Source organism: Triticum urartu, chromosome 5A (assembly GCF_056163025.1).
Source record: "Triticum urartu cultivar PI428250 chromosome 5A, HENAU_Tu73, whole genome shotgun sequence".
NCBI classification, from domain to species: domain Eukaryota; kingdom Viridiplantae; phylum Streptophyta; class Magnoliopsida; order Poales; family Poaceae; genus Triticum; species Triticum urartu.
This window is the reverse complement of record NC_141877.1, coordinates 622,211,002-622,282,777: the sequence shown is the minus strand read 5'-3', so window position 1 is coordinate 622,282,777 and position 71,776 is coordinate 622,211,002. Positions and strand designations below refer to the sequence as shown.

At 49.4% G+C, this 71,776-nt stretch overlaps 3 protein-coding genes across 3 annotated transcripts; 2 read left to right on the top strand and 1 right to left on the bottom strand.

Annotated features, from left to right (window-relative positions):
* Window positions 1-35,384: 35,384 nt before the first annotated feature.
* Window positions 35,385-36,191, bottom strand: LOC147973454 (uncharacterized). The gene is made up of 3 exons (XM_087524688.1): window positions 36,146-36,191; window positions 35,588-35,820; window positions 35,385-35,507 (listed from the first exon to the last, which is right to left on the bottom strand). The coding sequence occupies exons 1-3, from the start codon at window positions 36,189-36,191 to the stop codon at window positions 35,385-35,387; spliced, it is 402 nt and encodes a 133-aa protein (XP_087380814.1).
* A 5,901-nt stretch (window positions 36,192-42,092) lies between these two features.
* LOC147973453 (uncharacterized) lies at window positions 42,093-43,370 on the top strand. The gene is made up of 3 exons (XM_087525007.1): window positions 42,093-42,152; window positions 42,246-42,387; window positions 42,805-43,370. Exons 1-3 carry the CDS (start codon window positions 42,093-42,095, stop codon window positions 43,368-43,370), a joined length of 768 nt encoding a protein of 255 aa, XP_087381133.1.
* A 10,595-nt stretch (window positions 43,371-53,965) lies between these two features.
* On the top strand, window positions 53,966-54,526 carry LOC147973452 (uncharacterized). The gene has a single exon (XM_087524687.1). The coding sequence runs from the start codon at window positions 53,966-53,968 to the stop codon at window positions 54,524-54,526; it is 561 nt and encodes a 186-aa protein (XP_087380813.1).
* Window positions 54,527-71,776: the final 17,250 nt, after the last annotated feature.

Here is a 71,776-nt window from a genome sequence, read left to right as displayed (position 1 = left end):
ACTTATCCACCATGACCAGTAAGTATTTTTGCTTGTAGGTTTGCCTTTAAGGGGTCCAACCATGTCAAGCCCCCAGACCGCGAAGGGCCAAGTAATGGGGATAGTTTGAAGGGCGGTGGGTGGCATATGGCTCTGGTTTGCAAAGAGCTGGCAACCAGTGCATCGTTGGACTAAGTCCTGGGCGTCTGCCCGGGCCGTCGGCCAATAAAAGCCTGTACAGAAGGCCTTGCTTACAAGGGACCGAGCTGTAGCGTGATGACCGCCGAGTCTGGCATGAATTTCAGCCAGGAGGTTCCGCCCTTCCTCTTCGGAGATGCGCCTTTGAAGGACTCCGGTAGTGCTTTTCTTATAAAGCTCTCTCTCGTGGACTCTATAGGCTTTGGATCGCCGCACTATGCAGCGTGCCTCATTTTGGTCCTCGGGGAGTTCCTGCCTAGTAAGGTAGGCGAGGAATGGTTCTGTCCATGGGGCGATGACGGCCATTATTACGTGGGCTGAAGATGTTATTTCATTGGCAGAGCCTCCGATTGTGTCAGAATGTTCGGTGTCGGGCAGTGCGGTTGGGTCCGGGCTGTTATTGTTCGGCTCCCCTTCTCATACTACGGATGGCTTGAACAACCTTTCCAAGAAGATGTTGGGGGGGGGGGGACTACATCGCATTTTGCGCCAATGCGTGCCAGGACATCTGCCGCCTGATTATTTTCCCGGGCTATATGGTGAAATTCAAGCCCTTCGAACCGAGCTGACATTTTTAGGACGGCGTTGCGGTAAGCTGCCATTTTTGGATCCTTGGCATCGAAGTCTCCATTTATTTGGGATAATGCGAGGTTCGAGTCCCCGCGCACCTATAGGCGTTGAATGCCCATGCATACTGCCATCCGGAGACCATGTAAAAGGGCCTCATATTCAGCTGCATTGTTGGAGTCTTTGTACATAATCTGGAGTATGTATTGAACTGTGTCTCCTGTGGGGGACGTCAAAACGACGCCAGCCCCTAGTCCGGCCAATATCTTGGAGCCGTCGAAATGCATGATCCAATTTGAATATGTGCCGTACTCTTTAGGGAGTTCGGCCTCCGTCCATTCTGCGATGAAGTCGGCCAAAACTTACGACTTGATGGCTCGCCGTGGCTTATAAGTTATGTCAAACGGGAGGAGCTCAATGGCCCATTTTGCAATCCGGCCTGTTGCGTCACGGTTGTTTATAATATCGTTAAGTGGTACTTCCGAGGCTACTGTTATTGAACACTCTTGAAAGTAGTGTCGTAGCTTCCGGGATGCCATGAATACCGCGTAAGCAATCTTTTGATAATGCGGGTACCGTGATTTGCACGGAGTGAGGATAGTGGACACATAATAGACCGGCTTTTGAAGGGGGAATTTGTGTCCGTCCGTTTCTCGTTCGACGACGAGCACTGCGCTTACCACCTGATGTGTTGCTGCAATGTACAATAGCATTGGCTCGCCAATGTTTGGCGCGGCCAGGACTGGGTTTGTTGCCAATATGGCTTTTATTTCGTCGAGTCCGGCCGTGGCTGCATCTGTCCATTCGAAGTGTTCGGTGCGCCGAAGGAGGCGGTAAAGGGGTAGGGCCTTTTCTCCCAAGCGGGAGATAAAGCGGCTTAGAGCCGCCACGCATCCGGTTAACTTTTGTATTTGTTTGAGGTCCTTTGGGATATCCAATTGTGACAGAGCTCGGATCTTGGCTGGATTTGCTTCAATTCCTCTACTGGATACAATGAAGCCCAAGAGCTTTCTGGCTGGGACGCCGAAAACGCATTTTTCCGGGTTGAGCTTGATGTCGTATGTTCGGAGGTTATCGAATGTGAGCCTCAAGTCGTCTACTAGAGATTCGACATGTCTTGTTTTGACGACCACATCATCTATATATGCCTCCACCGTTTTGCCGATCTGATTTGCCAGACATGTCTGAATCATGCGCTGATATGTTGTGCCGGCGTTTTTGAGCCCGAAGGGCATTGTGTTGAAGCAGAATGGGCCGTATGGTGTGATAAATGCCGTTGCGGCTTGGTCTGATTCTGCCATCTTGATTTGATGGTAGCCGGAATATGCGTCGAGGAAACACAACGAATCGTGTCCTGCGGTAGCATCGATAGTTTGATTGATGCGGGGGAGGGGAAGGGATCCTTTGGGCAAGCCTTGTTAAGGTCTTTAAAATCAACGCACAGGCGCCAGGATTTGTCCTTCTTTCGTACCATCACCAGGTTTGCTAGCCAGTCCGGATGTTTTATATCTCTGATGAATCCGGCCTCCAATAGCTTTGCTAGCTCCTCTCCCATGGCCAGTCTCTTAGGTTCAGAAAAACGCCGAAGAGCTTGCTTGACAGGTTTGAATTCTTTTAGGATATTTAAGCTGTGCTCGGCCAGCCTGCATGGGATTCCTGGCATGTCTGAAGGGTGCCAGGCGAAAATGTCCCAGTTCTCTCGTAGGAACTCTCGCAGTGCGGCATCTACATCAGGGTTTAACTGTGCCCCGATGGAAGCTGTTTTATTAGGGTCCATTGGATTGTAACGCCCGGGTAATTAAGCTACAGTGAACCTCTGCTAATGATGCCACGTCACCTCGATTACTGTTCCTAGACTCGTGTTAGTTCGAAACTGATTCAAATTAAATTTCAAAATCAACCAAAGAATAAAAGTTTTCAAATATTAAAACAAAAATGTTCGGGGGTTGTCAAATATTACAAGGTTAATTATGGTGGGGTGCACACATTTTTATAAAGTGTCTGAATATTTTAAAATGAAATAAAACAGAAGAGAAAATAAATTAAGAAAAGAAAAATAAAACAAAGGAGAAGGAAACCCCCCCCCTGGTCAAACTGGGCCAAGCCCACCTGGCCCAGCCGGCCAGCCCCTGGCCCGGCCCACCCCCCTCACTCCCATAACCCCCCCGGTCGGCGGAAACCCTAGCCGACACCCCATTCCCCCCCGATCCCCTTCTCCTCCCTCCCCCGCCGATCTGGATCGGGATCCGCCCGATCCCGTCGCCCCCGACGCCGGCGCCCCACCCCACCGGCGCTCGTCCTCCTCCCCTCCTCCCCGACTGGCCGCGCAGGATGCCCGAACCCCCCCCTCGTCGCCTCGGGACCGTCCCCGACTCCCACCTCGCCGGATCCGCATCGCCGGACGGCCGCCGCCTCGACCTCCTCCCCGCCGGACGCCCCCGACCGCCCCCGAGCCCGCTTCCGAGACCCCACGCGTTCCCCCCGTGAGCTCTTCCCTCCCCTGCTTCGCTCTGTAGCCGTAGGGGTCGACCACCGCGCTCGGTCGCCATGGCCGGAGCTCGCTCCGGCGCCGCGCTCGTCGCGCTCCAGCTCGCGCCGGCTCACCGCGCCCCACGTACCCCCTCCCCTCGCACCTCCTCCGCTCGGTCGAGGCCCCCCTCCTCTTCCCCCTCGTTCCCCTCCGTACCCGAGCGCCCCCGTCGCGGATCTCGTCGCCGGCGCCCTTCCGGTGACCAAATGGTCACGGGGCCGAGCCCCTTGTGCTCAGCGCGTCGCGCAGCCCCCCTGGCCTTCCCGTTAGCCCCGTAGCGCGATCCCGACGCGGTCCCGAATCCCACCGCCGCCTCCGCCGCTCGCCGGCGTCGTTTCCGGCCAAGTCCGGCCGTGCCTCTGCCACCATTGGACGCGGCATCCTCTCCACGTTCGAACGCACCCGCCCGCGGCCATTTTTGCCGCCGGACGGCGAATCCCGGCGAGGTCCGGCGCCCCTCCGCCGCGGGAACGCTCCCCGGAGCTCCCCAACGCCGGCCGCCGACGTGGCCGACCTGGGGCCACCCCTGGGTCACTGACCCGTGGGCCCTAGGGGCCCGGCCGGCCTGTTGACCCGGTCAGCCTTGCTGACTGGACCGGCCATGCCACTGACCGCAGGCCCCCCCAGAACGTTAAAAATAAAAATAAATGTTAATTAAAATATTAATTAATTAATTAAGTAAATACTTAATTTAATTAATCCTGATTAATTAACCTAATGGCTAATTAACCTAATTAACTATTGTTAATTAACTAACAGAGTATGACGAACGGGACCCACCTGTCAGGTTGACCAAGTCAACCCTGTTGACTGCTGACGTCAGCATGACATCATGCTGACGTCATAAATTCATTTTTTGAATTAATTAATTAATTAATTAAATTCCAGAAATTAATAAAATCTTCAGAAAATCATATCTTTTAATCCGTAACTCGGATTAAAATATTTTTAACATGAAAGTTGCTCAGAACGACGAGACGAATCCGGATACGCAGTCCGTTCGTCCGCCACACACCCCTAACCTATCGAACCCGCAACTTTCCCCCTTCGGCTCCTCTGCCCGAAATCACGAAACACCGGGAATACTTTCCCGGATGTTTTCCCCCTTAACCGGTACCACCTCATACCACGTTAGGGCACGCCTAGCATCGTTACTTGTCATGTCATGCTTCACTATGCATATGCTTGCATTATATTTATTGTTTCTTCCCCCTCTTCTCTCTCTAGACGCCGAGACCGACGCCGCTGCTACCCCGTACGACTACGGTGTTGACGACCCCTCTCTCTTGCCAGAGCAACCAGGCAAGCCCCCCCTTTGATCACCAGATATCGCCTACTCTTCTCTATACTGCTTGCATTAGAGTAGTGTAGCATGTTACTGCTTCCCGTTAATCCTATACTGATGCATAGCCTGTCCTTGCTACTACTGTTGTTACCTTTACCTGCAATCCTAATGCTTAGTATAGGATGCTAGTATTTTCATCAGTGGCCCTACATCCTTGTCCGTCTGCCATGCTATACTATCGGGCCGTGATCACTCGGGAGTTGATCACGGGTATATACTATATGCTTTATACATGATACATGCGGTGACTAAAGACGGGTCGGCTTGTGGAGCACCCGCGAGTGATTCACGGATTGGGGGCTGAAAGGACCTTTGTCCCAACAGCCCTCTGTGTGGATCTTTGAGGCGGAGTGACAGGGCAGGTTCCGACCACCTAGGAGAGAGGTGGGCCTGGCCCTGGTCGGCGTTCGCGGATACTTAACACGCTTAACGAGACCTGGGTATTTGATCTGAGTCTGGCCATTTGGTCTATACGCACTAACCATCTACGCGGGAGTAGTTATGGGTATCCCGGCGTCGTGGTATCAGCCGAAGCCTTCTTGACGTCAGCGACGGAGCGGCGCGCGCTGGATTGGACTGGAACGCCACTAGGCTAGGTCTGCTTCCGGCCGCCCACGCAACGTGCAGGTGTGCTAAGGGCGATGGGCCCAGACCCCTATGCGCTTAGGTTTAGACCGGCGTGCTGACCTCTCTGTTGTGCCTAGGTGGGGCTGCGACGTGTTGATCTTCCGAGGCCGGGCATGACCCAGAAAAGTGTGTCCGGCCAAATGGGATCGAGCGTGTTGGGGTATGTGGTGCACCCCTGCAGGGAATTTAATCTATTCGGATAGCCGTGATCTTCGGTAACAGGACGATTTGGAGTTGTACCTTGACCTTATGACAACTTGAACCGGATACTTAATAAAACACACCCTTCTAAGTGCCAGATACAACCGGTGGTCGCTCTCTCACAGGGCGACGAGGGGAGGATCATCGGTTAGGATTATGCTATGCGATGTTACTTGGAGGACTTCAGTCTACTCTCTTCTACATGCTGCAAGATGGAGGTGGCCAGAAGCGTAGTCTTCGACAGGATTAGCTATCCCCTCTCCTTTTCTGGCTTTCTGCAGTTCAGTCCACCGATATGGCCTTTACACATTTACCCATGCATATGTAGTGTAGCTCCTTGCTTGCGAGTACTTTGGATGAGTACTCACGGTTGCTTTCTCCTCCTTTTCCCCCTTTCCTTTCATTCTGGTTGTCGCAACCAGATGCTGGAGTCCAGGAGCCAGACGCCACCGTCGACGACAACTCCTACTACACCGGAGGTGCCTACTACTACGTGGTGCCCGCTGACGACGACCAGGAGTAGTTAGGAGGATCCCAGGCAGGAGGCCTGCGCCTCTTTTGATCTGTATCCCAGTTTGTGCTAGCCTTCTTAAGGCCAACTTGTTTAACTTATGTCTGTACTCAGATATTGTTGCTTCCGCTGACTCGTCTATGATCGAGCTCTTGTATTCGAGCCCTCGAGGCCCCCTGGCTTGTAATATGATGCTTGTATGACTTATTTTATTTGTAGAGTTGTGTTGTGATATCTTCCCGTGAGTCCCTGATCTTGATCGTACACGTTTGCGTGTATGATTAGTGTACGATTGAATCGGGCGCGTCACAAGTTGGTATCAGAGCCGACTGCCTGTAGGAATCCCCCTTCCACACTCCTTGGCCGAAGTCAAGTCTAGACATTGCAAAAACTTTTACTAACTTGGTTGTGTGCCTTACGGGCCCACGTCGCCATCTGGGTGGTATTAGGATCTTTTACTCCTCGATCCTTACTCTGGGACTCTGAACCCTCTTCTACTCGGGTTAAACGATTTTACTAACTCTAACACTAGGATCCCGTGACCACGCTCACCCCAAAGTTGGATAAGCCCTAGTTATTCTTTAGAGTAGTACTTGAGCATTATCCACATTGTCATTTGACCCCTGTGAAAACATCTTTGTTTTCAGATGGAACCCACGAGGCAGGTCGTGCGCCACACGACGGCCATTGGTGCCTCAGGATCACCTGCTGTGTTGGTTGAGATGATGACCTATCTGGGTTATCGCTGGCACCCTGAGTACACCGTCTATGAGGAGTATCAGGACTTCAACCAGGAGCAGTACCGTGCCATCGTCCACCTTTACTCTCGGGAGTATGACTCCACTACCGTGCTGCACACTGCTCATGGTGTTGGAGTGACTATCGATATGGCGGTCCACGATGCTGCTTATGCTGCTCTGACACGTCTCCGTGGCGAGTATCAGGAGTTGGACACCTCCCCCTTCAGGCACATCGCTATCGCATCCGATCTTGGTGCGGAGGGTTACTACACTGCTGCCTACTCCACTGTCACCCGAGAGCCCTTCTACCATCAGAACCTGGTTCTACATGCTGATGGGCTGGATCGAGCTAACCGAGCTCTTCGCCACGAGTTGTACACCACTCGTCAGCACCTCTACCATGCTCTGACGATGTTGCACCCCTTCGTCGGATCTGGGGAGCTGTCGCGTTCTGCTATCTACCCAGCCAGGACCGTGATGCCCCAGGGTGTCGGTTGGCCAGATGTGGAAGGCTACTCTCCTGCACTTGGTCCTCTCCTGCCACCTGTGCATCGGGTTCCGCACCAGAGTATCCGCGGACCCCAGGCTACTCGCGTGGAGGTCTTCCCTTCGCGTCACTACCAGCTGTCGGGCTACACCTACCTCCGCAATACCGCATGGGACTGACGTAGACTTGCTTATTAGTGTTAGATGCATTCGCCGCGAGCCTGTGTGCCGCCTATGATGTCTTAGCCTATGTACCAAACTCTGTGTAACGAACTCTATGCTGATCTCTTTTGTAAGATATGCCGACTACTATGTAGTATCTATCGTGCTACGTTCATTGTGCATGTTTCATCATGAATGATTCTTGTTTTTTGCAATTCCTCAATGCTGAACTACCCCTGTTAAATATTAGCAGGATGGTTAGACCAGGTGGTCGTGGTCGTGGTGGCAACGCCCCACCACCGCCTGAGTACATGGCTGGTATGATCCAACAGCTTGAGATGAATCGCCAGTTCATGGAGAATATGATGGCTCAGTTTCCTCGCCCCAATATGAACCAGCAGCCAACCCCAGTAACTCTGCAGGATTTCATGCGCCTGAACCCAACAGTGTACCGCAGCTCAACTCAGCCTCTGGATGCTGATGACTGGCTCCGTGACATCACCTATGAGATGGAGTCTGCTGATGTAGCCCCTGCCAGCTATGTCACCTTTGCTTCCTTCTTCTTGAAGGGACCCGCAGCTCAATGGTGGGACAGCCACAGGCGTACACTGCCAGCTGGAACAATCATCACCTGGCCAGACTTCCAAGCTGCCTTCCGTGCTCGCTTCATTCCTCAGGGAGTTATGGACCGGAAGAAGCGTGAATTCCGCAACCTCACCCAAGGCAACAAAACTGTGGAAGCTTATCAGCGGGAGTTTCTGGACTTGTCCCGCTATGCTGAAGAGGACATTGCAACTGATGCACGCAGACAGGAGAAGTTCCGGGATGGCCTTCAAGCTGACATCAACTCGCACTTCTAGTGCATGATTTTGCTGATTTCGCCACTCTGGTGAACAAAGCCATCAATGTCGAAACTGGACTGCAGGAATACCAGAGCTCTCACAGGCGCAACCGTGACACGGGCTCATCTTCGGGCCCGTCCTCGGAGAAGCGCAAGATATGGATTCCCAATAGTTTGTACCAACCGGATGCACCTACCCCAAGGCAGACCTATGCTGCACCTCGTCTGCCTACTCCTCCGACTAGGCGGCCAAGACTCCCAGCTCCACATCCACAAGCTCCTGTTCCCACTCCCAATAATGGATTGTGCTTCAGGCGTGGACAACCAGGGCATCGTGCTAGGGAATGCAACCAGAACCCAAATCAACTGGCCCTTCCAGCAACTGGCCGTGGAAGCAACCAGCCCCGCAGCAACAATGCCAAGTCCTATGGTCGTGTTCATGCCAACCACGTTGATCTGAGCGAAGCTCAAGACCAGCCTGCTACTGTGATGGGTACCCTCCTCGTAAATTCAGTACTAGCATCCGTTTTATTTGATACAGGTGCATCGCATTCATTCATGTCAGAAGGTTTTGCATGCTTGCACGACATTAAATGTGAGAACATGGATGCTTCACTATTAGTACACACCCCTGCGGGCCAATGTCGAACCTCCATGATTTGCAACGACGTCCCTGTAGAAATCGAAGGACTGGAATTCCTTGTCTCTCCCATCGTACTGAAGTCCTGTAGCATTGATCTCATTCTGGGAATGAATTGGTTAAAAGCGCATACTGCTTCTATAGTTTGCGCCACTAAGGTCGTCCATTTGCTACACCCTTCTGATGAAATAATAGCTTATCAAGCTCATCTAGTTCAGAACGCCGAGGCACGACTTTATGCCTTGAACGCGTTGAACGCTGCACCACTCAAGGGCATTGAAAACGTTCCCGTCGTTCGTGAATTCCAAGATGTATTCCCAGAAGAACTTCCAGGGATTCCCCCTGCTAGAGCTGTCGAATTCATCATCGACTTGAAACCCGGCACTACCCCTATAGCTAAACGACCCTACAAGATGCCACCGCATGAACTCCTTGAGCTTAAGGAGGAAATCGACAAATCTCTTGTCAAAGGTTTCATTCGCCCAAGTTGCTCTCCTTGGGGAGCACCTTCTCTCTTTGTTAGGAAGAAGGATGGAACAAACCGATTGGTCCAAGACTACCGTCCTATAAACCAAGCTACCATTCAGAATAAATACCCTCTTCCTCGGATCAATGATCTTTATGATCAACTGGCTGGTTCATCAGTGTTCTCCAAACTCGACTTGAGGTTGGGTTACCACCAGATCCGTGTTCGTGAAGAGGACATCCCAAAAACCGCCTTCGTGACTCGGTATGGGTCATATGAGTACACCGTCATGTCATTCGGCTTAACGAATGCTCCCGCCACCTTCTCTCGTCTGATGAATTATATATTCATGGATTACCTCGACAAGTTCGTCGTGGTTTATCTGGACGATATCCTTGTATTTTCCAAGAACGAGGGAGAACATGCTGGGCATCTGCGTCTTGTGCTAGAGAAGCTTCGAGAACATCAGCTGTATGCTAAGTATTCCAAGTGTGAATTCTGGCTTCCCGAAGTAACCTATCTTGGGCATGTCATCTCCAAAGATGGTATTGCCGTCAACCCTGAATGAGTTCAGGCTATTCTCGATTGGACTCCTCCGAAGAATGTGAAGCAAGTCCGAAGTTTTCTCGGTCTCGCCAGCTATTGCCGTCGATTCGTCGAGAACTTCTCCAAGATTGCCAGGCCTCTGACTAATTTGTTGCATAAGGGTGTCAAGTTCGACTGGACAGACAAGTGTCAGGAAAGTTTCCAGGCGCTCAAAGACAAGTTGACTTCTGCCCCCGTGCTTGCACCACCTGATACTAAGGACTTCGTCATTTACTGCGACGCTTCCCGCCAAGGATTAGGATGTGTCCTAATGCAGGAGCGCAGAGTGATTGCTTATGCCTCTCGTCAATTGCGCCCTCACGAAGAAAACTACCCGGTTCACGACCTCGAGCTTGCTGCTGTCATTCATGCACTGAAGCAGTGGCGACATTACCTTCTCGGTAATCGTTGCGAGATCTTCACCGACCATCAAAGTCTGAAGTATCTGTTTACTCAGCCAGATTTGAACCTACGCCAGCAAAGATGGATGGAGACTGTTGCAGACTTTGACGTGGATATATCATATACCCCCGGCAAGGCTAATGTGATGGCTGATGCCTTGAGCCGCAAGTCTTACTGCAACCACCTCCAGGTTCATAAAGTTCAGCCCTCGCTTACCGAAGAATTTAGAAGGCTGAACCTCCATATTGTTCCTCCGGGATCACTCGCTCCCCCTCACGAAGATTTCCCCAAACGGAACCTCCATGTTGTTTCCAAGGGTTCTCTCAATACCCTGGTTGCGAAACCAGATCTTGTGGACACCATCAAATGGATACAGAAATGTGACGATGAAGTCCTCAAGATTAAGCGCGACCTCAAAAGGGGAAAGCCCTCATTCTTCACGATCGCCGACGATGGCGCCTTGTATTTCAAAGGCCGCTTAGTGGTACCATGTTCGAAGAAAAACCTAGATAAGACTAAAAGGGTTATGCAAGAAGCCCATGATACGCCTCTGTCCATCCATCCTGGTAGTACAAAGATGTACCAGGATATTCGGCAAAGATTCTGGTGGTCTAATATGAAGCAGGACATTGCTCGTTATGTTGCTGAGTGTGACATTTGTCGCCGAATCAAAGCAGAGCATCAAAGGCCTTCTGGGACTCTGCAACCTATCTCTATTCCTGAATGGAAATGGGACCATGTTGAAATGGACTTCGTCACTGGATTTCCCAAATCGCAGAAAGGTAATGATGCTATTCTTGTCGTCATTGACCGGCTTTCCAAAGTTGCCCATTTTCTGGCGGTCAAAGAGACAATCACGGCTAGTCAGCTTGCTACTCTCTACATGGCCAGAATTGTTTCACTTCACGGTATCCCACTGGTTATCAGTTCAGACCGTGGCAGTTTATTCACTTCAAGGTTTTGGGCGAGTTTCCAAGAAGCTATGGGGACTCATCTGTCGTTCAGTACTGCGTTCCATCCTCAGTTGCAAGGGCAAGTTGAACGTGTCAACCAAGTTCTCGAAGACATGCTTCGAGCTTGTGTAATCTCATTCGGCAAGAAATGGGAGGAATCTCTTCCATATGCCGAGTTCTCTTATAATAATAGCTATCAAGCTAGTCTGAAGATGTCCCCCTTCGAAGTGCTTTATGGACGAAAGTGTCGAACCCCTCTGAACTGGTCAGAAACTGGGGAACGCCCACTCTTCGGTCCGGATATTATCCAACAGGCCGAAGAACAAGTTCGCATTATTCGCGAGAATCTCAAGACTGCTCAGTCACGTCAGAAAAGTCAGTATGACCGTCATCACCAAGACATGGTCTATCAACCTGGCGAAAAGGCTTATCTTCGAGTTACACCAATGAAGGGTGCACACCGCTTCGGGATCAAAGGAAAGTTAGCTCCCCGCTATATCGGTCCCTTCACTATTCTAGAGAGGCGTGGAAAGGTGGCATATCAACTGGAGCTTCCGCCGAACCTTTCTCAGGTTCACGATGTGTTCCACGTGTCACAACTCCGACGCTGCTTCAAGGACCCAATCCGAGCAGTGGACCATGAAGTGCTCGAATTGCAACAGGACCTCTCCTATAAAGAGCATCCGGTCCGCATTCTCGACCAAGCTGAACGCCGCACACGTCAGAAGGCGATCAAATTCCTCAAAGTCCAGTGGTCGAATCACTCTGAAGACGAAGCCACTTGGGAACGCGAGGATCGCCTGCGTGATGAATACCCCGCACTGTTTCCTTCTACCTCCTAAATCTCGGGACGAGATTTCTTGTAGTGGAGGAGTTTTGTAACGCCCGGGTAATTAAGCTACAGTGAACCTCTGCTAATGATGCCACGTCACCTCGATTACTGTTCCTAGACTCGTGTTAGTTCGAAACTGATTCAAATTAAATTTCAAAATCAACCAAAGAATAAAAGTTTTCAAATATTAAAACAAAAATGTTCGGGGGTTGTCAAATATTACAAGGTTAATTATGGTGGGGTGCACACATTTTTATAAAGTGTCTGAATATTTTAAAATGAAATAAAACAGAAGAGAAAATAAATTAAGAAAAGAAAAATAAAACAAAGGAGAAGGAAACCCCCCCCCCCTGGCCAAACTGGGCCAAGCCCACCTGGCCCAGCCGGCCAGCCCCTGGCCCGGCCCACCCCCCTCACTCCCATAACCCCCCCGGTCGGCGGAAACCCTAGCCGACACCCCATTCCCCCCGATCCCCTTCTCCTCCCTCCCCCGCCGATCTGGATCGGGATCCGCCCGATCCCGTCGCCCCCGACGCCGGCGCCCCACCCCACCGGCGCTCGTCCTCCTCCCCTCCTCCCCGATCGGCCGCGCAGGACGCCCGAACCCCCCCTCGTCGCCTCGGGACCGTCCCCGACTCCCACCTCGCCGGATCCGCATCGCCGGACGGCCGCCGCCTCGACCTCCTCCCCGCCGGACGCCCCCGACCGCCCCCGAGCCCGCTTCCGAGACCCCACGCGTTCCCCCCGTGAGCTCTTCCCTCCCCTGCTTCGCTCTGTAGCCGTAGGGGTCGACCCCCGCGCTCGGTCGCCATGGCCGGAGCTCGCTCCGGCGCCGCGCTCGTCGCGCTCCGGCTCGCGCCGGCTCACCGCGCCCCACGTACCCCCCTCCCCTCGCACCTCCTCCGCTCGGTCGAGGCCCCCCTCCTCTTCCCCCTCGTTCCCCTCCGTACCCGAGCGCCCCCGTCGCGGATCTCGTCGCCGGCGCCCTTCCGGTGACCAAATGGTCACGGGGCCGAGCCCCTTGTGCTCAGCGCGTCGCGCAGCCCCCCTGGCCTTCCCGTTAGCCCCGTAGCGCGATCCCGACGCGGTCCCGAATCCCACCGCCGCCTCCGCCGCTCGCCGGCGTCGTTTCCGGCCAAGTCCGGCTGTGCCTTTGCCACCGTTGGACGCGGCATCCTCTCCACGTTCGAACGCACCCGCCCGCGGCCATTTTTGCCGCCGGACGGCGAATCCCGGCGAGGTCCGGCGCCCCTCCGCCGCGGGAACGCTCCCCGGAGCTCCCCAACGCCGGCCGCCGACGTGGCCGACCTGGGGCCACCCCTGGGTCACTGACCCGTGGGCCCTAGGGGCCCGGCCGGCCTGTTGACCCGGTCAGCCTTGCTGACTGGACCGGCCATGCCACTGACCGCAGGCCCCCCCAGAACGTTAAAAATAAAAATAAATGTTAATTAAAATATTAATTAATTAATTAAGTAAATACTTAATTTAATTAATCCTGATTAATTAACCTAATGGCTAATTAACCTAATTAACTATTGTTAATTAACTAACAGAGTATGACGAACGGGACCCACCTGTCAGGTTGACCAAGTCAACCCTATTGACTGCTGACGTCCGCATGACATCATGCTGACGTCATAAATTCATTTTTCGAATTAATTAATTAATTAATTAAATTCCAGAAATTAATAAAATCTTCAGAAAATCATATCTTTTAATCCGTAACTCGGATTAAAATATTTTCAACATGAAAGTTGCTCAGAACGACGAGACGAATCCGGATACGCAGTCCGTTCGTCCGCCACACACCCCTAACCTATCGAACCCGCAACTTTCCCCCTCCGGCTCCTCTGCCCGAAATCACGAAACACCGGGAATACTTTCCCGGATGTTTTCCCCCTTAACCGGTACCACCTCATACCACGTTAGGGCACGCCTAGCATCGTTACTTGTCATGTCATGCTTCACTATGCATATGCTTGCATTATATTTATTGTTTCTTCCCCCTCTTCTCTTTCTAGACGCCGAGACCGACGCCGCTGCTACCCCGTACGACTACGGTGTTGACGACCCCTCTCTCTTGCCAGAGCAACAAGGCAAGCCCCCCCTTTGATCACCAGATATCGCCTACTCTTCTCTATACTGCTTGCATTAGAGTAGTGTAGCATGTTACTGCTTCCCGTTAATCCTATACTGATGCATAGCCTGTCCTTGCTACTACTGTTGTTACCTTTACCTGCAATCCTAATGCTTAGTATAGGATGCTAGTATTTTCATCAGTGGCCCTACATCCTTGTCCGTCTGCCATGCTATACTATCGGGCCGTGATCACTCGGGAGTTGATCACGGGTATATACTATATGCTTTATACATGATACATGCGGTGACTAAAGATGGGTCGGCTTGTGGAGCACCCGCGAGTGATTCACGGATTGGGGGCTGAAAGGACCTTTGTCCCAACGGCCCTCTGTGTGGATCTTTGAGGCGGAGCGACAGGGCAGGTTCCGACCACCTAGGAGAAAGGTGGGCCTGGCCCTGGTCGGCGTTCGCGGATACTTAACACGCTTAACGAGACCTGGGTATTTGATCTGAGTCTGGCCATTTGGTCTATACGCACTAACCATCTACGCGGGAGTAGTTATGGGTATCCCGGCGTCGTGGTATCAGCCGAAGCCTTCTTGACGTCAGCGACGGAGCGGCGCGCGCTGGATTGGACTAGAACGCCACTAGGCTAGGTCTGCTTCTGGCCGCCCACGCAACGTGCAGGTGTGCTAAGGGCGATGGGCCCAGACCCCTGTGCGCTTAGGTTTAGACCGGCGTGCTGACATCTCTATTGTGCCTAGGTGGGGCTGCGACGTGTTGATCTTCCGAGGCCGGGCATGACCCAAAAAAGTGTGTCCGGCCAAATGGGATCGAGCGTGTTGGGGTATGTGGTGCACCCCTGCAGGGAAGTTAATCTATTCGAATAGCCGTGATCTTCGGTAACAGGACGATTTGGAGTTGTACCTTGACCTTATGACAACTAGAACCGGATACTTAATAAAACACACCCTTCTAAGTGCCAGATACAACCGGTGGTCGCTCTCTCACAGGGCGACGAGGGGAGGATCATCGGTTAGGATTATGCTATGCGATGTTACTTGGAGGACTTCAGTCTACTCTCTTCTACATGCTGCAAGATGGAGGTGGCCAGAAGCGTAGTCTTCGACAGGATTAGCTATCCCCTCTCCTTTTCTGGCTTTCTGCAGTTCAGTCCACCGATATGGCCTTTACACATTTACCCATGCATATGTAGTGTAGCTCCTTGCTTGCGAGTACTTTGGATGAGTACTCACGGTTGCTTTCTCCTCCTTTTCCCCCTTTCCTTTCATTCTGGTTGTCGCAACCAGATGCTGGAGTCCAGGAGCCAGACGCCACCGTCGACGACAACTCCTACTACACCGGAGGTGCCTACTACTACGTGGTGCCCGCTGACGACGACCAGGAGTAGTTAGGAGGATCCCAGGCAGGAGGCCTGCGCCTCTTTCGATCTGTATCCCAGTTTGTGCTAGCCTTCTTAAGGCCAACTTGTTTAACTTATGTCTGTACTCAGATATTGTTGCTTCCGCTGACTCGTCTATGATCGAGCTCTTGTATTCGAGCCCTCGAGGCCCCCTGGCTTGTAATATGATGCTTGTATGACTTATTTTATTTGTAGAGTTGTGTTGTGATATCTTCCCATGAGTCCCTGATCTTGATCGTACACGTTTGCGTGTATGATTAGTGTACGATTGAATCGGGGGCGTCACATGGATGGACCTGGAATTTGACTATTTCGTCCGCCGATTTCAAGGAGGTGGACTTGGATCTTTTGTCGAGTACCACATCGTCTTTATTCACCGTGGAGCGCAGCGTAGTCAGTTCCTCAGCCGCTAGGGCTTCGGATAGTGCCTCGAGGGCCAGTGCGGCTGTCTTGTTTTCGGCGTGGAGTGCTATGTCCGGATCACTAGCGAGAGTGATGATCCCGTTGGGCCCGGGCATCTTAAGCTTCATGTACCCGTAATGGGGTATTGCTTGGAAGATTGTAAACGCTTCCCGCCCTAGCAGAGCGTAATAACCGCTGCTGAAGGGAGCCACATGGAACATGACCTCTTCAGACCTGTAATTATCTGGCATGCCGAACACCACATCTAGTGTGATTTTTCATGTACAGCGCGCTTCCCGACTGGGGATTATTCCTCTAAAGGTTGTGCTGCTTCGCTCAATGCGGTTCCAGTCTATTTCCATTTTTTGAAGGGTTTCTTCATAAATGATGTTCAATCCGCTGCCGCCGTCCATGAGTACCTTGGTAAGACGAAAGCCATCCACTATTGGACTGAGGACCAATGCAGCTGGTACTCGGGCTGTTCAGAATTTAGGTTCATCACTGGCGTTAAAGGTAATAGCCGTGTCACTCCATGGGTTTATTGTTGCCACTTGGTAGATTTCGGCAAGGCTGCGGAGTGTCCTTTTTCACATGTTATTTGATGCGAAAGTCTCGAAGACTGTTAATACCGTATTGGTGTCTCTGGGGTGGCTTTCTGTGGCCTCCGGAATTAGGAGATCTTCGCCAATTTTGGCCACCTGCCGGAGTATCCAACATGCTCTAAGGCTGTGAGTTGGTGTGGCGTCCTCTGTACTGTGAATTTTACAGGGTCCGTTAAGCCATCCTTCCAATACGGTTCCATGCCCTGTAGAGGGTTTTTGCTTTTTGGTGTTTGACCCGGGTGTTTGGCGATGATGCATCCTTTTATTTCGGACTGGGTTTGTATTCAGGGCCGGATTGTCCCAAAATTTTATTTCGGTTTTCCAGGCGCTTTCCATCGCACAGTACTTTCGTACTATGAACGCCGAGTCAGCGAAGCGTGTAATATCACGGCGACTTATGGCGTTGAGGATTCCCTTGTCCGTGCAATTATTGCAGAAGAATGAAATTGTGTCTTCCTCACGACAGTCCTTTATCCTTTTCATAACCAGGAGGAATATGGCCCAGTAATGATGTACTGTTTTTTCGGGCTCTTGCCTAATTTGGGATAGATCGCTTATGTTCGGGTGGGTGGGTGGAATTAAATCCGAAGCCTCACCCCATCTGAGGCTCAGAGGCCGAGGAATTTTCGAACTCGAAAATTTGGATTCCTGGATGTTGTCCAATGAATCCAGTCCGTCGCCTGACTCTAAGTCCAGGTCTTGAGTGATATCCTCCCCTCCGCGGGTATCCTGCTTGGAGGGATCGGGAATCCGGACGTAGCTAGTCCCTAAGATAGAGGAGGGGTCGCCGCACTGTCCCTCTACCACGGCAACGTGATGGGTGACTTGGGGAGAGTTAATCTCTCTCTGATCAGGCTTAGGCCCAATCTGGTCGTAATCCGTAGCGACTCCCAGGGCGGCGATGCGATCCAAGAGCTCGTTTATGGAGGAGAGCTCCATTGGATCTAACTGCTCGGCGAGTTCCGAGCTGACATGAAGATTGTTTTCGATGGCTCGAGAGGTCATCGTCGGCGCAGAAGCCGAACAGGCGGTCATAAGAAAACCACCTAGCCGGAGGGTTTGGCCGACAGCCAAAGCTCCCTTAGCAATAGTGCCGTCTTTAAAAACGGGGCGAGGCATCCTTACTGATGGCGACAACACAGAGGAACTCTCAATGAAAGCACCAATGTCGGTGTCAAAACCGGCGGATCTCGGGTAGGGGGTCCCGAACTGTGCGTCTGGGCCGGATGGTAACAGGAGGCAGGGGACACGAAGTTTTACCCAGGTTCGGGCCCTCTTGATGGAGGTAAAACCCTACGTCCTGCTCGATTAATATTGATGATATGGGTAGTACAAGAGTAGATCTACCACGAGATCAGAGAGGCTAAACCCTAGAAGCTAGCCTATGGTATGATTGTTGTTCTGTATGTTGTCCTACGGACCTAAACCCTCCGGTTTATATAGACACCAGAGAGGGATAGGGTTACACAAAGTCGGTTACAATGGTAGGAGATCTATATATCCGTATCGCCAAGCTTGCCTTCCACGCCAAGGAAAGTCCCTCCCGGACACGGGACAAAGTCTTCAATCTTGTATCTTCATAGTCCAGGAGTCCGGCTGAAGGTATAGTCCGGCCATCCGGACACCCCCTAATCCAGGACTCCCTCAGGGAGGTCGCTCCTCCCAGAGAGACGCACCAGAACTACTCCTTTCCTCGCCATCGGTTCCGTCTCTGAGCTGCTGCTGTCTTCTTCATCCCGGCTTGCGGCGTGCACCGCACGTCGGGACAGTAGGCCTCCGAGACCGCATCTTTTGAGTCCTGTAAGGGAGAAGGGTGATAAGGTTTTTGGGGAGCGCTCTGCGCGACTACTGGCTTCTTCATCACGGACTCCGACGACTACTTCCCCGACGAGGACTTCTTCCCCGACATCGACTACCTCAGTAACGACATGGCTGGAGAGGATGTCGACCCCAAGTCCAGTGCTTCTGCTGCTGCTATCCCATATGTGTTCTTTTTCTTTCTGTCAGATGTCCTGCCACAGTTTCTCGTACTAGTACTTGCCCTACATGTGTTAGGTTCTACTCCATATATGCAACATGATCTACTGTCTGTCCTAGATGTGTTCAGTTCAAGTTCATATATGCAAATGCTATTTACTTTTTCTCCGTCAGGTTGCATGACTTGCTTTATCGCAGCTATATTAGTCATGCTTTATCTAATATTTCTGTTAATAAAATCATTTGGTAAATTGCTCATATTTCCAACATAATCTCTCCATGGGCCAAGCATTGTAGAGCAACCCTTCGACACAGTCATAATGTATGCTTGGGCGTATGACCCAGACTCGACAACCACTCAAATCCAAAGTCTTAGGAAGGGTGTTTCTTTATAGAGGTAATATCACCGAGGGTCATAAAACTTGCGTCGCATGTTCAGTTTAGTGCTAGAACTTTAAAAATATAGAGTTGCAGTCACTTAACTTGACTTGAGCGTGCATATACGGTCACTTCTCCCGTATCCGACGTATCATGTGCTTACGTGGCGTGACAGAGCTTGGCGGGACCCACTGTCAGTGACTGAAACTGCATGCGTCATTTTTATTCAAGCTAGCGACCTCGAACATGTACACGCATCACATAACCACTCCACCCAATATGAGTTGATGTCCATACAGAGACACTTCTTTTTATTCCTTTACGTAGCGGATCTCTAAAATAAAATTAAAACGATGCAGCAGGAGCGGCTTGAACCCACTATATCAAGCACAAAATTATACTCCTAGGAGCCAACCACGGCACCAGACACAAATTCACGTCAAAGAAGAGATACACTTGATTTTATACTGAAAATGCCCGAGATTATCATACAATATGCATGAAAATTTGCACGGTATCAATCTTGAACTTTACGTTGCATACTTGACAAAATTCAAAATAAAATAAATTGGGCTGATTTAATCTTGAGACATATTATGAAACCACAACATTTTATGATCCAGTTGTTTTTACGGGGAAGTTATTATTAAAGTTAGGTACCGTGTGCAAATTTGCAACAAAAAGAAAAGTTAGGACGGCGCCTGTTGGAGCGGCTCATGCGCGCAATATTTTGCAGCGGCCGCTGGAGCCAGCGCCCTGCCGCGTGCAAAAAACTGGTATTTCCGTGTTGTAAAAATTGTTTTAGCGCGTCTGTTGAATATGCTCTAAGAAGTAGATCATGGTTTAAATCCCACCCGCTACAACATTTTTCCAATTTTTTAGAGATCCTGTACGTAAAGAAATAAAATCAAGTGTGTCTCCTTATAGACACCAACTTGTATTCTGTGTCTCTCTATGCTCGAGGTCACTGCCCCGGGGACATTTACCCTTTCACATTTCTCCCACCCGTGCTGACAAGTAGGACCCAACATGGGTCTTCTGCGTAATTAAATATAAAGTGAGCGATATTTTTCCAAAAACATGCACACGTCACACCAAGTGCTTCCAGTCACTGACAGCGGGCCCCCGCCATGCTATCACGCCACGTAAGCGCGGGATACATTGAATATGGGCGAAGTGACCGTATCTGCATGTTCGAGACAAGTTGTGTGACTGTAATTCCGTATTTTTAAAGTTCTAGCATCAAACTGAACGTGTAATGCAAGTTCTATGACTATTGGTAATATTACCTCTTCTTTATATATAACATGGGGCCCAAGAAAACCTACGTGATTACACTCAACCTTTCACTGGAACAAGTGAGTGTATCCCAAATTCGACCAAACCGTGGTCACCGATATGTTGAATCATGTAATCACATATCCCCAGGGAGACATGCCAAGATTTATTCGATTGTGTCCACGGTCATCTGGCTCAAAAATCTTTGGCCGAGAGGCAAGAGCACAATTGATGAAATTGACAGTCTGACATGAGAAAGTGCTCACCAAACAATGTACGGGTGCTTTGAACATTTAAGAGTTTGAGTGCTCCTAGAGTGTCGTGGTTTTGTTACAGCAGATGTCCTCGTGAAAGGACTTAGTCGTGAAGCCATCGCAACGGGTTAGCTTGAAGAGGTTAAAGCGGACACAGTGACGCAAGAGAGTTTATACTAGTTCGGCCCCTTCGATGAAGGTAAAAGCCTACGTCTAGTTGTGATGGAATTGATGGGGTTTCGATGATTAGGGAGCAAACAAGCTTCGCCTAAGTCTCGAGTTGTTGTTTGTCGTCCTGAACCGCCGCCGGGTCGTCCTCTTATATCCATGGGTGACGCCTGTCGGTTCACAGAGTCCTAACACCGGTTCATATTCATATCCGGATTAGTCTCTCCTTATTCCTATCTTACACTACAAGTTTACATACAGATGCCGGTTTACGGCTACAAGTCTTAAACCGACTACGGGCCTCAGGCCCTCATCTATCTTCTTGGGCTTTAACACTCTTGAGTTACTGATGAAGTTAACCCGGCCCACATAGGCCGATTTACGCCCAATACTAATATTCCCAACATTAGGCCCCAGATTGATTTGAACGGGTTCATGTCAATCCTTAGCAAAATCTTCATCTTCAACATCTTCTCGTAGTTGCTGAACCGCCATGATGTCATCCTCTCCAATTGCCGTAAACCGAGGTGACGTCATCTGTCATAAAGAAAACATCCATGATATCTCTTTGTTTAATAAACTCACAACAACCGAGGCGACAGCTTCGCTTCCGAAATTTTCGGTTCCTGGATTCACGCGCCTGACACATGTCTTTTTGCCTTATAAATAGGGCCGAAGGGTCATTTCTTTTCTCCCCTTCGTGCCATTCCACTTCGTCTTCCTCGCGTTGCCAGTCTCAGAGCTCCGCCGCCGCCGTTGTCTTCTGCATCGACTTTGGCTGCTGCATCAACCTGAGCGTACCAGAAAACTGCGGCGACCTTCCGCATCTTCCTCAGCTCTGGTAGGTCTTCTGCTCTTCTCAACATAGATCTGTTCTAGGGTTTCGTGTTCTTGCTGCGTTCATCACCTGTTCATGTTCGTATGCTAGCTCCTGGATGCATCTGTGAACCCCTTCTCTGTGTAGTGATAACTTTTAGTATCCGCCTTTAGTTTCATGCCTAAAACCATAGATCTCACATATATTTCCGCCCATTGATTCAATACTGTTCTGCTTTGAGCTTTTGAATATTTTTCTTCTTTTCTGAACTTGCTTTAGATCCATCGCTGTAGAGAAATCTTGTGAAATCTGTTTCTGTACACTTACCCATCGGCAATCTCAACTGTTTCAATGCTTAGATCCGGCGGTTTAACTTGGTGTAGAAAAATTAACAAACCGGTATATACCATTAGTCCCCTTGTTGAACCGTCAGATGTTGTTGCTTCATAAAACTCCGGTTTAGATAGAGCTGTCTCCGGTTTAACATTGCACATACCAGTGTACTTTAATCAATGCATTCTTGAACCGGAATCACCTATCTTGTAGATTTCATCATGGCCAAGCAAGTATATGAGTGCAACTGGGTTCCTTCTCGCGTCACAGAGACTCAACTGAACAATTAGTCCTGATCGGCGCCTTAGGCAGCAAAGATACCATCCATTGGAGGGTCCCTAGCAAAGAATGCCCTCCCACACCTCAAGAAGGAGAGGTCGTCGTTTTCGTAGATCACTTAGCCCGGGGCTTTAAGCCGCCCGGTTCTAAATTTTACCGGGATGTTTTAGCCAATTTTCAACTCCGCCCTCAAGACACTGGCCCCAACTCTGTTACAAACACGTGTCACTTCCAAGTGCTCTGTGAGGTGTTCTTTCAAGAGGAGCCCACAGTTGAGTTGTTCAGAGACTGCTTCCATCTAAACCGCCGCACTGAGTTTACTGACGGTTCCATTACGGAATTGGGTGGTGTGGCGATTCAGAAAAGGAAAGAGGTTACATACCCTCACGCCAAACTGCACAGCCACCCCAAAGAGTGGAATCAAACATGGTTCTATTGCAAAGACACCTTCCCTGCTGATGAAAATCCTTTGCCTGGCTTTCGTCCGGAGCGGCTTAGCAATACACACCCCTTTCTGCAAAGGTTGACTGCCAAAGAGAGAAGCAAATACGCTCCTCAACTGTCCAAGATCAGAGCCTTCATGGCTAATGGTTTAACAGGGGTTGATCTCACTCGCTATTGGATATCGTGGAGCATACTGCCCCTTAGTCAGCGCTCCGGTTTGATGTGCGAGTATACCGGCAGTGTTGATGACCCACTGCGACATGCTAACATCCAGCTCACCGACGAAGAAATCACAGAGGCTGTGAATAAAATGCTGAATGAACCGGAACACGTCTGTGCTCGAACCGGCCTGCTTCCCTTCTGTGCCACCAACAAACCGCCAGCTGTAAGAGTTTGATTTTCTTTTTACTGAACCTGTTATTGATATATCTGGTCATTGTTTAATATCAATGTCTGTTTAAACAGGGCAATGATCCGTTTTGGAGCAAGAAGCTTCCCCTGGAGAAGCCAGAAAAAACAGACAAACCGGAAAGACCAACCCGACCAAAGACTAAAGTCGTGAAACGGCCTGCTCATAAGAAGAAAACTACTGCATCTTCTGATCCGGCCGCTGATGATGATGTGGGTAATCCGGACCTTGAGGTAGAGCTTGACTCACTTGGCTTATTTTTCACACGCCTTATTGATGATGACATTTGTCAGGATGATGCCGAAACCAGCCATGCTGATGCTGCAGAGGTAATTACTCTCTCTTCCGATTCAAATCCTTTGCCTTCGCTAAAAATCCATCAGGCAAACCGGAAGGTTAAATTTTCTCATCCTCTTGCTTACTTGGATCCCAAATTTCTTATGAAGGCCCAAAAGCATGAAGCTTGCCGCACAACCCGGCACAACGGCCAGGTAGTTACCTCCGCCGGTTTACCGAACAGTCCGGTTCGGAAACGCCGTTCAGAGGTCTCTAATTTGCTTGTCAGTGCTTGTCCTAAAGGGGGCTGTTTTCGTCAACCTCTTAATCCATCTGACTCCGATTATCAGGTTACTTCCCACTCATCCTCTGGCGAGTCATCGACTACTCAGCTGCCACCGCTCAAAACGGTGCTTGGGTAAGCTATACTTATCATAATATTTCTGGTACATCACCTTGGAACATATGCTGTATTTGACTTTGTTATTCCTTTCAGGGCCAAGCCTATGCCGAGCAAGAAGGCTCGCCTGGATAAAGCGGCCGAGGAGGACGCCGTCCCTGAACCGGGTAAAACACCAGATCTTGAAGCGGCTATTCATGAAGATATACCCAATGATCCACCACAGCAGGATGATGATTTTATTGCTGAAGAAAGGCCTATTGACACCTCAGGCCCTGTCAACCAGCCCACAAGCCCCATCCGGATTGAGAAATCCACCAGTCCATCAAAGCCTACTGATAAACCAACGGCCCCAGTGCAAACCAGCGATGCCAAGGATGATGGGGTTGTCATTACTGGCATTGGTCGCACAGAGCCAGGCAATCCCGTTGCTTTATCCAGACACACTGCCAAGGAAGAATTTGCTGCCATTGGTAAGGGAAAATGGAATGCTGATCTGACAACTTATGCCGCTCTGAACGCCCAAGATCTCCATTCCGGCTATCTGAACCGGCTATACACCAGCCGTGACTATGAAGCTGGTCTGGTTAATATGATGAAAGAGAAATATGAGGTAACTTCCATATGCTTATCTGCGTATGTACTTCAATCAGTCAACTCTCCTAGCCCCCAAGGGCCGGTTTAGAATCTTCATTCAAACCGGGACTTGCTAATATAAATCCCAATGCTTCGGAATTCGCTGATGTAGCCCCCAAGGGCCGGTTCAACTTAGTGTAGTTAAACCGGGACTTTAAGTAATTGAGATCGCAGCATTAGAATTTATTCGAGCAAATAGCCATTAGCCCCCAAGTGCCAAGTTGAATACTTGTATTGATCTTGGGACTTTATAATCAAGTGAAAGATAAAGATCAAATAGGCATTAGCCCCCAAGGGCCAAGTGCATAACTTGTTATGTGGTTGGTACTTCAATTCTTGCACTGCTTGCTGAATCATATAACTGTCTGTATGCAGGCTGAGCTGAAGACAAAAGAAAACCAAGTCGCCGATCTCCAAGAAAATTTGAAGTCCCAACAGACTGAAACCTCAAAAGCAAAAGAGAAGTTGACCAGCGCCTTAAGCGTCATGGAACAGCTTAAGGAAGACTTCAAGAAAGAGCGGGCGGGCTGGGCTAATGAGAAGGCCGCTTTGACTAAGCGAGTTGAAAAGGCCGAAGCCGCACTTAAACCGGTGGTAGATGAACTGACCGGCGTAAAGCGTCAAGTGCATGCCATGACTGCCACCATCTTTGGTAAGCTTTCTTGACTTTTGTAGTAACTTGGCCTTCTTATGATGTGTCCGGTTTGTGAATCCTTTGTAATGTTGTAGGGACACGCATTGGTCACTTGGGGTCAGATGTGCGGAAGAAGTTGAAGGCTGCCTACACATTGACAGAGCAATTGTATACTGGCGTGCAGCGGATCATCTCAACTGCGTCCCACAATAGCCCGACGCCCACCTTGATTCAAGACACCCTGAAAAGACTGTCTATGCTTCCTGCCTGGGTTGAAGAGCTGAAAAAATCTGCTGCTCGAACCGGTGCTATCAATGCCTTAATCCGGGCAAAAGCGTGGGTGCCGGATTTTGATCCTGTTGAAGCGGCTCAAGGCTACCCCCACTTGAAGGAAGATGGCTCAGAATTCAATGAGGAGGACCTGAGAGCGATAAACCGGGAGGTGCACCCTCTAGCTTGCCAATTGGTGGAAGAGGCAGACTTGTCTCATTATCAAGCCCAATATGACAACCAGAACAAACGAGTGGCTGCACCAATTCCTGAAGCGGAGAATCTGATCCCTCCAATCCGTAAGCATACTTACGCTCCTGATATTGAACCGTCGTTGCTGATCCATGATGAAGCTGTCTTTCAAGCCTTAATGGGAATCGACTGGACAACTGTTGATTTCCAGCCACTGGGTAGGGAAGCTGAAGTTGAAGCGGCGCGGGATGACCCACAACCATCAGGCCAGGCTGGTGACCAAGCTTGAACCGGAAGCCGGTTTAAACTGCTTCTCCTTTGCGAAAAAACAATGATCTTATCTTGGGCACCGTGTTGCCTTGTAATAGGCTAGCCGATACTCTTGATTTTGATATGCCTTCGTGCATAATTACTGCAACTTGTTCTTCCTTTGGGTGATGAATTTTCCAAAGTATTTTCTGCCATCGTTGGGCATGAAGTTGGCTTGGCCAATCTTGAAGCGGAGGTTTATAAACCCACACTGTTGGAGGAGATAGCACCTCCTATATATATAATGCTGGTTTCCCATGTAAACCGTGTCGGGTTATAATAAAACACCGTGTTACTCCGTAGTAAGATGTTAATAAAAAATCAAACCGGGCAAATAGTCTCCGGATTAAAAATGGACCGTGTTCTGTCAATTGATAGTTTGAACCGGTTTAAAACTTTTTCGGTTTAAAAACGCAACAAAAAGAAAGAAATATCTATCAAAGAAAATTGTGAAGCAAAGGCAATGATAAAACCGTTTGCAAAAAGAGGCTTATTTGAGCCGATCAGATGGCGTTACCATGGTCGGACACGACCAAGCTCCCGATAGGTGTAGCTATGGTTCAAGTCAGCCAGGTCCCCAAATGAAACCGTGGCATTTATGCCGATCAAGAGGCGTGGCAATGGTTCGGGTTCGACCAAGCCCCCAAGTGATTCTGTGGCCTTAGGCCGATCAAGAGGCGTGACTGGTTCAGACTTGACCATGTCCCCAAGTGATCTGATGGCTTTCGCCTATCAAAAGGTGTTGCATTGGTTCGGATACGACCAAGCCCCCAAGTGATATTACATGATACTTTGAAAAGCTAACTCAAGGGGTAAACCGGAGGCCGTTTTAGAACAACTCCGTGTAACCACACATGATGTAAAAGAACAGATACCCCGCTTTAGCTGAGGTTCCGGTTTATTATATTAATCATAATATATACATCGTCGTAATATGTACATAAGTAGAGCCAATGGCTCAGGTATAGTAAGGCCGAAGATGAGCTATGTTCCACGGCCTGTTGGTCTCCTCCTCTGATGTACGTGAGTCTTCATACTCTCGAATATCGATCAGATAGTATGACCCGTTGTGCAGATTCTTGCTGATCACGAAAGGTCCCTCCCAAGGTGGGGATAACTTATGCATATCAGTCTGATCTTGGATGAGCCAAAGCACCAAATCTCCCTCTTGAAAGTTTCTGGTTCTAACTCGGCGACTGTGATAACGACGAAGATCCTGTTGGTAAATCGCCGAGCGAGCAACTGCTATGTCACGCTCTTCATCCAACCGGTCCAAAGCATCTTGCCGTGCTGTCTCGTTGTCCGCTTCAACATAAGCTGCCACACGAGGTGAATCATGACGGATATCACTAGGGAGAACCGCCTCCGCTCCATAGACCATGAAAAATGGTGTGTATCCTGTTGATCTGTTGGCTGTGGTATTGATGCTCCATAACACAGATGGTAACTCTTCTAGCCAACAACCCGGTGTTCTATGCAAAGGAACCATAAGCCGGGGCTTGATGCCTCTCAAGATCTCTTGATTAGCCCTTTCTGCTTGACCATTGGACTGTGGGTGCACTACGGATGAAACGTCAAGTCGGATGTGCTCCCGTTCGCAGAACTCCTTCATGGCACCCTTGGACAAATTGGTACCATTATCTGTGATGATACTGTGTGGAAAGCCAAACCGGAAAATCACTTTTTTGATGAACTGAACCGCCGTGGCCGCATCACACTTGCTAATAGGTTCTGCCTCCACCCACTTTGTAAACTTGTCAACCGCCACCAGGAGGTGGGTCTTCTTATCTTTGGACTTTTTGAAAGGCCCAACCATATCTAGCCCCCAAGTCGCAAACGGCCAAGTAATTGGAATCATTCTCAATTCTTGAGCCGGCACATGAGCACGTCTTGAAAACTTTTGGCAACCGTCACATCGTCTGACCAGATCCTCCACATCAGCATGAGCAGTTAACCAATAGAAGCCATGGCGGAACACTTTAGCCATCAAAGATTTTGAACTGGCGTGGTGACCACAATCTCCTTCGTGGATCTCACGCAAAATTTCATAGCCTTCTTCAGGAGACACACAACGTTGAAACACCCCTGATACACTGCAATGATGCAACTTGCCATTGACAATAGTCATGGACTTGGACCACCGGATTATCTGTCGGGCCAGAGTCTCATCCTCTGGTAACTCGCCCTGGTTTATGTACGCCAGGTAAGGAAGCGTCCAATCCGGAATGACATGAAGAGCTGCCACCAATTGAGCCTCCGGATCAGGAATAGCCAAATCCGCTTCACCAGGGAGCTTGACCGACGGGTTGTGCAGCACATTCAGAAAAACATTGGGCGGGACCGGTTTGCGCTGAGAGCCCAGCCGGCTTAAAGCGTCCGCCGCTTCATTCTTCCGTCGGTCCACGTGGTCCACCTGATAGCCTTTAAAGTGACCTGCAACAATATCCACCTCACGACGATATGCTGCATGAGTGGGTCCTTGGAATCCCAAGTGCCAGACACTTGTTGAGCCACGAGGTCCGAGTCACCGAAGCACTTAACTCGACTTAGATTCATCTCCTTAGCCATCCGGAGACCATGGAGCAAGGCTTCATACTTAGCTGCATTGTTAGTACAAGGGAACATTAAGCGGAGAATGTAACAAAACTTATCACCTCGTGGGGAAGTTAATACGACTCCAGCCCCCGAGCCTTCCAATTGCCTGGATCCGTCAAAATGGATGGTCCAATATGTGTGATCCAGCTTTTCTTCAGGTGCTTACAGTTCCGTCCAATCATTGATGAAATCAACAAGTGCTTGAGACTTAACCGCCGTCCGAGGCACATACTTCAACCCGTGGGGCCCAAGCTCTATAGCCCACTTGGCAATCCGGCCAGTCACTTCCCGGTTCTGGATGATATCCCCCAAGGGAGCAGAACTGACCACCGTAATGGGGTGCCCTTGGAAGTATTGCTTAAGCTTCCGGCTTGCCATAAAAACTCCATATATCAGCTTCTGCCAATGTGGATACCTTTGCTTGGACTCAATGAGTACCTCGCTGATATAATAGACCGGATGTTGAACCGGATGCTCCTTGCCTGCCTCTTTTCGCTCCACCACAATAGCCACACTGACCACACGAGCATTAGCAGCAACATATAGCAGCAACGACTCCTTGTCAATGGGAGCGGCGAGCACAGGCGAATTGGCCAATTGCCGCTTTAAGTCCTCAAATGCTTTATCAGCAGCCGAACTCCAGACGAATTGATCCGTGTTCTTCAACATCTGATACAAAGGGATTGCCTTCTCACCAAGGCGGCTGATAAACCGGCTTAACGCGGCAATCCGGCTTGCCAGGCGTTGACCATCATTGATACACTTCGGCTTAGCCAGGGAGGTGATGGCTGTGATCTTCTCCGGATTAGCCTCGATTTCCCTGTTGGACACCAAAAAACCCAATAACTTGCCTGCCGGTACACCAAAGACACACTTGGCCGGATTAAGCATCATCTTGTACGTCCTCAGGTTATCAAAGGTTTCCTTCAAGTCATCAACCAGAGTCTCCTTCTCCCTTGACTTAACCACGATATCATCCACGTAAGCATGTACATTACGGCCAATCTGCTTGTGAAGACAATTTTGTACACATCGTTGATAAGTTGCCTGGGCACTCTTGAGCCCAAAGGGCATAGACACATAGCAGAAGGCTCCAAAGGGAGTTATGAATGCCGACTTCTCCTGGTCCTTAACTGCCATTTTGATCTGATGATAGTCAGAATATGCATCCAAAAAACTCAAACGCTCACAACCCGCCATAGCATCAATAATTTGATCAATACGGGGGAGGGCAAAAGGATCTGCTGGACAAGCCTTATTAAGATCTATGTAATCCACACACATGCGCCAGGTGCCATTTTTCTTAAGGACCAACACCGGATTGGCAAGCCACTCAGGGTGGAAAACTTCAATAATAAAGCCATCTGCTAAGAGCCTGGCTACCTCTTCTCCAATCGCATTGCGTCTTTCTTCGTTAAACCGGCGGAGGAACTATTTCACCGGTTTGTATTTAGGATCCACATTAAGGGTGTGCTCAGCGAGTTGCCTCGGTACACCTGGCATGTCAGAGGGCTTCCATGCAAAAATGTCCCGATTCTCACGGATGAACTCGATGAGCGCGCTTTCCTATTTCGGATCCAAGTTGGCACTGATGCTGAACTGCTTGGACGGATCGCCAAGCACGAAGTCAACAAGCTTAGTTTCAGCTGCCGATTTGAACTTCAGGGCCGGATCATGCTCCGTAGTTGGCTTCTTTAATGGAGTCATGTCCGCCGGATCAACATTGTCCTTATAATACTTCAGCTCCTCGGTGGCACAAACCGACTCTGCGTAGGCCGCATCTCCTTCCTCGCACTCCAAAGCGATTTTATGGCTTCCGTGAACCGTTATTGTCCCCTTGTGACCCAGCATCTTGAGCTGCAAATACACATAACAGGGCCGTGCCATAAACTTGGCGTAGGCTGGTCGCCCAAACAGGGCGTGATATGGACTTTGGATTTTCACCACTTCAAACGTCAATGTTTCCGACCTGGAATCATGATCATCTTCAAAGGCCACTTCCAGAGCTATCTTACCAACAGGATATGCTGACTTGCCAGGTACCACACCGTGGAACACCGTATTGGACGGTTTGAGATTTTTATCTGTTAGTCCCATACGATGGAAGGTCTCATAGTACAAGATATTAATGCTGCTCCCTCCATCCATGAGCACCTTGGTGAACTTGTAACCTCCCACCTGAGGCGCCACCACCAGAGCCAACTGACCCGGATTATCAACCTGGGGAGGGTGATCCTCTCTGCTCCATATGATTGGCTGTTCAGACCAGCGTAGATAACGAGGCACGGCCGGTTCAACAGAGTTGACTGCCCGTTTCTGAACCTTCCGGTTTCGCTTGTCCAAGCTAGTGGTGAAGACATGGTACTGCCCACTATTCAAATGCTTTGGGTTGCTCTGGTAACCCGATTGTTGCTGCTGCTGGTTGTAACCACCCTGGTTGTTCTTATTATTTTGATTGTTATGTCCGCCCGGATTACCATTAAATCCTGAATTTCCTCCACCGTATCCCGGCCCGGATCCCGAGCCACCGCCGGAGCCGTGATCATACCGGAAAGCGTTAGAATTCTTGAACTCTTGCATAATGTAGCAATCCTTTCAAAGGTGGTTTGCTGGCACCTCCTTCATCCCATGTCTTGGACAGGGCTGGTTCAGTAGATAATTTAGACGGTCCGGGTTAGGGTTGGGTGCCCCATTGCGATTTGGCGGTTTATCCTTGCGTCGCTGGCCCTTGTCCTGCGCGTTGGTATTAGCCACAAAGTCCATATTACCATCCACTTTACGCTTGCCTCCGCTACCATTGCCTGCCGAGTGATGCTGCTGACCTTTGGAGTTGTGGTTCCTCTTTCCCTTCCCTACCTTGTCATCATCAGATTCGGGATCCTTGGTACTATCAGAATCAGCATACTTTACCAAAGCAGCCATGAGGGTCCCCATGTCAGTGCAATGGCGCTTCATCCGTTCCAACTTCAGCTTTAGGGGCCCAAACCGGCAGTTGCCTTCTAGTGTTATGACTGCAGTGTCAGCGTTGATGCGGTCTGATGAATGCAACACTTGTGAGACCCGGCGCACCCAATGAGTCGTCGATTCTCCTTCCTCCTGGACGCAGGCAGCTAAGTCCACTATCGACATAGGCTGCTTACATGTATCCTTGAAATTACTGATAAACCGGGCTCGTAATTGGGCCCATGAACTGATAGAATTGGCTGGTAAGCTTTTTAGCCAAGTACGGGCCGTTCCTTCGAGCATCATGGTGAAGTATTTCGCACATGCCGCATCATCCACATCAAGCATCTCCATGGCCATCTCATAGCTCTCCACCCATGTCTCTGGAGGTTGATCCGCCGTGTAATTTGGTACCTTGTGCGGGCCTTTGAAATCCTTGGGTAGGCGCACATTGCGTAAAGCGGGGACAAGGCAAGGCACCCCCAAAGGACTAGAAGTAACACCAGATTCGACCGAGATAGTTGGACGAACCGGCGTAAGCTACCGAGCCTGATACTGTGCGGCTAACTCGGCCTCCCTGCGCGCTCGGGCCCGGTCCACCACTTCCTGAGCATTATCAGCACCACCCGCCGGGTTGTTGCCGCGGGGTGCTCCACGTCGCTCATTACTTGACACTGCCGGTTCATCCATATGCCTGCTATAGCTCCGGCTTGGACGAGGGGTCGAGTGGATCTGGTCGCGGCTGTACGAGTATGCTTCCTGTTGGACCAAAGCTGTCCTAAGAAGCTCCTTGACCCGTCGCGTCTCTACCGCCTGCGGCAAGTTACCTTCAATTGGAATGGCCTCCGGCCGTGCAGCAGCGGCAACGAGATTGTCCATCGGGTTGGAGTAGTGACCCGGAGGTGTTGAAACAGCCTGAGGTATAACAGTGTTTTGACGAGGCAGATCCATCAGACGGGGCTGAACCGGCGCGCCGGTCCCAGGAGCTTCCGCCCGGTTTACCTCCAGCGGATTACTGGTTCCTGCTCCTGGGGTGTTGAAAAGGTCTCTGGCCTCGAAAACTGAAGGCAAACGGGATCGGTACTTCCTCTTCATGACTTCATGCGACGCGTTCTGGTCCAACATGAGCCTATAGGCTTGTGCGTCTAAAGCGGCCCGCTCTGCGGTCATCCTGGCATCCTCAGCTACCAAGTCTGCCTTGGCCTGGGTGATCTGTTCCCTCACCTTTGCAATCTCCGCGTTGTGGACGTCCTGATCCGCCGGGTTAGCTTTTGCCATAAGCACAGCCAATGCATCAAATAGATCTGATAGAGCTTGAGCCGGCGGGCGTACAGAGCCTCCTGCCCCGGCAGCCGTCGCCGCTACTGAACCGGAGGTTATTGGCGTAGCGGTCGAAGAATGAAGCGCTGATTGTATGCCGGCCATGAATATTCCAACTCGGTTGGGTAGATCAGAGGGGTCCGGAATACTGTCGCCATCGGAACGGCCCCCAATCCAGCCATCTTGTAGCGGATATAGAGATTCGGTTTCTCCGGTTGATGACTCGTCGCCGGAATAAACGACGGTCTCGCCGCGAGATTCCGATCCATCCTCATAACTTCCTCCATGGACGACTCCCACGAAGGCACGCTTCACGGCCGGTTTAACCCGGGCGGATCGCGCACGCTGAGCCGTTTCGACGGGGTCGGTGCAGATGTCCGGCTCAGGGCCCGGTTCACAGATCTTGCCGATGAAAACGTGTATGCCACCAAAGGGGACCCGGTACCCGTACTCAACTGAGCCGGCCTCGGGGCCCCAGCCTACATCGTCAATGTAGAGCTTGCCGCGACGACTCTTAGTCATCCAGCCCACAGCATAGCCCTCGAGTCCTTCAAAGCGGCCCTCCAAGAACTTGAAATCATCGTGCGATAGCCCCACGGTGAGCGCCAACTATCGTGGTTTTGTCACGGCAGATGTCCTCGTGAAAGGACTTAGTCGTGGAGCCATCGCAACGGGTTAGCTTGAAGAGGTTAAAGCGGACACAGGGACGCAAGAGAGTTTATACTAGTTTGGCCCCTTCGATGAAGGTAAAAGCCTACGTCTAGTTGTGATGGAATTGATGGGGTTTCGATGACTAGGGAGCAAACAAGCTTCGCCTAAGTCTCGAGTTGTTGTTTGTCGTCCTGAACCGCCGCCGGGTCGTCCCCTTATATCCACAGGTGACGCCCGTCGGTTCACAGAGTCCTAACACCGGCTCATATTCGTATCCGGGTTAGTCTCTCCTTATTCCTATCTTACACTACAAGTTTACATACAGATGCCGGTTTACGGCTACAAGTCTTAAACCGACTACGGGCCTCAGGCCCTCATCTATCTTCTTGGGCTTTAACACTCTTGAGTTACTGATGAAGTTAACCCGGCCCACATAGACCGGTTTACGCCCAATAGTAATATTCCCAACATAGAGTGTGTGGCGTGTGGATAAACATGGCAATTTAGCTCCCCAAAGAAAAGGGCATGAATAAAGGACCTCCAGTGTACCATGTCTTCGATTGGAAGGTATTCCAATCCTATTCGCGGTCCCGGTCACACAATCTTAAAAGAGGGCCCATAACGCCCTATCGCAAAGTTCGTGAGGGTCAGGTCACTCAATACCAAAAAGTATGGACCAAAACCCAGGATTTGCATTTCGGTGCACCCTCTCCCACTTTAAAATATATATAATTTATTTTTTTCACCATTGTTGTAGCAAATCCTCCCTAAGTTTACATGTAAAACCAAGGAACACCAAATCTGAGACAAAGAAAACCGAATCACCACCCGATTTGTCGGATTGATTGAGGAGACACGGCAACTAAATAGGGCGACCGTGGATGGCGGTACCTCAACCTTTCACCGTGCAGTCATTGGTTTCATTTTTTTTGTTGATAGCTAACCAAGGGCCGTTTGGTACAGTGCACTCATTGAGTGCACATGCTTACATACATTTGTAGTACTACATGCAATGGCACGCAGAATAATATTGGCTTGAAAAATAGGCAAGGTGATGCTGTAACATACTACTAATAACGTTTTCATCAGCTATAAGTTGCAAGTAACCACCACTCTTAACTACCATACAAGTAGTTTACCACTGCACGTACAGGAGTAAGACCAAAAATAAGCTGATGAATGGGTTCTTATGAAAAGGCGCTGTCCAAAATACAAGGTAACAAGAGCGTCAATTTGTAGACAACACATTACAAGAACTTTTTTTTAAAACGGAGGCAAAACCTTTGCCTCATCTAATTATAAAGAAGAGGGGGGGGGGGGGGGGGGGTAAAACAGAATTGAAAGGTCCATTACTCTTCAATAAACGGCACCATAACACAACAAGCCTATTCTCGCGGCATGATAGAACTCATTTTTAGCTTCATTCTTAATCATTGCCAAGGTCCTCGAAGGCAAGCTGGATTTGTCTTGGAAGACCCTCCCGTTCCTCTACTTTCAGAGTTATCATACCATCAACATTAGAAGTGTGGCCGTCGCCGTGGAACTTTTTTTAATATAATTTTTTATAACAAATTTCGAAAATAACTGACTTAATTTGTTAATTACAAATATATGACCCCGTTGAGGTACTCTTCCGCCTCAGTTAGGCCATAGAGAATGTCTTCCGGCATAGGCTGAAGAGCTAGGGCCGGAGAGTACTACTTCGCGTAAACAAATGACCCAAATAACTGAACTCTTCAGCTTTGCCAAGGCCAAGAAGTGTGTGTAGTGTCTCATCTCGCTGTTGTCATGCATGCATGAGAGTAAATGGCACTGGCGGTCTAAGAACTTGTTCTGCGAGTGCACTTTAGTCACACAATTTGCAAATCGGAAAAATCCATCACAGAACTTGCGTTGCGGGTGCATTTAAGTCACACACGCGAGCTGAACCGGTTCGGACACCTGGTTTTCTCTGTTCTGAGGTCACGTGGTGGATGTGGAGGGCTGTATTTTTACAGATAGCCCCCTGAACTCTCATGTAATGCCGCATTGATACTCCCTCCATTCTCATGGAGCAGCTAGACGGTGTCACCCATTAGCACATTGTGTGCACAGTTTCAGGAACTCTGTGTGACGGAATTTAGATCGATGCTAGAGAGGTAGCAGCAGAATTCAGACTGAATGTTGGAGAGTGATGTGCATCCACCCACCTGGTTCTATGGGGACTATGTCCGACACGACATTGCTCGCCGCGGCGGTGGCGGCGGGGGCTCACGGCGTGGAGGGGACGACGCGGTACACGCCGTCGAGCGAGTTCATCCTCTTGATGCTCTTGGCCGAGCTCAACTTCATGTTCATCGGGAGGGACTGCGACCGGTGCATGCCCGTCTTCTCCTGCCACCAAATTAGTTCAGATAAGTTCACGGTCGTCATAATCCAAACAAAGAAAAATAAAACTAGATCAAAATGCTTACAGCGGTGGCAGGAACACTCGGCAGCGTCTTGTTGGCGGTGTGCACGGAGGCCGAGAGCACGCCATCGTCCGCCGCCAGGAGCGACGAGGTCCTAGTGATCCTTTCACTGAAGAGCCTGGAGAGGGACGCCTCATAGCCTCTGACCGACGACTTGAAGCTGCCCCCTCCCGGCAGGACGGCGTGCGCTGCGGCGCCGGCGGCTTGCCGGAACAGAACCTGAGCCGGACTTTGTGCTGGCGTTGGAGCCCGGTGTTGCTGCTACAGCTTCTGGTGCCTCTGATGCCGCCGTCGGTGTGAGGGGCGCACTGCTCTCCGCCGGGATGTCGATGGAGTGGTGCGGCGGTCTCTTGGGCTACTGATCGTGAGGCGCAGTGCCTCCTCCTCCTTGCATTGGATTTGTTATTATAGTACTACTACTCTCCTGCAAATCGAAGAGGAGGAAGAAGAAGAAGCAGCAGAGGAAAGCTTCAGCTCAATTGAAAACAGGGTGAATCCACATGAATCATCTGGCGGACGCGCAAGTGAGTGACCAACTAAGATCAGCACATATGCATGTACCAGTACCGGCGTCGGTGAAGCGAGGTCTTTGGCGCCCGCCGTGCATGGCCTCGCATCCGGGACTCGAATGTCTTTCCTCAAGAGATGTGGCAGCGCGCCGAGCCAAAGATGCGGCCGGAGCGCGGGCGGGTTGCCATCGCCCGCACGGCTGCCATGCCGGCCATCAAGCAGGATTTCCACGGGCGTGTCTTGTACGCCACCACACCGTCGGCGATGACGGCCTGGCCGCGGACGAGCTCGATGAGGCAGCAGTGCTGCCTGTCTCCTCTCCCATCGGCAGCGAACAGAGGTAGTAACAATGCGGCGTTACGTGAGAGTTCAGGGGGCTATCTACAAAAATCCAGCCCTCCACAGCTGCCACGTGCGCCGCACGTGACCTCGGAACAGAGAAAACCGGGCGTCCGACCGGTTCAGCTTGCGTGTGTGATTTAAATGCACCCGCAACACAAGTTCTGTGATGGGTTTTTCCAATTTGCAAGTTGTGTGACTAAAGTGCACCCGCGGAACAAGTTCTTAGACCGCGAGTGCCATTTACTCCATGCATGAGCAGTGCTAACTCTCGAGCAGTAGACGAGACACTCCATAAATTTGTTTGGTCGACGGCCATGAACATGTACAAGCTAGCTATCCATGGCTGATCGATGAGCCTGTCTACTTTTAGTGCAGTGTGGTACGATTCCAGCTAGCTACTAGTAGTACTTGCATGTAAAAGTGACCTGATATAAATTCATGCACCATATTCCTGCTGGTACTACTAGAAATATAGGTACCTAGTGTTTTTTTGTTGAAACGCAAAACCGTGTACATGCTGACATGCATTTGTAGTCATGAGCACAACAAACAGGCAGTGCCAACCAGCACGCTACTGGCATGCAAAACGATAATGATACATTTACGAAGGCTAACGTAAATTTTTAAGTAACCTTCCCACAATAATTCTACCCCCTGATTTTAAGTGGGGTGAGCCTCACCTTTCTCGGACTCCAATCACAAATTGCCATCTGGCCTATTACGTTAACTATGTAAGAAAGATTACGTAGATGTAGCATTGTCACATGGGCAAAGTGATGATGTAACATACTCAATAGCATATTCATCGGTTACAAGTTGCTAGTAACTAGTACCACTCTAGCTACCAGGCAAGTAGTTTGCCACTATGTGATAACACCAAAAATAAGATGATGAATGGGTTCTCATGAAAAAGGCAGTGTCCCAAAATACAGGGTAACAAGGGCATCAATTTGTAGACAACACATTAACAAGCACTTGGATAGTTGAAAAAAGAACAAAACATTTCACAGAGCTGACAAGCTCGTATGGCAACATAACTGAGAGAGCCGAACTCTGCTTCTCCCCCTCCCACTCCATTCTTATGGGTGTTGCATATTCTTTTGTCTCTTACTTATGATGATCTCTACACATTTGCTCGTCTAGGTAGGACATCATGCCGGCCTACAACAAGAAGTCAACCACCAGCTCCACCTGCGGAGAGTAACTCCGCGTCTCCGCCGCATTCAGTGAGCCGTTCATCATCGTTCACAAGCCCTTGTGATTTGTAACTACTAGTCATCTGCGCTCCAAACCTCTATCCCTATGTGATTTTGTATACTCTGCACTTGTGGCTCCTGAACAGCGGTGTATGTGTGCTAAACAATGCCCCGTGGCTCCTGAACACTTGGTCGAGAGTTCTTCTAAATTTCTGAATATTGATGTGACAAGATGGATCGATGAATCAACGTGAACAATAGGTTCAGTAGCATCGGCGCATTGCCAAGAACCACACGCTATAAGTTGCTGAGAAGAAACGGAGGGATGCAAACAGTTGCTTGTGGACATAGGCAGTGGATTACTGGATTTGCTTTAACTACATGCGGAGGATGATCTCTGCAGGATGCCCTGACACTGTAGCACGAACGGCAGCGGCTGAAGCAGGCAAATGGGTTCAGAAACTGGGAGATGATGTTTAGTCAAGTAAATGTTCAGATTCTACTGTCTTCAGTGTTAGGCCCATCATCGGTCTATGACCAGAACACATGAAACGACTATGATCTCACCTGTATCCCTCTTTTTACACGGTTTTGGCCAAAACGTACAGGGCATGTATGTTTTCAGTTGATGGAAAATAGTACGAGCATCGGAGCATGTTTGGTTGATACCCAAAATTAACTACATTTTCCTTGCTAAATCGTGGCACGGTCAACAAGAGCAACTTCAAAGGGCCAACCCATTTCGTCCGCCTGCATCCGTTTGGATCGGCGCGGACAAAAGTGGCGGCCCAACACGCTGACCCAAACCCAAATCACGTCCGCGTCGCGTCCGCGCCGACGCATTTGCGGCCCAAATTTGCGTCTCAAATGTGTTAGCGCGGACATCGAACGGACGCTTCGCGCGCCTTCTAGCTATCCGCCGCGTCCTCACATGACAGCCGTCCAACTACCCGCTGCCCACGCGGTCAGCTTAATTTATGACGACGGGCCCACGCATCAGCGACGGCGCTTGTTCTTTTTTAAGCCGACCGTGCGGCGGGGCAGTCCTCATCCAAACTCGCCGTCCCCGTCTGCCCACCTTGCTCCCTCGTCACCGGCAAACCCTAGCCAGCACAACCACAGCGACGATGAGCCTCTTCTCTGGCGCCAGCGGCAGCAAGGTCAAGGGCAAGTCCCCCGCCACCCCTTTCCCCTCCGAGTTCCTCCCACCCCCGCCGGCGCCTCGCCGGCAGAGGCAGAACGTCAGCGTGCCAGTGCACCAGGCGGAGTGGCACTGGCAGAACCGCCGGCCTTCTTATCCGGACGTGACGCTGCCGCACGACTGGCATCTGGATCTAGATAGGATCCCAGTGTCGGCGGCGCCGCGGTCGGCTCGTGCTCACGCGGAGGAGGTGCGGCGCCGGCGGGCGCTGCTGACGCCGGAGCAGCGCCTCGACAATGCCTACTCAACCGACTCGCCCAACTGGGCGAGGTGGTTCGCCTTCGAGCACGAGGAGGCGAGGCGATGGGGCGTGCGCGAGGTCGACCGGAGGGAAACGCCGCTGGTCGTCCGCGAAGAGGACCAGGCGGCCCTTGCGGCCGTCTACCGGGAGAGCGAGAAGGACGAGCGGCGCAGAGCGGAGGCGGCGGAGGCGGATGCGGAAGAGGAGGCCCGCTACGAGACGGCAATGGCGCAGGCCCTTGCCCTCTCCGCGGTGGGCGACAGCGTGGTGCCGCCGTTGGCCCCGCCGTCCCTCAACAAGCCGGAGCCGCAGCCGGAGCCCGAGCCCGAGCCCATCGCGCGCTTCTTCTGGAATGGAGTGGTGCGCGAGTGAGTGTCTGCGCCACCGGTTTGGCTGGGGGTTACGCCGGCGCAGGAGCAGGCCTACCTCGAGATGTGGCGCCAGCGCCGGCTGGCAGAGGAGCGCCGTCAAGGCGAGTACGAGAAGATGCTCGAGCGCGACCTCGAGGAGGAGGCGTGCGAGGCTGAGGAGGAGGCGCGCCAGGCCGCGGCTGCACAGGCGGCCGCACAGCCCCCCGCCCGGCACTGCCTGCACCGGCACTGCCCGACATTGCGGCGCTCTGGAACACGGCGTTCGCCTGGGCCGGGCCGGCGCCGATGCTCATCGACCTCACGGACCCCGAGGACGACGACGACGCCTAGGGCAGCGCGCCGCCTTGTAGTTTAGGCTGTTTTTATTTTTTTAATGCAAATGTGGACGCGTGGACTCTCGCCGGCCTTCGTGGCCGGCTTTAATGTTTAATTAATGTTGTTTCTCTTTTTTTAAATATGCATGTGTTTATATTTTTGACGCCGTCAAAATGGGCCTCAGGCCAACGTTGGGCGGAGACGCTGACCCAAATGCGGAAGCGGACATCCGTGTCCATCTGGCTGACCGAAACAGATAAAAAACGAACGAAATTGCTGTCCATTTGTGTCGGTCTGTTGGGATTGCTCTAAAAAACTGAGCTTCGGATGCGTACAAACATACTAGGGTTGTACGCATCCGAAGCAAGCAAGTGACATTTCAGCATGACACCTGAAAGTCTACCCTCGAACTTCTTGTATGCACCAAGTAATGCGTGGCGGTTCCATGTTCGATTAATTAACCAGAACCTGCAGCAATTAGTTCCGAGGTTAGACAACCTAACGACCGGTAGTTTGGTTCAGCAGTGACCTCATCACCTGTACCATCAGGGAAGACGAGGTGACGGGAGCAGGCAAGTAATATAATTCAGCGCCAAACAAAACCTGGTCTGTGTAGTTAGCTTCAGTCCATCTGTTTATTATTTGGTCGAGGGTTGGTGCATATTGGCTTCAGTTTGTACGTTGGGCGATGCGATTCATCCATCCCCTTTCGTCCATCGTTTTAAGGTCGATCTCATCGCGCCATTTTACTGCCGTTTAGGTGAGGCAGCACTGTCAGAAAGGAAGAAGACTTCACATAGAAACCAATTTAAACTGACCCTCGGGGTCGGGACGCGCACCCTTATCAACGTATTGATCTCTCACTAAAATAAGGTTAAGCTTCTCATCAACTATACATACAGACGGTAATACAGTGAGAGATCTTGGGATGGAGAGTGAGAGAAAGATTGCAGATGAGGATTGGCTTCGGTATGGAGGTGAGGACCCGTTAGGGCTGAGAGAATCATGGATCAAGGCAAGAAAAGCAGTGAGTACGTATGTGGTGAAAAGGAAGGCGACTCTAGCGAATCAAAAAATCCCCCGAGGTGGGGATCAGGATCACGGGCTAAGGAAAATGAGAGATAAGATGGAGCAGATGAGAGAGGATTGGGGGAGCAAATTTGTGGAAAGAGATCATGATCTCAAGGAAAGGGTCTACGGGGAATCAAAATATGCTGATCCACCAGACAAAGGAGGCGGCCTATATCCAATTCGTAGCGAAATACAAGAGCAACCAGTTGCAGGAAATCAGAGTGAATCACCCCTCGTGGATGGATTGCCAGTTGAAGAGCCAAGTATTGGGGGTATAAATTTCCACAGCGCGGGGGTGGAAGAACCCCAGATCCAATCACACGCTTTCTTCAGAGAGAGAACCCTAACCATGGCGTCCCAGGAGCTTCGCAAGAACAAGGAGCCGATGAACCAGGGCGAAGAGGTGGCCTCGAACGGCAAGCTTGGGCAGGGCGCGAGGCCCATGGAGCGCGGCGGGCCTTCTCATGGCCGTGGCGATCCTGCACGGGCAAGGCGAGGTGACGTCCCAGGGAGCGAGGTATGGAGGATCCGGTGCTGGTGTGGCTCCTGTTTTCCCTGTCAGTATGGATGTGCAGGCCCCGAATGTTGTATCCCTGGACCTGTCAAAGGAGAGGGCTGCCATGAGATCGCGGTGGCTTGCCATTGGCTTGTTATTCTCGGTTCAGCTCTTCAGCGTCGGGGGGCTCTTCCAGGAGTTGAGGAACAAGTGGGGGTTGAGGGGGCGCCTCAACTACTCGCCGCTAAAAAACAACCGCTTCCTGCTTGAGTTCGAGCGCGAGGGAGATCGTCGCTTCATCCTCAACAATGGGCCCTGGACACACCGCGGCGATCCGTTCCTGATGGTGGCGGTGGACGGAACTGCCAGGCCGGGCGATGTGGAGGTCGCCCACATGCGAGTAAATTGCTGAAAACCACCACATTTGTGGCAAGGATACTGCAAAACCACCACTTTTGTCAAAAATTTCAAAAAACCATCACTTCCTCGGCAAGTGAGTAACAAAAACCACTAAACGTGCTGTGAGCCGCAACTAACTGAGAATCTGACTTATCGGGCCCACCTGTCGGAGCCACGTGGCAAAGGGCAAACGACAAAGCGGAAACAGCCATTAGGACCCCGCTAGTTAAGCCCAGCGCGCGCACGTTAGGGCATTCCTCCCCAACCGCTCTCTTCTCTGCTCTGCTCCTTCCTTCCTCGCGTCACACCTCCCGCCGTCGCCGCCGCCGTCGCGAGCAGCTTCGCACCGCCGATGGGAGGGGAGACATGGTTTCTTGGTCTGAGCCTTCCGACTGTTCCGACTCTTCCTCTGACGATGTGAGCTGGGTAAGATTCTGCTCTTGTGCATCTAGGGTTAGGGTTAGGGAGAAAGGGGAATTTCTTCCCGATAGCAATTGACTTCATTTTCCCTCTGCCTAGGTACCTGCCAAAATGGAGTGCACGGAATGGAGCGACATTGCTTTGAATCATCCTGCACGTTGTGAGCATCGTGCGCCCTGTGAGAAGTTTGTTGCTTTTGAATGGACTGACAGTGGCAGGAGGTTCCTGGGGTGTGGAAAAAGGTGATTTTTTGACCAGTTCAATTACTTCTTGAAGTGTTGAAGTGATTTTGTGAAACATGTGAATTCATTACTGATAGAATTGGTCTGAAATATGTGAATCCACTGAAGTGCTGAGTTGACTGATACAATAAGTCTGAAATTAGGCAGTAAAGTATATATCTCTGGCCATAAATCTTGATACAATAGCAGTAGGCAGTGGAGTACTTTTGTACATTAAGTCTGAGATTAGGCAGTTTCCAATTTCCTGTAGGTTGTGGCCATTCTGTTTTTAAATCATTTTAGCTCTATATTTGCTATCTAGGAGTAGGCAATGCAGTACTAGAAACATGGATAATTAATGGATTGTTGTTTTTTATTTTTATCACTAATGTTTTTAGAAATTGGTTTAATTATATTTCCTTTGTTCATACATTCATAGGATGTACCCAAGTGCAACTTTGTGGACTGGATTGACCCAGAGTGGCCAGTCCAATTGAAGCAAGCTTTAAATACCATCTGGACTATGCATGAGGAGGAGTTGACCAATAGGTTGAGGCAGAATGTTGTTAATGCTGAAGAAGTAGTGAAGGTAATGGAAGAGAAGAGGAAGATGGAAAATGACCTGAGGTTTTTTAAAGTTGACTTTGCCAAAATGGTGGCTGACAAGGAGGATGCAATTACCCAGTTAGGCAATGCAAGGTTGGTTATTAGTGACCTGAAGGAACAGATCGAGAGAAAGAACTTGGCTGACAAATCAGACACTAACATTCATCAAGTGCTGAGCGCCAAAGCAGAGGAAGAGAGAGACCAAGAGAAGGAAGAGAAGTTGAAGCTTGTGCAGGAGATGGACAAGATCAAGCAGGAGAGGGCCATGCTGTTGGAGGAGAAGGAGAAGTGGAAGCAAGAGAAAAGGCACCTGGAGTACACTATAGGTGATCTGTTCAAAGAGAAGGAGGCCACCAAGGGGAAGATCAGGAAGATCAAAGAGATAGTTGATGAATGATTCAATGTTATTGTAGTTGTATCTGCTAGAGTACTCTATCTGCTATTTGTGGCACTAAAAGTGCAAGACATTTGTACTGAATTTAAGCTGGATTAATTTGTGTTGCTGGATAATGCTATTATTTTGTGTTGCTGGATTAATTTGTGTTGCTGGATAATGCTATAAATTTGTGTTGCTGGATTAATTTGTGTTGCTGGATAATGCTATTGATGTAGATGTAGATGTACTCCAGGTCTTCCATATTTCTGAGGTATTTTAGCATCATCAGCAGGGGATGTAGATGTAGATGTATAATTAGAAGTACCAATTATTGTTTAGGGAGTAGGTGGTTTTTCTTGTTTTTTGTTTAGGGAGTAGGTGGTTTTGGTTGTTTTTGTTTAGGGATTAGGTAGTTTAGGTTGTCGTCGAGGGTTCGATGACCCCAAATCTAGGGTAAGGTAGTTTAGGTTGTCGTCGAGGGTTCGATGACCCCAAATGTAGGGTAGGGTAGTTTAGGTTGTCGTCGAGGGTTCGATGACCCCTATTCTAGGGTAAGGTTGTTTTTGTTGTCGTCGAGGGTTCGATGACCCCAAATGTAGGGTAAGGTTGTTTTGGTTGTCGTCGAGGGTTCGATGACCCCAAATGTAGGGTAAGGTTGTTTTCGTTGTCGTCGAGGGTTCGATGACCCCAAATGTAGGGTAGGGTAGTTTAGGTTGTCGTCGAGGGTTCGATGACCCCTATTCTAGGGTAAGGTTGTTTTGGTTGTCGTCGAGGGTTCGATGAGCCCAAATGTAGGGTAAGGTTGTTTTGGTTGTCGTCGAGGGTTTGATGACCCCAAATGTAGGGTAAGATTGTTTTGGTTGTCGTCGAGGGTTCGATGACCCCAAATGTAGGGTAGGTTAGTTTAGGTTGTCGTCGAGGGTTCGATGAGCCCAAATGTAGGGTAAGGTTGTTTTGGTTGTCGTCGAGGGTTCGATGACCCTTGTTCTATGGTAGGGTAGTTTAGGTTGTCGTCGACGCTTCGATGACCCATATTCTAAGGTTGTACAAGAATGACCCAAAACCCACAATAATCCTGCTACACTAACAGCATTTATGCACTCAAAACCAACAATAATTCTGCTACAATTACAACATTTAGGCTGCACTCAAAACCAACAATAATTCTACTACAATAACAACATTTAGGCTTCACCAAAAGCCCACAATAATTCTGCTAGATCAACATAACTCCACAACAGCATGAAGGCTTGATCACACATAACAGAGGTTCACATAACATAAATACCACATAGGTTTTTAGGACTCAAATTGAAACATAGGTTCACAGGACTGAAATTACCACATAGGTTCAGATGACTCAAATTACACAGGTTCACATGACTCAAATTGAAACACAGGTTCAAAGGACTCAAATCATCACACATCCAAGTTTCTCAAGACAGATACATGGGTTATAGCCCCAAAAGTTTCAAGCACTGGCAGATATCAAAGTTCACACATTTCCACTTGCTGCGAAGTAGCTCTTCAGTCTTGCATATTTCTGAGGTTTCTTCCTTGAACCTGTTGCAGCATTTGATGCTCCACCAACTCTTCCACCTCTCATTGACCTCTGTTTTTTAGCAGCAGCAGCAACAGTTGATGTAGATGTAGAAGTACCAGCAGCAGAAGAAGTCCCTTCTTCACATGGAGGCCTAGCTGCTGGCCTTGGTGCTGAGAAAGCAGCCCTTGGTGCCCTAGGAGCAGCTCTTGGTGCCCTAGGAGCAGCTCTTGATGCCATAGGAGCAGCTCTTGGTGCCATAGGAGCCACAGTAGCATCAGGTGGAGTGTAGGATTCTGCCTTTTGCCTTCTCTTTTCCTGCAGTTTTTAAAACAAACAGAAATTAAAATCTACATAAGCAAAATCAGATACAACGATGAAAAAATATGTACCATGCTTCTATTTTTCCTCATCTGCAGATCAGGCCTCAAAGGTTATCCACAATTAGTAAACCTGTGGCCCATTAACCTACAGTTGCCACATCTGATTGTAGCCATCCTAGAGGTATCTTTTGGTTTAGGCACTTCAAACCTTCCCTTCTTCCTCTTTTCTTCTTTTCTTCCACTCTGGTCCTCTTTGTGGAATACAGGAGGCTCAATATCAGGTTTTCCTGACTTGACCCAAGCATCTTCTCCAAGAACTGGATACACTATTGGTTTGTATGCCTCCAAATACATTGCTTTCCTCAAGAAAGGACTTACAAAATCCTCAGGTTGCATCTTGGCCTTGTAAATTGCACTGCAAGCATGGTTGCATGGCAAACCTGACATGTCCCACTTCCTGCATCCACAAGTGTGCTCCTCAAGGTTCACAGCATAGGTCTTTGGCCCACTGCTTACTTGCCACAGGTTAGGCCCTGCCCTAATTGCTTTGCAATCTCTTTGAAACTTCTTGCTCATCTCCAGCTGCTCTGCATATGTTGGAGCTATTTCCCATCTAGAAGCTGCTGCACTTTCTCTTTTTCCATCAAACCTGACTAGCAACTTGTCTTTGATTCTATTAATCATTGTCACTATTGGTTTGTTTCTAACATCCAAGATATATTTATTGAAGACTTCACTTATGTTATTAACCACCAGGTCTGTTTTGCAATTTGTGTCCATTTCATGCCTAGCCCATGTGTGTACTGGAATACCAGATAACCACCTCCATGCATCCTCACACCCATTCTTCAAATTGGCCATGGCTACATCAAAACCATGCTTTGTGTAGGAATAGCTAGCAATGTCCATGCATTTTTTCAGATCTTCACCTCTAAATCCAGCTCTTTGAAAATTTGCATAAATGTGCCTTAAACAAAATCTTTGTGGGTAGTTTGGAAATACAGCATTGACAGCATTAAGCAGGCCCTGATTTCAACCAAAAATAAAGTAACTAGGTTTCAATCTTAAGTTCAAACAATCACTAACTAATAAACAAAAACAATTTGAGCATACTTAAGGCAGAAAAGAAAGTAACTAGGTTTCAATCTTAACTTCAAACAATCACTAACTAGGTTTCAATCTTAAGTTCAAACAATCACTAACTAGTAAACAATTAGAGCATACTTAAGGCACAAAAGATAATATGTAGGTTTGAAAGAGAACATAGAGCACTGACCTTCTGCCTATCTGACATGATGGTGTATTTGCCAAACTTCCCCTCTTCTGTGCCTCCCAGAGCATACTTAAGTTGGGTGAGAAACCAGCTCCAACTGGGTGTGTCCTCCACTCCTACAATTCGAAAAGCAATGGGATACATGTTGTTGTTGGCATCCCTACTAGTAGCTGCTAGGATTTGTGCTCCGGTTGTAAGCTTTATGAAGCATCCATCCAAACCAATGAAAGGCCTACATCCATTTAGAAAACCCTCCCTAGGTGCATTGAGACAAAAGAAAAGACCATGGAACCTAGGACCTGGATGTGGGTTTTCATTTGTGCTTTTAGGAGTGACAGTTGTGACAATGCATCTAGATCCTGGATTGCATAATTTAACTGTTTCAATGTAATCTGACAACCTATGGTACTGCTCCTTATGATCCCCTAGGACAATTTCCTTTGCTACCTTTTTAGCTCTCCATGCCATCATCTTTGGAACTTCAATTCCAAATTTCCTCTTTGCCTTGTCCACCAATGCTGGCACAGTTGTGTTTGGGTCTGATCTGATTGTCTCTAAGATACTGCTTCCTAGCCACTTTGAGCTCACTTTACTATGTTTGTCACTAGTTGGGCAAGTATGTTCTGCTCTGAACTTCTTTACACAAAATGTGTGCTCATTCTTGATCTGAGAAGCAACAGTATAAAAAGGACATCCTTTGTCCTTGTGGTCACACCAAGCAATGACCCTGTCTTTGCAGTTCCTGTGATATCTGAAAGACCTCAGCTGCTTGATGTGAAAGTTAAGTAGAGCACTCCTAAATTGGTACACATCTTTGAAACATAGCTTCAAACAAAATTGCTGTTCTGGATTGAGTCTGCTTTCATCATACCATTTTCTTGGCTTTGCCTTCTCTGCTCTTGTTTTCCTTCCTGAGGGAATAATAAAAGACATAGGCTCATTGCCATCATCATCCTCCGAGTCCAAAAAACAAGATTTTCATCCTCATCACCTGAGGGAAACCAGTCAGGCTCAATTGGATCATTGGCTGATGAGTGTGTTCTTGTTGTTGGGCCCACTCTCTTTCCAATCTTAAGCACAGGCTGCTGCAATACTCCATCTTCATTCAAATGTTCTTCTTCAGCTACATTTGGAGCTTGTTCACTGTGCTCTTCCTCTTCCTGCTCCTCAGGAACATCATAGATGTCCTTTGGTTCTGTGTCACCCTCAAAGTGCAGTGCTGCCTTCTTCATATCTGCTACAGTTGACTATAGGTCTGCACTATCTTCATTAGAGCTATTTTCCTCCTCACTTTCTGAATCCAAATCCATGTCATCCATGTCTGCATAATTGGCCCTGTCAGGAGGTGGCATAGTTTGGATGGGCTGGAAATTTACACTCTGTTGTGTGGCCAGGAACAAATTTTCATTTGTGCCTCTGCCTGAACTTGAACCAACATAATCACCAAATTCCTTATGGGCCACACCATTTTCACTTACTGCAAACACTATATCAGGATCACTGCTATATTCTTCATCAGATATTTGAATTGGTTCTGCTGCCTTTCTCTTTCCCTTCTTTGCTGGAGACAAAACAATTGCGTGCTGCCTCTTGCCCTTAGTAACTGACAATGTTATCCTCCTGATGTCCTGGTATTGCTTAAGCATTTCATCCACCTTAATCTGGCTGTCAAGCAGTTTAAAACCATCCAATCCTATTCCACCACATCTCATGTAATATAGGCAGTCTGAAAAACTATACCCATTGTCAAGCAGCACATACATAAGATTGTAATATCTTATGTCTTTCTTAAAGAACTTTGTCCTGATGTATTTAATCCCTTCAAAATCAATATGCACGTCCCACTTCTCATAGCTCGACCTACAATACCAATTAAAATGTACAAGTTACTATAACATAAATTTGAACAACACATAGTACAACTAGAATGTAATCCTAATAGTGTAATTACCTAAATTTGTACAACACAAGTACACTGCAATCCTAACAATGTAAATATGCACAACAATTGTAGAGCAAGATAATTGTAGGTTCTAGTCTATACTCAAACCCTAGTCAGGACTAAATTCAGAGGCAATACAAAACCCTAGATCGACCTAAACCTCAAGAACGAAAATTCAGAGGCAGAAGGAGCTTGAGATAGAGGATGTACGTGTCGTCGCCGGTGTTAGTAGGGACGACTGCTGCTTCAGACGGCGACCGCGCCGCAGCGAAAGCCTTGCCTACACGGCAAGAAGATGGCGGCTCTTCCTCATCGGGTTGGTCTCCCGCGCCTTCAGCTTGAATGGATCTGGATCCAAATGGAGCAGCAAGCGGCGCCGCCGCCGCCGTCGTCGCCGCCGCCCCCGCAGCCGCCCCCGCAGCCGCCGCACCCGCCCTCTGCCCGCGCCACGGCGATAGCGGGCTGTCCTCTGAGGAGGAGGACTCATAGTCGACCCCAAGCAGGTCCCGCCCGCGACTCCGTCTGGATCTGGAGCCGCTGTCGTCTCCACCCTCGACATCGCCGGAGGGAGTAGTTGCCATGGTTGCGCGCGCAACAGAGAAGAGAGGGAGGGGGATGAGAGCACCAGGGCCAGCGCGCTGGGCTTAACTAGCGGGGTCCTAACGGCCGTTTCCGCTTTGCCATTTTCCCTTTGCCACGTGGCTCCGACAGGTGGGCCCGATAAGTCAGATTCTCAGTTAGTCGCGGCTCACAGCACGTTTAGTGGTTTTTGTTACTCACTTGCCGAGGAAGTGGTGGTTTTTTGAAATTTTTGACAAAAGTGGTGGTTTTGCAGTATCCTTGCCACAAATGTGGTGGTTTTCAGCAATTTACTCCCCACATGCCGATCTGGGCGTGCATCTTTGATGCCCCCCCCCCTCCGCGATCATGTTCTTCGAGCAGGTAGCGCGTGAGATAGGAGCAAAACTTGGTGAGGTACGTGAGGTGGACTCAGACATCGAAGGGAGGATTTGGGGTGAATCCATTCGGATCCGGATCAAGCACGATGTGGACGAGCCTCTCCGTAGCAAGATGGAATTCCATGATCATGCAGAAAATGAGGTGTACTTTCTTAATGTAAAATATGAGAGATTACCTCATTTTTTGTTGCTTTTGTGGTTACCTTGGGCATGGCCAACGTGAATGTAAGCTGCCCGCAGAATTCCAAGAGATGAGATTCTCGACAGCATTGCGAGCCTCCCCATTCAAGAGAAGTAGCATGAGAGGAGGTTTTGTAGTCCCTGAGACTAGTAGTGCTAGGCGTTTTCTTCTGTTCGAGCCCGAGGGCCATGGAGAGGCCAAGAATGCACCTCTGAGGCTTGCTGCTGAGAGGTACAAGGAGGTGCCAGAGAAGGTCCTCAACAACCCGCTGGTGCAGGAGGCGATTGCTGCTGTGAGCACCATCAAACTCAACATCGACAAGGAAGGGAAGGTCGTCCAGGAGCAGAAGGACAAAGCGGCCCCATCTGCACATGCTCCCAAGGAGGGTACATGGGAGGGGTGCTACAACAATTTAAACCCTCTCCCGTGCAACACTGTTGTTTCTCCTGACGGCGTCGACCTGGGAGGTGAAGGACAGAGCCTGGATTTCCCCCCGGGCTTTGGACACACACCCCAGTGCAGTCTTTAGCTGGTGGCTGCTCCGGCTACCACTACGGAAAAGATGGCATCCCTGGGCGTGGCCAAGGCTGCATCGGACCCAGAGGTTAACCCCGCCGCTGTTGATGCCCATGGGGCAGCCGCAGCTGCAGATACTGCTGCTGCTGACGCCCAAGTGCGCAAGGACGAGATGGAAGGACGTATAGCTGGAGGACAGACCCCTACTCAGAGCATCAAGGCACCCAACAGGAATCAGGATGAAGGTAAAGAGCCCCTGGATGGTGGGCTAGGTAACGTGCATGTTCTGGTAGCCGGGTATGGCTCGGTTGATAAACTGACTGTACCAGGTAAAAGAGGGAACCGTGGGGAAGCAGTTAAGATAGGCAAAGGGAAGGTTTCGAGAGGAGTTGAGAGTGAACAGAAAAAGAAGGCTAGGGGCATTGATAGGGAGGCAGACAAGAACTGTGGTGTGTCAGGTGGAAGGGAAGTGACCGGCCTAGGGGCTGCCAGCTTACTGACGGGCGCTAATGGCGGTGCCCGTCAGGGGCCATGACGGTCTTAAGTTGGAACTGCCGGGGTTTAGGGCAACCCCGGGCAGTTCAGGAACTAGTGTGCTTGGTGCACATGTACAAGCCTAAGCTTGTGTTCCTTTCCAAGACACGGCAAAGCAACTCGTATGTCAATAATTTGAAGTGGAGGCTTGGTTTAAGGCATTGTATCACGCAACCCGGCATAGGAAAAGGAGACGGCATTGCACTCTTCTATGATGAAAGTGTCGAAGTAATAAAGCTTGCCGTTGGCCCAAGGTATTTTGATGTGTTGGTTCGTTTAAATTCTTCTAGCTTACAATGGCGTTGTACTTTTGTCTATGGTGAACCAAGAGCAAGTGAAAGGTATAACATGTGGGAACTGCTAAGAAGAATTAAGAGTAACTCAAATGCTCTGTGGCTGATGATGGGTGACTTCAATGAGACGATGTGGCAAGTTGAGCACTTCTCTGCCTCAAAGAGATCGAAACGACTCATGGAAAATTTCCGTAAAATATTCTCTGAATGCAATCTGTTTGATCTTGGTTTTAAAGGACCTTGCCGGACTTTTGATAATAAGCAAGAGGGCCGGAAAAATGTGAAAGCGAGGCTAGATAGGGGGGTAGCCTCACCAGAGTGGTCTGATATCTTCAGAGCTGCCTCAATAGAGAATATCTGCTTGTCTCGATCTGATCACTTCCCTGTGTTGTTGAGGTTTGGAAAGAGAAAAGAGTGGAGACCCAAAGGTGATAAAAGGAGTGGTACTTTCCGGTATGAGCAGATGTGGGAACGCCTGGACTCTTTACAACAGACGATTGAAGAAAACTGGAACAAGAACGGCGCTGCGGCCAACCTACATGAGGTGAAAGAAAAACTAAATCTTATGCAGTCTGCTTTGAGATCCGGGGCAGACCGTGACTTTGGTTCAGTTACCAAGCAAACCGCGGAAATCAGAAGTAAACTTGGTGCCCTCTGGAGTGCCCCTAGACCAGCTGAACAACAAGAGAAAATCAAGAAATACTCGAATGATCTGGATGAACTATTGCTAAGAGAAGAGATAATGTGGAGGCAAAGATCCCGGGCTACGTACCTAAGAGAAGGGGATAGAAACTCTAAATGGTTTCAGAGAAAAGCTACGTGGAGAAAGAAAAAGAATGAAATCACAAAATTGAAGGACAGTACAGGCATTTGGAAGGAGGACGGGGAGGAAATAAACGAGATGTCCAGACAATTTTTTTAGAGTCTGTACGAGAAGGAAGATGAGGTGAGACCGCATGCAATTTTGGAATTGGTGCAAAAGAAAGTCAATGAGGACATGAACATGGACTTAACAAAGGACTTCTCAGCGGCAGAAATTAGTGACGCCTTATTCCAAATAGGACCTCTTAAGGCCCCAGGGCCGGACGGATTTCCAGCAAGGTTTTATCAAGGAAATTGGGAAATCCTTAAAAGCGATGTCATTGAGGGCGTGCTGAGTTTCTTTGAGAGTGGTCAGTTTCCAGAAGGAATCAATGACACGGTAATTGTGCTCATCCCTAAAGGGGAAGACCCGCAATCAATCAAAGATTACCGACCCATCAGCCTCTGCAACGTATTGTATAAGGTGATCTCCAAGTGTCTAGTGAATCAGCTTCGACCCCTACTGGACGGTATCATTTCAGAGACGTAGAGTGCATTCATCCCAGGAAGACCGATCACTGACAACGCCACCATTGCTTTTGAATGCTTTCATAAGATTCAGCATAGCTAGAACATCCACAACACACATTGCGCATATAAGCTACATCTGGCAAAAGCTTATGACAGGGTGGATTGGCTATTCCTTGAGGAGGTCCTTTTAAAAACCGGATTTGATAAGAAGTGGACAAATTGGGTGATGCAGTGTGTGCGTTCAGTCAAATACTCGGTCAGATGTAATGGAGAACTCTTGGAACTGTTTTCACCTTCCAGAGGACTCCGACAGGGTGATCCCCTCAGCCCGTATTTATTCCTTTTGTGGCAGATGGGTTGGTAAATCTTTTGGGCAAGGAAATAAACGAGGGGAATCTAACTCCACTCAAAATTGCAAGGAACAACCCCGACATATCGAATCTCCACTTCGCTGATGACAGCCTTCTATTCTTCAAGGCAAATGTGGATGAGGCAAAAGTCATTAGAAGGGTGCTGGAAAATTTTCAGAAAGGTACTGGTCAACTCCTTAGCGAGAGTAAATGCTCTATTTTGTTCAGCGAGATGTGCCCACCCGAAATTAGGGAAGAGATTAAGAACACTTTAGGGGTTGTCTCGTCGACCTTTGAGAGCAAATACTTAGGCCTGCCAACACCGGATATTTCCAGCCTATCATGGATAGATTTGGGAAGAGATGCACTGATTGGTCAGAAAAATTTATGGCCTATGCGGCAAAAGAGGTGCATGTGAAGTCTGTGGTCCAAGCTTTGCCATGTTACACGATGGGTGTGTTCCTCCTATCAAAAGGATTCTACGAGAAATATGAAAAACTGATCTGTGACTTCTGATGGGGAGACGAGAACGGACACCACAAACTACACTGGATGTCTTGGGAACGAATGACAAGGACAAAGAGGGCGGGTGGGATAGGATTCAGGGACATGCACTTTTTCAACATCGCCCTCTTGGCTAAACAGGGTTGGAGGCTCCTTCAAAATCCGAACAGTTTATGTGCTAGGGTACTTAAATCTAAATACTACCCGAACGGCAATCTGTTGGATACAATATTTGCGTCCGAGGTATCGCCGGTGTGGAGAGGGATTGAAGCTGGCTTGGAACTTATTAAAAAGGGTATCATATGGTGAGTAGGAGACGGGAAAAGCATTCAGATTCAGCGTGACCAATGGATTCCTAGAAACGAAGGCCTTAAGACCGCCACCTTCATTAGGAGGTCGAGATTAAGATGGGTTAACCAACTCATAGACCCGGATACCAAAGAATGGAATGAAAACTTGGTCAGACAAATTTTCCATCCGTTTGATGCAGATGAGATTTGTAAAATTCCCATTCCGAGGGCTAGTGCCTCTGACTGTATCGCATGGCATTATGAGAGGAGCGGCATCTTCTCAGTCAGAAGAGCGTATAAACTTGCTGCCAACATTGGAGGGCAAATAAACTTGGCTCCATCAAGCTCCTCCTGTAACACGAATGACCGTAGTATATGGGACCTCATCTGGAAAGCAAATGTCCCACCCAAGGTAAGGATTTTTGGATGAAGAGTGGCTACGAACACATTGGCAACCCAGCACAACAAATGTAGACGAACCATTATACAGGATGGCACCTGCATCATATGTGGAAATAGAGAGGAAAACGAGCACCATGCTGTGGTTGACTGCACCAAAAGTAAGCTCTCAGGCAGGCCATGAGGGAGCACTGGAATCTGCCGCCTGAAAAGGCCTTCCGTGACACTGGTTGTGACTGGCTGCAGGTCTTACTTGATACGGTGACAGAGGATATCCGTGCAAAAATCCTCCTACTGCTCTGGAGATGCTGGTACCTATGTGATAATTGTGTCCATGCAGCGGGACATGAATCGATATTGGGATCTGTGCTATTTCTGGAGCGATATGAGGAGGAATGGAAAACTGCTTCCGTGGGTGAGCCTTCGGAATCTGGAAAAGGCGTTGATGCCACGCCCAACCAAGCTGCTAGAGTAGCCCCTACGCCGTTCATGCATTGGTCTGCTCCGGCCGTTGGCTGGGCAAAGTGCAACACAGATGCGTCGTTTATCCCGGATAGTGGGAACTGTTGGGCGGGAGCTGTGTCGCGTGATCATGACAGCCGTGTTCTTATATCCACCTGCAGAACTCTGAAACAGGCTCGCTTTGCTGAGGAAGCAGAAGGACAGGCTGCTTTGATTGGCATTCAGGCCCTGGCAAAAGTGTTCAGAGGGTCAGTTGTGTTGGAAAGTGTTGGAAACTGACTGCAAGTCTTTGGCAAATCTCGTCAATACGGACGCCCCAATCCAATCTCCTCAATTTGGCCTGATCCTGGATATAAAAGCTACCCTTGCGTTGTTTGTAGATTACAAAATTGCACATGCTCCAAGGGAGTGCAACAAACTGGCCCATGAACTCGCAGTGGAAGCCAGACTTAGAGGTGATCAGGAGATTACTGCTAGTGTACATGGGAACCTGTAGAGTCTTGTTGTCTCTGACTGTATCACCGCCTGAGTCTTGTACTCTGGCTCTCAAAAAAAAAAAAAACTATACATACAGACCAAGACCCAACTCTCCAAGTCCTGAAGAACAGCTTAGCTAAGCTAAGGCATTCCGGTTAGTGGGACAAACATGAACTCCACCACCCTTTGGCCGCCCCATTTGTCATTGAAGCCAATTAATTTGATAGTGATGCACCATCAGCTAGCTGCTCATTATTCATGGGTGGAAAGGCCTGTAATCAATCAATCAATCAATGATTAAACCAAGGCTACCAACTCACACGCTCGTACAGTATATATTAACCCCATTATTAAACCCCCAAGTCAGTTTCCACGTAGTACTAAAAGAATCTGTAGGGTGCACGGGTCAGTCGTCACGCCAGCGCCTTGAGATCCAGCCTAGCTAAACGTCAAAGCCTCACTGCTTATATGATGGATCTGAGCATCGTGCCACACAACCCACACCTCGGCTAGATCCTAGGGAACCCAATCCGGTGTGGGTTTGAAGTTGCCGTGGGATTCCAGCGGATCGGAGAGGGCGAGCAACAGCATGGAGTCCAAGCAGCAGCTCGCGCTCCTGCCGATCTCGACCAAGAGAGGCTGCGGCGGCGACGGCAGGGCGGTGTTGGCCAGGGAGCTGTCGAGCCTCACCAAGGATTTGGATTCCGAGTGCACCTTTTTTCTCGTGGGGTACCGAAATTCCCGGTTACCGCGGTAACCGCAAAATCCCGAAAAAAATCGCACGAAATTTATATCTGAATTTTGAATTCAAAACTCTGAATGATGTATAGATTGGATCTGGACTCAGTTTCGTCAGCAAACCACCTTGTGGCGCAGTAGCTAGCTCGTATATGAGCTTCGTGCGTTGAGGTTGCAATATCGAATCACTCCAGCCCCAGTTAGTTTTAACTGCATCTTCCCCTTTTTATCATAAAAATTGTGAAAAGAGTCGCGGCTGCCGTCTCCCTGGGAAAAGAGTCGCTCCACGCCACGACGGCGACGACTCGGGCGAGCGGCGACGCTGCCGGCGTGGTTGATGGTGCTACGCGGTTGCTGTCGCCCATCTCGCCGCCACCCTCGTACCAGTCGTCGTCCCAGCTGAAGGGGAAGAGGGGATGCCTGCAGAGGGTACATTCGTGGCCGGAGGAGACGGGAGGCATCGTGAGCGCGGTGCTCGGAGTGCTATCGGGCTGAGGAAGAGCCGCCGCAGGTCGCGCAGGCTGCAGCTGCATTGCTAGTTAGTCTGCCACTGGACTAGCTACAAGTGGAGGATCAATCTCGGCCGTTAATAAAACTTCACGGACGGTTACGGATGCAATACGTGTAAACTAAAGGACTACAGGATTTTAATTTCTGGAATGTAGGTTGCCATGCCTAAGGGCCTGTTCTGATGTCCTCCAGCTCCACGCTTCAAAAACTTTTCAGATGAATTTGTTCCAAACGGATTTAGCCTGAAAAGATGGAAACGAGAAGTTGAGCGATCCTATAGTGCAAAAAATGAGAAGTAAGGCCGGCCCAGCTCCACTGAATCGTGAAGCGCGAAGTTCACTCAAATTACAGCGAGCTACCACCGCCAAATATACCGCTTCGCTCCTTCCCCTTGAAAAGTAACAGAACCGAGCGAATCGTTACGTGAATCTCTCGCTCAAACAGGTACCCCTTCCTAATTAGGCTGCATCCAGCCAGCCCAGTCTACGCCTATCAGGACACGGCCCTCCTAGCTGGGCTGCAATGTTGCAAGAAGCTGAGAACGCTTCCGAACGGTTTGCAATCGCTAGCTGAAGTGAGAAGCTGAATATGTGGAGTTGAGGGAGTTGGTAGAGTTTCATAACAGGCCCTAATACTACATTATTTTTTGGACAAGAAGAGAAATTGAACACTTAGTATCACTACTACAAAAATGCTTATAGGTAGGACATGGGTAGTAGCGTTGGAAAATAACAAGCGCTACTGCTAATTAGCAGTAGCGCTGATCTGGGGCAGCGCTACAAGTAATGTTTTAGCAGTAGCGCTGGAAATGAAAAATGCGCTTCTACTAAATGGGACCCAACGAGCCCATCACTACTAGGCAAAAGCCTAGCAGTAGCACTGGTTTTTGGCCTAGCAGCAGTGCGGGCTGCGTTACTGATAAGGCGCTACAGCTAAAGGTTAGCAGTAGCGTTGGTCTACACACGCTACTGCTATACGTACTCAGTGGTAGCGCGTTTTTAATAACGCGCTCCTAGTAAGTACTAGCAGCGCGCCTCTGCGCCTGCGCTACTACTATTATTACGTATTCTATTTCTTTTTCATTTTATGTCATATTCATAAACCATTATACAAGTTTACATACAATTCCAATTTAGAGATTATTTTTACATCATAATGATTTATTACATCACTGGGTGAAAGAACCGTGTACTAGTTTTAAGTGGATGGATCCATCCACTTGAAACTAATCCGCGGTTCTTTCACCCAATGATATAATAAATCATCATCATCATCATCATTATATCATTAACAACTTATCATCGTAATACATCATTGTCATATAACACTTCCTCATGATCATCATTTTCATCAATGAGACATCATATAGCAAGTTGGTCACTGGTCATAATCACAACTCCTCCTCCTCATCATCAACTACACATTGTAGCACATAATAACACATTGTACCTAGGACATACTCCTCTCTCATACACTACCAGAAATTATCTAGTTGCCGACGGCCTCATCTATGCCGACGGCGCCCGTCGGCATAAATGGACATATGCCGACGGCCAAGGGCAGGCCGTAGGCGTAGAATAGCCGTCGGCATATGTGTATCTATGCCAACGGGGGCCGTCGGCATATTATGGCCGTCGGGACAGCTCGCGCTACGCCTACGGGGACCGTCGGCATAGAAGAGGCCGTCGGCATAGAAAGGGCCCACCTACCCGATTAGCGGCGACCGTTTGACGGCGTCAAAACTACGCCAACGGGGGATAACGGCGGCCGTCGGCATAACTATGCCGACGGCTAGGCCGTCGGCATAGAATTGCTAACATCACCGATCCGCGCCGTCGACACGTCATCGATCCGAGGGAGTGAGGGCCTGTGGTGTGGCAGAGATATGCCGACGGCATAGCCGTCGGCATAGTCCTAGCCCATGCTATCTGCCACGTCATCAATCCGCGTGCAATGCCATGTCATCGATCCATGGGATCGTAGCTCCGTGGGCGCAAGGCCGTCGGCATACCTTTATTTTTTTATTTTTAGTTTATATATTTATTATTTTGTATTTTTTCACAACATAAATGTGCCTTATCTAAACAAAAAACATGCCCCGATGGTATATCGATTGCCCCCCTCACGGACGTCACTGCCGCCGTGTCACGGAGGGGGGAAACGATCGACATGGAGGGAATCTGGTTAGAGGGGGGATTCGGGGTGGCCTTCGGGGTGTAGCTATGCTACCGAAACATCGCATGGATCCCGATGCATGTGTGAAAGTGTTCTGGCATGCGTAGACGCCCGTCTTGGGGCTCCATGGTGTGGCCCCCTCCACGGAAGGCAGAGCCGCCGTCACTTGGAGGGGGGAAGGTGCGGGTGCGGTGGAACCGGAGGGAATCTAGTGTTGGGTTGGGTCCAAACCGTGTTCGGGGATGTTGCTATGGGCTGACCTATCGCAACCAGGCGGAAGAGTCCACCGGTCAAAGCCCGCCCGGCGAAAGTCAAAGGGCTAGATCTACTTGTCAACTAGGATTCGGGGTGGCCTTCGGGGTGTAGCTATGCCACCAAAACATCGCACGGGTCCCGATGCATGTGTGAAAGTGTTCTGGCATGCGTAGACGCTCGTCTTGGGGCTCCATGGTGTGGCCCCCTCCACGGAAGGCAGAGCCGCCGTCACTTGGAGGGGGGATGGTGCGGGTGCCGTGGAACCGGAGGGAATCTAGTGTTGGGTTGGGTCCAAACCGTGTTCGGGGATGTTGCTATGGGCTGACCTATCGCAACCAGGTGGAAGAGTCCACCGGTCAAAGCCCGTCCGGCGAAAGTCAAAGGGCTAGATCTACTGGTCAACTGGGATTCGGGGTGGCCTTCGGGGTGTAGCTATGCCACCGAAACATCGCACGGGTCCCGATGCATGTGTAAAAGTGTTCTGGCATGCGTAGACGCCCGTCTTGGGGCTCCATGGTGTGGCCCCCCTCCACGGAAGGTAGAGCAGCCGTCACTTAGAGGGGGGGATGGTGCGGGTGCGGTGGAACCGGAGGGAATCTAGTGTTGGGTTGGGTCAAGACCGTGTTCGGGGATGTTGCTATGGGCTGACCTATCACAACCAGGTGGAAGAGTCCACCGGTCAAAGCCCGTCCAGCAAAAGTCAAAGGGCTAGATCTACTGGCCAACTGGGATTCGGGGTGGCCTTCGGGGTGTAGCTATGCCACCGAAACATCGCACGGGTCCCGATGCATGTGTGAAAGTGTTCTGGAATGCGTAGACGCCCGTCTTGGGGCTCCGTGGTGTGGCCCTCCTCCATGGAAGGTAGAGCAGCCGTCAGTTAGAGGGGGGATGGTGCGGGTACGGTGGAACCGGAGGGAATCTAGTGTTGGGTTGGGTCCAGACCGTGTTCGGGGATGTTGTTATGGGCTGACCTATCGCAACCAGGTGGAAGAGTCCACTGGTCAAAGCCCGTCCGACGAAAGTCAAATGGCTTGATCTACTGGTCAACTGGGATTCGGGGTGGCCTTCGGGGTGTAGCTATGCCACCGAAACATCGCACGGGTCCCGATGCATGTGTGAAAGTGTTCTGGCATACGTAGACGCCCGTCTTGCGGCTCCGTGGTTTGGCCCCCTCCACGGAAGGCAGAGCCGCCGTCACTTGGAGGGGGGGATGGTGTGGGTTCCGTGGAACCGGAGGGAATCTAGTGTTGGGTTGGGTCCAAACCGTGTTCGGGGATGTTGCTATGGGCTGACCTATCGCAACCAGGTGGAAGAGTCCACCGGTCAAAGCCCGTCCGGCGAAAGTCAAAGGGCTAGATCTACTGGTCAACTAGGATTCGGGGTGGCCTTCGGGGTGTAGCTATGCCAAGTGTCCGTTTCCCCCCTCCAGGTGCGGGGTACCGGGTCCCATACAGACGGTAAACTAAGAATCTAAAAATGTAATAATTGAATTAGTGAACTATTTAAACAGGTCTAATTGCTTTTCCCTCGGCGAGGTGGGACTATTTTTTTTTTAAAAAGTAGTTGCCATCTATGCCTACGGCATAGCCGTCGGCATAGGCCTCCTATCTATGCCGAAGGCCTGGCCGTCGGCATAGAGCCACCCTTATACACTCGATGGCCCTCTCACTGTCAGGTGGGACCACTCCTATGCTGACGGCCTGGCCGTCGGCATAGGGCCACCTTATCCTCGACCCGGCCCTCCTCCTCCACTCGTTTCTCTCCTCGCACCCCGATCCAACTTCCTCTCCTCGACAGCCAACCGCCGCCGCCACCCTCTCCGCGCCGTCGACGCCCCCTAGCCGCTCGCCCCGCCACCGGCCGCCGCCATCTCCACCCACCCGTGCCGCGCCGCCGCCATCTCCACCCCCCTTCGTCGGACGCCGTCTCCTCCGCCCCCTCCTCCGCGTTGCTCCCCCCTCCTCTGCGTCGTTGCCATCTCCACCCCCCTCCGTCGGACGCCCTCTCCGCCGCCACCATCTCCACCCCCCTCGGTCGGACCCCCCACCCGCGCTGCTCCGCCCCCTCCTCCGCGTCGTTGCCCCGCCGGTCGCCACCTCGCCCCGACCTGCCCTGCCCCGCCGGCCGCCACCTCGCACCCATCCCACGCTCCACCACCGCGTCGCCCCATCGGTCGCCTCCTCGCCCCGGCCCTGCCTGGCTCTGCCTCGCCCCGGCCCTGCCGCTCCGGTGAGACCTCCACCTTTTTTTTTTCTGTTTTTAGATAGATAGATTGTTAGATATATAGATAGATAGATCGATAGATAGATCAATAGATAGATAGATTGTTAGATAGATAGATTGTTAGATATATAGATAGAGATAGATAAATTTTTTGTTCGATGAGATGAATCGATGATGATGATGAATAGACAATGATGATGAATATATTGTTGATATTGTTAGTTGTGATGATGATGATGAATATTTATTTAATATTGTTAGTTGTGATGATGATGATGAATATGTGATGAAATAACCCTACATGATTCAAGAATAAATGAATGCACCTAAATTTGTGAGTTGATGATGAATATGCTTTATGAGTTGTGATGTTCTAAATTTTTGTTGCATTGGAATTTGCAGGTTTTGTAGAGTTTCATGTCGGTGGAGTGATCGTCATCGGAGTTGTTGGTCAAGGATCGTCCCTCCTCTGTTCGACTACTTCCTCTACAGCCGAGGGTGAGCTACGAATCCATCTACACCTCCCACGCTCTTTTAATCATGTCACTAGATTTCATTTTCAAGTCAACTGGCGTACCCTAGGCGTCTCCCGTCCGAAAGGTTTGCATCGATAAATATGCATTCAATTGCATATTTATCACCGCAGCTCTTTCGGATTGTCCAGCGTTTTCCACGGACAGCCCGAGGATGTGTAGATTGGGTATGTTCTCCATGTTCTACCCCGTTCTGAGACAGGATTTCGGCGGCGCCTCCCCGTTGTTCTCCGGAGCACATTCTCTCGGCTATTTGCCGAGACGTGTATCTGGAGAACAGCGGGGAGGTGCTGCCGAAATTTTGTCTCGGAACGGGGTAGAATGGAGAACTTACTCAATCTACACATCCTCGGGTGGGATTAGGACCCATCTTTACCTATTAGAGATGTAGGTGGATTAAACGCGGTAGAAACTGAAAATTTGATGTGATTAATTTAAGTGAATCCTTAATTATGTTGTGTGGGTTGCAAAAAAGCAGAGGATGGCAGATAATCAGTGGATGTACAGTGGTTTTATCCGTCGGAATCGAGTAACATCAGAGTGGATCGCGAAAACCGATGTGTATTTGAAGGAGATATTTCGTCGTCCAATGAGAATTATCCCACCATGCCCCTGTGCGAGATGTGCCAGACGTCACCGTAGAAATCAGACGGACATGAGTGAGCACCTTCGCACGCACGGATATATGCCAAACTTTGACATGCCGCCGATAAACATAGCCGAGCAGGACCGTGGTAGAGAGGAGGTGATGCGACAACGCATCGATGGATATGAGGACGACGGGGTCAGGGACATGCTAGATGATGTCATTGTTGCAGAAACGGCAAATGCGACACCTTCAGAGAATGAACCGGAGGAGCCGGAGGCAACCGCAAAGGCCTTCTTGGAGGTCTTGGCCTCGTCGAAGAAACCTCTTTATGCGGGTGCGAAAATATCTCAGCTGGATGCCATCTCGCAACTGATTGCAGTCAAGGCTGAGTACGGCTGTAGCCAGAAATGCTTCGAAGCATTCCTGGGAGTATGGGCTAACAGCCTCCCTGAGGGTCATGAACTGCCGAAAAGCATGTACGATACAAAGAAAATCATGAAGGCACTCTCTATGGATTATGAGAAAATAGATGTTTGCCCGAAGAATTGCCTTTTGTTTAGGCACGAGTATGCGGATGACAAGTACTGTAGGAAGTGCGGTTCGTCTCGGTACATTGAGGTGGTCAGTAAGGATGGTGAGAAAAAGCAGCTAACCATCCCCGTTAAGGTTCTTCGGTATCTTGATTTTATAAAAAGACTGCAGCGCCTTTTCATCACGAAAGAGTCTGCCAAAATGATGAAGTGGCACAAGGAAGGTATAAGGTACAATCCAAAAAAAATCATACATCCATCGGGAGGGGAAGCATGGAAGTCATTCGATGAAGAATACCCTGAGGAAGCAGCCGAGGCTGGGAATGTCAGAATAGCCATATCAGGTGATGGGTTGAATCCATATGGTATGTCGTCCAATCCATACAGCTGCTGGCCTGTGTTTGTAATTCCGCTCAATCTTCCTCCCGGTGCCCTAATGCAACGGAAGACCATGTTCTTGTCGCTCATCATTCCGGGGCCTGACTACCCGGGGAAGCAATTGGGTGTGTTTATGCAGCCGCTTGTGGATGCTTTGCACCATTCTTGGTACTTTCCGAGGTTGACATACGACCGGGATCTGCAGAGAAATTTCTTGATGAAAGTTTGGTTGCACTATTGCATGCATGACTTTCCCGGCTATACTCTATTCTGCGGATGGTGTACAAGTGGTAAGATGCCATGCCCAGTGTGCATGCAGGCTCTGCGAATGATTTGGCTGAGTAAGGGTGGCAATTATGTAGCCTTTGACCTGCATCGACAGTTCCTCCCTCCAGACCATCCAGACAGGGAAGACAAGAAGAACTTCACGAAAGGCCGGGTTGTGCATGAAGTAACCGAGATTCCAACATTTTCGGGGGCAGATGTTCTTGCTCAGCTAAAAGCTCTCAAGCCTAAAGTCAAAGGCAAAGGCAAAGCCAAAGCCAAAGGCTTCGAGGGATATGGTGAGACGCACAACTGGACGCACATTACCCCCTTCTCGCAGCTTCCCTATTTCAAGGACCTCAAACTTCCTTACAATATTGATGTGATGCACACCGAAAAGAATGTGGCAGAGTCCCTTTTCCACACGATCCTCAACATTCCTGATAAGACGAAGGATAACGTAAAAGCTAGAGCCGATCAACAGAGAATTTGTGATAGACCACGCCTGAACATGAAGCCCCCCACAGGCGGTCGAAAAAACTGGTTCAAGCCAGATGCTGACTTTGTCCTTAAACCGCCAGAAAAAGAAGAAGTACTTATCTGGCTGAAACAAATTTTGAAGTTCACTGATGGTTATGCATCGAATATAAGTAAGGGAGTCAATCTTTCAACTGGCAAAGTGACCGGCCTGAAGAGTCATGACTACCATGTATGGATTGAGCGGATAATGCCGGTGATGGTTCGAGGCTATGTCCCCGAGCATGTCTGGCGAGTGCTTGCCGAGCTTAGCCATTTCTTCCGCACGCTCTGTGCTAAATAAGTAAGTAAAGAGGTGATTGAAAAATTGCATAAGAAGGCACCGGAGTTGATAGTCAAGCTAGAGAAGATCTTTCCGCCAGGCTTCTTTACTCCGATGACACATCTCATTCTGCACCTCGCGAACGAGGTATTGTTGGGGGGCCCTGTGCAAAATCGCTGGCAGTACGGCCCTGAGAGGCAGAACAAGCATCTCCGATGGAAATGTGGAAACAAAGCTAAGATTGAAGCTTCCATAGCTGAGGCAGTTATCCTAGAGGAGGTGTCAGACCTTAGGACATCATACTATCCAGACCACGTTCCCCGTCTGCATAACAAGGTGCCTCGATACAATATAGAAGAGCCCAAGTATCAACCCAGGCTCGATCTATTCAACGCGCAAGGTGGGAGGGCTGGGGCCTCGAAATCTTATAACATGCCACGACAAGAGTGGGAGGACCTCATGTTCTATATCTTGCACAACATCAAGGAAGTTGAGGAAGTGTGGATGAGGTAATACCACTACACCATTCCTTTATGTCTTCCACATCATCATGTTTCATGTTCACTTAGTCCCGGTCTAACACCGCTTATCTTTTTTTAGTGATTTCGTTCAAGAGGAATGGACGGGAGTGAATCCTCCTACTGAGGCGGAGGCACTTACTCTTCTCCGTCATGGAAACCCTGGACGTAAAAATTTTGTTGCTTGGTTCATGGAGAAAGTAATTTCCCACACTCCCCTATTAAATACCTACTTCAACATTTATTAGTTAACCGAACTAATGCACGCAACAATTTCCATTATACTTGTAGGGAAAAGATCCGAACATATCTATGGATGATGAATTGAGACGGGTTTCCATGGGTTTTGAACCTGCCGTCATGACATGTAAAAAGTATGATGTGAATGGGTATCGCTTCCATACAGAGGAGCACCAAAACAGCCGCCCCGATCCCAAAACTATAAATACTGGAGTGTACACCCCCGGTCAAAATTCAGTAGACTACTACGGAAGGGTACAAAATATATACGAGGTTAAATTCCGCCAGGGGCGTGAGACCCTAAGTCTGCCTGTGTTCAAATGCCGATGGTTCGATCCGCGGGAGGGGGTAAAACATACGCCTTCCATTGGTTTGGTCGAAGTTAAACCATCAACCGTCTATGCCGGAGCCGATCTCTTCATTGCGGCTACCCAAGCTACACAAGTATATTATCTGCCTTACCCATGCCAGAAAGTGTATCTAAAGGGTTGGGAAGTTGTGTTCAAGGTGTCGCCACATGGTAAGCTACCAGACCCGAATGAAGACGACTACTACAACATTAACCCCATGACATACGAGGGAGTGTTCTATCAAGAGCAACCTGATGATGATGATGATGATGTGGTTAGAAACGATGACACTAGACCATTGGATGATGATGATGATGTGGTTAGAAACGATGACGCTAGACCATTGGGTGATGATGATGTGGACCCAAACGTCCTCATCACCGTCTTGCTGAAGTTATATTGGCCGGGGTTGTACTGTCCTGATCCAGTCAGGCAGCCAGACCGTCGGGTTTTGGCCACGAGCTGGGACCACTGGGAAGCGGCCCACCACGCGGACCATGAGACCCATGCCAAGGCCGTGATCACTACTTTCTGGGTGAGTTCTCTTCAGAAGCACAAGTCCATTCTAGTTTCATGAATGATTTAACTCATGGCTTCTTCCATTCTTGTTTCATGCATGATTGTAGACATTCTATCGAGTTCTTCCGGAGCACAGGGCTAGAGCGGACCAGATCGTGCTGCGCCAATGCAAGAAGAAGGCCTGCCAGATGCAGTACGAGGTGCGCTATGTGGCCATCTCCACATACTACCACGACTATCTTGGTGTGAAGATGACCAAGGAAGAAGCGCGGAGGATGGCCATTACCTTGGAGAGGCCCGAGTTCTTGGCGGTAAGTATAAAAGATTTTTCATTATGCTTTCATTACCTTGTGGTACATTATGCTTTATGCTTTATGCTTCCATAACACCAATTTGGACACACCTACATGCCATTATGCTTTTATTATGTAGGTGTGTCCAAATTGGTGTTATGGAAAAGACGAGTCTTGGGCGGCATTGGTGGATCTTTGGTGTGATGAGGCTGGAGCCTGGGCGGCTATGAGAACCAAAAATAAGGCTAACCGAGGGACGGAGGGAGTACATGCTCAGGGAAACCGAAACTACTATCTCCACAAGGCAGTTAATGTATGACTAACCCCGTTAAACATTCTTCTTCTCCTATTTACCATCACTTTCTTATGTATGACTAACCTCTGTTTGGTGGTGCAGGAGGAGAAACTGAAGCGGCCGCTCTCACACATGCAGGCGTGGGAGATCGCCCATACGCGGAAGGACCCCAAGCCTGGCGAGCCCAAGTACTACGGCAAGAAGACCAAAGGGAGGAAGAAGGCCTACTCCGAAGCGTATCTGGAGTTACATCCTGACACACCTGACCCCATTGCGGCGCCTCTGGACGACATGGCGGTGGTGAGGATGGGGCCCAAGGAGCACGGTCGGGAGGCGGTTCTCGATGCTGTGATCACTCCTAGTATCTCCTACACACAGCTTCGTCGGATCGACCCGAGCCTGAGCCAGCGCACGAGCCAGCCAGTGACTAGTACACAGTACCTCTTTCAGGAGCAACAATCTGTAAGTATTTTCCCTCTTATCTTCATTTCTCACTTCATTTTCCGCATTTAGTAGTTTTATGAGTTCCATCATGTCATACCATAGGCCTACATGGAGTACACACGCCAGGAGACCATGGCGTGGCATCAGAGGCTTTATGAACACCAAGTGCAGAGGGATAGCCAGATGCAGCAGGCTTTTCAGGATATGGCGGCCGGCAGGTGTCCTCAGTTCCCTCCAGCACAATGCCCTCTAGCACAACCAGTGCTGATGAGCTTTGAGGAGTTTGTGGCACAGAACGCTGGCCCCTCGCCGGTTAGTTCATCCCCAATCTATTCACCCAAAGCATGTCATGCCTTTCAACACAGTCATATATCCCATGCATATGTCTTTTCAATATCCAGGGAACAGGTGGATCTACCGTTGGCTGTGGTCTTCGCAGCACTCCGGAGACACGGAGCCCGACCACTCCGATCCACGGAGGCGGAGGTGGAGGAGGAGGCGGTCTTGGCGGTAGCGCTGCCGCTAGCAGTGACGATCTGGGCTTCGGCGGTCTTGGCGGTGACGACCTCCGTGGTGCTTGACGTCCTGGCGCTTAAGCCTTTGGGTCACATTGTGGCGGTCTTGGTGGTGATGATACTTATATGCTTGTGATGTTTCTTATTGTTGTTTGTGAGATTCTTATGCTTGGTGGTGATGATACTTATATGTTTATGCTTTGCGATGCTTCTTATGATGTGTGATGATGAATTTGTTCTGTGATGCTGCTGGGCCAGCTGTTATGTGATGCATATATTTGTTGTGTGCTGTATATATTCAAATGAATTGAGCTAAAACAAAACAGAAAAAAGAAAAAAAAACAGACAGAAACTATGCCGACGGCTAGGCCGTTGGCATAGAGCTGCCGTGAGCTCCCAGTGGCTGGCACGTGGCAGGTCTATGCCGACGGCTTAGCCGTCGGCATAGTTTCAAACTAAGCCGACGGCTAAGCCGTCGGCATAGGCCTGCTCCAGGAGCTCCCAGTGGCTGCCACGTGGCAGGTCTATGCCGACGGTCTAGCCGTCGGCATAGTTTCAACCTAAGCCGATAGCTATGCCGACGGCTAGACCGTCGGCACAGACCTGCCACGTGGCGAGCAAGCATTGGTCAGCACTTGACGGCGGCCACCGTTAGGCGATAACGTTGCCGACGGCCGGGGCTGTCGGCATAGATGTACGGGCACCGTCGGGATAGGGCCTATGCCGATGGCCTTTCTATGCCGACGGCATTCCTGGCTACGCCGACGGATATGTTGTCGACGACCCTATGCCGACGGGTGCCGTCGGCATAGGCCTGTCCCGACGGCCATTCAGGGCTATGCCGACGGCCCTGGCCATCGGCATAGGGTGCGATTCCGGTAGTGATAGGACCTACTACCCTCTCTTAGGTGCACCGACGCTAGCTATAGTAGCAGCACTGGTCAAAATACATCGCTTTTAGCAGTAGCGCTTGGTTTGACAACACCGCTATTGCTGATGGGCCCCACTTAGTAGTAGCGCTTTTCTTTACGAGCGCTACTACTAAGTGCCATAGTAGCAGCGCTGTCTTCATAACAACGCTACTATTATTGATACCTTATCATCCCCACGCCTCGACCCGAACACTCCCTTTCCCACACACTAGCTCTCATCGTCGTTCGCTGCCGCCGTCCGATGCCTTCGTCGCGCCGCCGCCGTCGCCCGCTGCCGCCTTCGCCCGGTATGCCGCCTCCCTCCCTTCTCCTTCCGTCCCTCCCTTCTCCCTCCCTCCGACCCTGCATGCCTCTCCCTCCATCGTCCCTCGCCCTTCTCCCTCCCTGCTCCCTCCCCCTCTCCCTCCATCCCTCTCTCCCTCTCAGCCCTCTCCCTCCCTCCGATCCCTCCTGCATTGCATGCGTAGACAGATGGATAGAAAGATGAATGGATAGATAGATAGATGAATAGTTAGATATGGTTAGAACTATCGTATTTTTGATATATTGTATAGACAGACAAATGGATGGATGGATATATTGATGGATATATATAGATAGATGGATGGATGGATAGATGTTAGGGCTAGAACTAGGGTATTTTAAGTAAATGTATAGGTCTTTTCAATTTTTACGGTTAGAACAAGGTTTTACAAATTATTAGGGTTAGAACTAGGCTTTACAAATTTTGTTTCTGTTTTAGACATATGGTTCTAATAAGGTTTTTGTTTATATTTTGCTTTTGTAGAAATCAAGGAGCCACGCCCCTGCATCATCCCGTTTGCCGTGTCCCCGTCGCCGACCCCCCGACCTCGAGGTGAGACCAGCCAGCCAAATCCCCATATAGATACATGAATGAATGGATGGATAGCTATGACAATGTGATGAACAGCCAAACACCTCCAAGTAGCCTATGTTTTGCTGGAGTGTCGATTAATTTCCATTTCGGCAAATTTTAGGCGCCCGATATGCCCTTTCTAGCAAAGGTCATGTCGGATTATTCCATGAATTTTGTCATGACTTGTGCTAGAATGTCTAGAAAATATCGAGTCGCCCGGATTTTCTAGAAAGATAATTAAACGACATTTTGGGTTGACCTTAATTCTGTCAAGGCTCCATACATGATAGTCAAAAAATGAGTGAGGAAGAATCCTGGCTGTTAACGTGGGGGTCGTTTCTCCTTCTCCTTGTGCTAGACCTTTGCTATGCACTAGGGGAAGGAGGAGTAACGACCATCACCAACGGTCGAAAAATCAGTGAGGGAGTGTCCACCATATACACCACATGAGACGAGATGAGAGTTTTCAAGAAAAGAGACGACAGACCGACAGTCAACCTGTGATGAATAATAATGATCTAATTTATTTTTTGTAGTAAATATATTGAATTTTTACAAGGTTAATATTTGAATTATGAACATAGGAAATGTCTGACGACGATGATAAGATCTCGGAGTGCGACTACTGCGGCGACGATCGGGGTCTGTGTGACAGGCCTCACCTTGTAGATGGTCGTTGCTTCAGTGTTAAGCTCGATGAGACCGTCGATGTTGAAACGGTACGCAACGACAAGTCTTTGTTCGTAATTTAGCATGACTTATATATGCTTCTTCAACTTGTAATTTTTGTCTTTTACTATTCGACTAGCTTATCCCATGCCATGGAAGACCCTATGTCTTGGAGCATCTGAATTTCGGAGATCATGAAAATATGGTTATGATTTTGCTGTAAAGCTATACAATTCGGAGAGTGTATCCCATTTTGGTTGCCCCGAATTGGGAAGCACTGTGCAAGGCATATGATTTTCAGGAGGGTGTGTATGTCACCTTTCGATCTTGGTGATCATGACGATGGCATTTGGGTCTTTGTTGATACGCTTCCACTTCTACCTCTACGTGAGTTTTTCAAACATATTTATTAAGTAATTTATATTATTTATTTCAAAATAGTTGACAACTTATTTTCATTCTTCAAAAAATGTACGAAAGATGGTAGACAGAACCTACTACACTGATGGCGCTGAATTAACTTATGTCGAGAAAGGTCATCTTACCTCATTTATTATTGATGTTGAGAATTACAATATCAATTATGAAACTCCTGCACATTATGGTCATACGTGCCACTAGTGCACGTGTTGAACTACGGTAACATCCATGGAGATGGCATGGTAAGATTTTTTACTATTACGACATCCGTGCATCTTTTGCATATATTCTTCTAAAGCTAAACTACATTGCTAACTAATATGTTATTTTCAACAGAAAATCCCGAAGGATTGTGTGCCTGATCTGATGTTTCCGAAAGGTCGGCTTGATGTTATTAGCTTACGGCCAGGTCATCCTAGGTTTTACCGTTGTTCATACTGAATTTCTAAAACCGATGAAGACATGACAATCAAAGAATGGAAAAAATGTATGGACAATCATAGGGAGCTACTTGGAAGCAACATTGTGCGAAGCGCAATAATTGGAGACAGGATAATCTCCATTCTCCATAATGGAGCGTCAGGGCCACTCTTGTTTTATACTATTTTACCTTAGAGAGGGTAGTAGGTCCTAGCTAATACTCATGATCATGTGCTAAGAACAATTAAATAGGGTTGGTTAGATGACTAAGATGATGATGAGTATAACTTGTTATTATAATAACGAGTAGAAGTTGTATGATAATGATGAGTAAGACTTGTTATTATGATAACATTGATGAGCTATTTACTATTATGATGATGCATGATGCTAAGTTGTTATATGAGCATGATGAGTTATTATATATATATCAGTGGGTGAAATGATGCATGATGCTAATTAGTACTTTCGATATGCGCATCATATGTTTCCTCCACTTGAATCTAATCCACGTTCATTTCACCCAATGATATATATAATAACTAATCATGGTCATAAAATCATATGATGAAAGTACTTTATATAAAACCTATACAAATACAGCGACAATAAGCTGCATTTTCAAAAATGCAGGAAAATTTAGCAGTAGCGCTTTTCATAAGAAATGCTACTGCTACTTACTATTATCAGTAGTGTTGTTTTCGACTGAGCGCTACTACTAATTAGGTATAGCAGTAGTGCCGAAAAACCAACGCTACTGCTACCAGTTAGCTGTAGTGCCTTAGTGGTAGCGCTTGTACAGGTGCTACTGATAGCTACAAATCCAACGCTACTGCTAGGCTTATCCCTAGTAGTGTATCCGATCAAGGCGAGTGTTGTGACCCAAACCACAAGCACAAGACGCAACCGAATGACAAGCCAGTGTTGCAGCGCCGCCGGCTCTCCAGGCACCGTTGGTCCTAGTGCAGGCGCAGGGGAAGGAGGGCTTGAAATATCAGCTGACGAAGCCAGTGCCGGCCTGGCCTTGACGTTGAGCATTAGGCGTTGGCCTTGTTGCAATATGTGACGTCGACGCTGCCAAAGTAGGGGAAACCGGGGACGTGGAAGAGCTAGCTGTCATCCTTGGCAGGCTCCGTCTCGGCCAGAGCGGTGCACTTGCAGTGGTACTACAGGTACTTGTCCACCTTCCCGACCGAGTCATTTTTGTAAATGAATACTTCACGGGACGGAGATGAACGAGAGTTATTGTCGACTAAAATTAAAAGTTGATTGATCAGACTTTTTTTAACTAACTAGTTAGTCCTCTTTACCAATGGATTCCTCGGCGAAAAACTGGATGGTGGATGCCCACTTCATGTACATGTTATATTTCTTCCGCGGCGGCACGCGGCATCCATCTGCGCCGTCGACGATGTACCTGGCTGTGCCATCGATAACTTAGAGAACACTGGGAATGTCTTGTGACTGATCACGTACACAGTTTCCCGGGGTGATGTGTATGTGCAGAGCGGCGCTGGGTTTATAGGGGGAGCGGATGAGAGGACGGAAGAAGAGGATCAAGGATGG

Coding starts and splice junctions, on each gene's coding strand:
- LOC147973453 (XM_087525007.1), top strand. CDS start 42,093: ATGGTTTCTTGGTCTGAGCCTTCCGACTGTTCCGACTCTTCCTCTGAC. Junction 42,153..42,245: donor CCTCTGACGATGTGAGCTGG/GTAAGATTCTGC, acceptor CCCTCTGCCTAG/GTACCTGCCAAAATGGAGTG. Junction 42,388..42,804: donor GTTCCTGGGGTGTGGAAAAA/GGTGATTTTTTG, acceptor TCATACATTCAT/AGGATGTACCCAAGTGCAAC.
- LOC147973454 (XM_087524688.1), bottom strand. CDS start 36,191: ATGCACGGCGGGCGCCAAAGACCTCGCTTCACCGACGCCGGTACTG. Junction 35,821..36,145: donor CTTCACCGACGCCGGTACTG/GTACATGCATAT, acceptor CTCCAACGCCAG/CACAAAGTCCGGCTCAGGTT. Junction 35,508..35,587: donor CGAGTGTTCCTGCCACCGCT/GTAAGCATTTTG, acceptor ATTTGGTGGCAG/GAGAAGACGGGCATGCACCG.
- LOC147973452 (XM_087524687.1), top strand. CDS start 53,966: ATGAGGGAGCACTGGAATCTGCCGCCTGAAAAGGCCTTCCGTGACACT.